We start from the raw sequence: 72,089 nt of genomic DNA on the forward strand, positions 1-72,089 counted from the left end.
CTGCATGTAAGTGGCCATCTGATAGGAATCTTTTTTTCGGTATGGGGATGAGAAATATAATTTCCTGTCAGCATAAAGCTGTAGATTGTACATCCGAGACACTTATGGCATCCCGGCTTACGGCTAAGGAAGTTTGTGGCGGTTGGTATGCTTTTAAAACCTGTGACGTCACTTTTAACCAACAGATCCTTTAAATTTGCACTACCGGTATAGCAAAGCAAAAAAAAATTATGATGTAAAGCAGGTAAGCTAGGGTCTGATACAACCATCGGCCACATCTGTTTCATCTGTTTACAAGTTCTTTTACTGGCTGTGTTATTCATTCATTGACCCATGGTACCCTATTGTCAGAATGTTTAACTGTTTGACTTTGAAGTAATTCCAGCCTGCTTTTGGACAACGCCTTCTTCCTGGCTGTTTGCAAAAGCTGGAAAGGATAACTCCTTTGTAAGAATTTATCAGTCATGTGATTTAGTTGTAACTCCAACTCCTCGGGTTCACTGGTAATCCTGCGAACCCTGAGGAATTGGGAAAACGGTAATCCCCTAACCGTCGCTGGGGGATGAAAGCTATCAAACCGCAACAAAGTGTTGCGGTCTGTGGGCTTTGTGTAGATAGATGTCTGTATATTACCTTCCTTAATCATGATTTTAATATCCAAGAAACAAATTTCTCGTGTGCTGGTAACCAAAGTTAATTTAATCGGGCTATCTGAAAGATTATTTCTATCAATCAGGGATGTCAAGGCCTCAGGTTCCCCATCCCAAAATAACAAAAGGTCGTCTATGTACCTGTAATATAATTTAACAAGTGTGGAGATGGTTGTATTTGTAAAGAACAACTGTCTCTCAATCTCCAACATGTAAGGGTTTGCTAGGGACGGAGCCACTGCTGACCCCATAGCACACCCGGATATCTGTTTGAAAAACTGCCCATTAAACAGAAAATAATTCCACGTTAATGTAAATTCTAATAATTGCAGAAACAGGTCAACATCTGGTCCCTCATAGGCCATGTTATGCAGGATTAAATGTTTTACAGCCGCGATACCCACCTGATGGGGAATGCATGTGTACAGACTTGTTACATCAAGAGTCGCCATAGTCATACCTGTGGGCACTTCATCAATAGACAACACTTTATTCAAAAGCATATTGGAATCTTTGAGGTGTGTAAATGTGGCCTGCACACATGGCTGCAAGAATGTGTCCAAAAAGATCGATATCGGCTCGCAAAGAGAGCCCCTGGCCGAAATAATCGGGCGACCATGGGGATTCCTTGTGTCCTTATGGACTTTTGGAATTGTATATAAAACTGGAACAACCGGATGTGGTCAGGTCAATTTACTGTAAACTCCAGCTGAGATGAGCCCCATAGTCTTGGCCTCCATTAAAATGGAGTCAAGTTCGTCCATAAATGCTACGGTGGGGTCACCATCTAGTACACTGTAAGTGTCACTATCAGAAAGTATCCGGTCACATTTTGTGATATAATCTGTGGTGTTCATCACCACTATGGCACCTCCTTTGTCCGCTCCCCTAATGATGATATCCTGCCTGTCCTGTAGGGACTTTAATGCAAGATTTTCCTCTTTGGTAAGATTTTTAAACATCATTGGGGGTGACTTATCCTGTAAAGAATCCATCATGTGAGCAAAAGTTCTAATTGAGGAGTGATAAGACACCGGATCGAATTGAGAAGATTGTCCCAGTTTCCTAATCTGAGGCTTCAAGCCACTGTCTGCTGGCTTCTCCAAGACTTTACCAAAATGTTCTTTTAGTTTCAGTGTCCTGTGGAATTTATACATCTCGACATTCCAACCAAATTTACTGGGCGAGTTAGTAGGTATATATGAAAGGCCCTTACACAGCACCGATGTTTCTGCTGGAGATAATGGCGTGGCTGATAAATTAAAGATTAAGTCCGTGTCGACCAAGGGGGCCTTCCTCCTCATCTGCCTCCTCGACTGGCCGCCCCGTCTTGTGGGTTTTTTCTCTTTCCCGAGGCGACTGCCCGGGTGGTCACCCCTAAAGGGGTCCCTTTAGCGTTGAAGGCCATTTCAGATGAGGCTGTATCGTCGGTTTCACTGGTGGACGTACTGTGTGGTTGTCTTAAGGGTCTACGCCTGCATCCCTTTTTGGGGCGTGTGCCTCCTTGGTTACTAGAGTTGCTAGCTAACCATGTATACACACAGTGCTGTTCATAGTCAGCCTGCACCTTGCATAATTTTTCTTTTTTATATTTGGTCAGCTCAATTCTGTAAGCATCTACTTGAGACTTCAATTTGTCCAGCCAGTTAGTCGATTTATCATCCTACAATGTACGTAGATGTTGTTCCTCAAATTTCTGTAACTTCTCCTTGGTGAGGTTAACCTCACAGGTGGACTCCTCGATGACGAGCAGCACCAGGTCCATCGCACATTTGTTGAGGACCAAAATCCAACATTTTCAGAATAAGGCATTGTACCGCACAATCGTGGGGGTGTTCTGCATGCGGAAACCCTGTGGAATCTGCTTGTTTCTGAAATAATCAGACAGGGTCCTCCCATGGTACATAAAATCAATCTCTCACTTTTGCAGCTTAAAGAGCTCACGAAACAGCTCTTCATTAAATGACTCCATGTCCTCTTCAAACATAGGTTCTTTGGTGTTTCCTGAAGACAGGGGCACGACCCCTGAAACGTTGAATAAATACACAGGTAATTTCTTCACCCATTTATTGAGTCTCTGAGTACCGCCTCCTTTCTGTGGCTATAGAAGGATTCATACTCCTTGAGGAAGGCACCCGAGCAAGTACCCAGGTGGAATGAGAGTGCCGGACAGCTGCGAGGAGTGTATATATATATATATAGGCATAACTTTCAAGAAAATTAACTTTAACAATTTTTTGACATGAAGAAGGCAACCATTTCTACAGTAGGTCCAGGGAATGTGATCCCTTTCCAAAAGAAATACACCTTTTTTCCTTCACACATGATAGACAGCTTTAAGAAAGCTGTAGTAGAAGATTTTAATAAATGAGAGCAAATAAAAAGTCATCAAATAGTACCAAAGAAAGAGGAGCGATTAAAGTATTGAAAAATGACTAGTATGTAGACATTAAACCCTGTGATAAAGATGGTGGCATTGATATTTAGGATAGGATAGACTACATAAATTAAATTTACTCGCAATTGAATAGAGGTGGAACCTGTCAAAAACTAAAAATAGATCCCATTAGCAAAATTAAAAATAATTTTAGAAATTCTTTAGTAAACATCTAGAAACTGGAATGATTACTAAAAAAAAAAATGATTTCCCCAATATTCAGAACCCCAAAACTCCAGCTCCAAAAGTAAATAAAAACCCTACTGCTCCAACAGTATGTAATAAAAAAGAAGGGATGGATGCTGTAAGTTGGCATAAAATTAATTTTATTACGGAGGGAATCCGCTAAATTTTCATATAATAATGATTTCTTTTTTGAGGGAGGTTATTACATACATAAAATAGGAACTGTAACGGGCAAGCTTTCTGGTTAATAGCAATGAAAAGTCTCTCTGCACAAATAACTTTTTTCCCTATTCCAGTATCCAGCTGTGATGGTTAACTCAATTTTTTCCAAGTCTCACTGTTGAGACACAGTATTATGTGCACTTTCACACAAATAAATCGGTTATATGCAGCTTCAATGGATTGAATAACCTGCTGCTAAAAATCCAACATATGTGGGGAGGGGACCTTTGTTCCAATATTGTAGTAAGCGGGTGCTAGTTGTCAATAGCTTACCCGGTTCTTATTAGGAAGCCACCAGAGGTCCTGCTGTTGATCCGAAGTCTCGATGCTGGACACCGGCTTGAGTGTATGCACTGTCTCTAGTCCAGAGCAGAAACTGGGAGCAGGAACTTAGTGTGGTGTCTGGATCACTGCTGCTTCTTACTGTAAAGCCATCAGAAGTCCCGTTAATACCCAGAGTCTTGGCCACTGATGCCGAGTGGGATTATATGCGGTGTCACAAATACCATAAGCGGGAGCTGGAGGTCAGTTGCCTGATGTGTGGTCAGTTAGCTAACAGTAATGTCAACCTGTTCATGTACCATTGTGAACAAGAGTCAGTGTGGGGAAATTCAATTGTTATCACACTCCGATCTGCTGTCTAAAGTGATAGGAGATCATAGGGGCAATATTTAATTGATGATGATATTGAAATGTCAGCACCAATTGAATAGCTCCATTTGGTGCCACCTGCTGGCTGCCAGATCAAATTATATTTGAATTCCCCTCAGTGTGTGGGATCGGGTTGGTGGGTGCAAACTTGGTATCATGTCATAGTTTCATAGATGATATAGTGTTCATCTGATAAGTGTGAACTTTTTGGAACTTGTGCTATATATTATAGACAACATGATCCACATGAATGGGTATACCAAACCTACAGACTCAAATAGTTAAATCTTATTTGACAGACTTCCGGTGGGTGGCGCATCTAAGAGGGCCACGTTTTAATTGAGCTCCGCTCAACTAGGCTCCATCCACGGCCATCCACCTGTTTTTGAGTATTGCTGGCAAATGAAACCTGCAGAATTTACCTCCTAATATTGGAAGGATAATATTGATATCAATTTCGACTAGTGATGAGCGGGTTCGGTTCCTCGGAAACCGAACACCCCGAATTTCACCCATTTTACACGAGTCCGAGGCATACTCGGATTCTCCCGTATGGCTCGGTTAATCCGAGCGCGCCCGAACGTCATCATCCCGCTGTCGGATTCTCGCGAGATTCGGATTCTATACAAGCAGCTGCGCGTCGCCGCCATTTTCACTTGTGCATTGGAAATGTTAGGGAGAGGACGTGGCTGGCATCCTCTCCGTTTATTAATAATATTTGTGCTACTGCTTATTGCTTAATTGTGGGGACTGGGGAGCAGCTGTATTATATAGGAGGAGTACAGTGCAGAGTTTTGCTGACCAGTGACCACCAGTATACGTTGTCTGCCTGAAAAACACTCCATATCTGTGCTCAGTGGTCTGGCTCATGATCGGGCCGCCACGTGGAAGTTTGCCTACTCAGCATATGGCTGCTTCACCTCAACCCCCGCTGGCTGCGTTGTCTATCTGGCCCCTAACTTTAGTGATCTCCGAGCTGCCATGTAGAGAATTGCCCGGTCGGAGTGACCCGCCTGAAATTGTTGCCTATCTGGTGCAGTGCCTTCCCCTGCGGACCTGGCTGATGCCGCTGCTGCTCTTCTCCACTCCAAATATATGGGGATGGAGATATTAGAGTGATGCTGGTCAGTGGGAGTGGCGGTGGCTGGCACTCTTAACCTCCTCAGATACCAGGACAGCAGACTGGGGATCGCTGTAAGGGAAACGCTTCCTGTGGATAGGGCTGATCCCACTGCGGCTCCCCTCTATTCCAGGTGAGCGGGGATGGAGATATATGAGTGACACTGCTCAGTGGAAGCAGTGGTGGCTGGCCCTCTTACTCTCCTCAATTACCACAACGGGCAGACTGGAGATTGCTGCCTGAGGAGAGACGCTCCACTTCTGCCCCTGCTTGTTTGGGGATGCTGGACTGAGATCCTGTGCCTCCTGCAGATCATCAGCAGTGACCACCATTCAGTGGATCTCTGGAGACTCCTGCTTTTTCTGCTCTGCACAGTGGCAAGCGTCGATGCTCTGTTTGGTGCCTAGTCTCTTGCCAACAGTCCGGATACACAGCCCATCTATTTACCCTGAGGATCGTCCGGGTGAAAATACCTAATTATAGCCACAAGTGTTTTGCTTGCATCCTGGCTCCTGGTCGAGGTTCTCTCCAAAAGGTGGTTGAGGCAGATCTTGGTGGCTGCGAGTGGCTGGGCAGACCATTGATCCTCTTCGGTACTAATTTTGTTTGTTCCTTTCACCCTAATCTTTCCTTACTCATACAATCTCACTTGTCCCTAACTTGATCCCACCCCTCCTATTGTGTGTTTCATCTTCTCTAACCCTCAGTCTTAATCACTTTTTGTCCCCTTCATGGTCCATCTCCCCTCCTCCCCCATCTTTTCTTTACTGGCTCTTTCCCCTTAACTTCAGTAATCTGATCTGGGACTAGGACTGAAGCTCCATACACATAGGGGATCACCTCCCTTATATCTAGATGTCCCCAAACTGGCTACCCAGGTTATGCTGCAAGAACTTCTGTACTTATTCTCCTGGCTAATACTCACTGATACATTATAAAAGACTATGGATTTGTTTTGCATACATAAACCGGTTTGAAGACCCTCATTCCACATTGAAACTAGCTTCTCCCTATTGTTATTGATTACCGTACCATGGTAAAGCTGTTTTAGATCATGTCTGCCCTTTAGCTTGGGACCAGGGTGGAAAATCTATATACTATAGGGTTGTCATCCCCTCATTTACACTACCCCAGACTTGCTGGATATCTTATGCTGTGGGAACTTCTGCATTCACTGGCCTGGCTAGTACACATAGTCCCATCATAATAAACTCTGGCTTTGTGGTGCCTGTGGGGATGGGTTTGAGGATTCTTTTCCCTCATTAATGTCAACCTTCTGTTAGTAATAAACATGCTAGGGTAGAGTTATTTTAGAAGCTCTAACATTTGCTGTATCCAAATGTGATTTAACATTGCCATCTAGTGGTGGTGTTATTCAAGCCTACAATGTAATATGTATATTTTTTGTTTTTTGTTTTGATTTTTTTCCCTTCCTCAATTGTTTGTTTTTAAAACTTATGGCATAGCATCATTTTTACTTCTGAAAACCGGATTGCATTTTCAGAGTGGCTCTAATATACTTTTACTCATCACCTACCTTAGCTTCTTTATATTTAACTGTATATTGTATGCAAACTTACACCAGTTTATCACACATTCAGATACATTATATATTTGCAGTCTGTTTAATTTTAATGCCCTTTTTGAATGTGAATATTTACTGAACTTATATGTTGTGATATAGCCATAACTCTGTTCTCTAAAAATATATTGTGTTTGATATATGTTGCTGCGGCAAACTCAACCGATTAGAGATGTAAATATCGGAACACATGTCTCCCCCCTCATTCACTGTATGTGATGGTGTGTCACTCACGGAGTAAGCTGTTACACCCCACACTCAATTTTTGTTTTGTATCTGTTTTATTTTTTGAGACCATGTCATATTTATACTCATATCTAAGAACAGATGGGAACTTTTTTGCAAATGTGACTTACATTTTCTTAGGTTCGCTGGTGAAACTTTCTCGCCCCTTACCAGGCTAGATAACTTATAGTGGTTGTCCAATTCTTCTGCAAGTCTTTTTTTTTTCTACTCATTTTCTTTACCACAATACCGGTAGATGGACAAGTTTCTAACCCCATCTACAAATACTCACCCTTCTACGCAAACCACTATTGATAAAATGGTACAAAACAAACATAATAAAAAGGGGAATGTTTCTCCTCCAGTGACTCAGACGACTATGGGCAACACTGTTGAACCACAAACAATAAATCAAGATGATTCCTCAATACACTTGTCCCAAATGGCAACAAAAGAGAATTTGTCAGTCTTGATGCTGCATATAGACAAAAAATTAGATTTCAGGCCTCAATTCAACCTACAATTAGGGATGTGGCCTCTAATACCTCTAGAATTGCTGATCCAGAACAGAGAGTGAGTGACGTTGAAGACCCTGTCCATACCATCCAGTCTTCAGGGCTGTTTCTAGCCAATTTGGCTCCCAGTGCGAGATTTAAAAATGCGCCCCCCCATGACATAAAAAAATGTGCCCCCCCCCACACACACCTAGATAAAAAAAAACAACTTGCGCGCGCACCCGGCAAGGGGGCATGGCCTCATCTAAATGGTGTGGCCTCATTTAAATGGGCATGGCCTCGTCTGAAAAGACTACCTCACAATCCAGTTTTTGACCCTGCTCCAACAGATCACGACCACCACAGGAAAAAAAAATTCTACCATATTAAGCCCCACACAGTAATGCCCACTGCACCATATTATGCCACACACCGCAATGCCCTTGATACATTAAATCCCCACATTACGGCAGGCAAGAGTCCCCATTTCACACATTACAGCAGGTGTCCCCATTTTACACATTGAGAGAGAGAGAATACTTACAGAGGCGATTACCGCTCTTCGGCCCGCCTCACCAGTCGCTGCTCGCGCCGGCCTTTCCCTCTTCCTAACTTGGATCCCCCTCTGTACTCCGCTCGGGGGGGGGGGGGGGAGTTTCGCGGAGTGACGGGGTTGCTGTGTGACGTAACGACTAACGACACAACCACATCATTCCGTGAAACTCCGCCCCCCGAGCGGGTTACTCGGGGAGAAATAGGAGGGGGAAGCAGGGAGCCACAGTTAGTGCCGCGGCGGGCGCCCAGTGCGGTTGCACTGCTCGCCTGCCCCAAGAAACGGCCCTGCCAGTCTTCTTCGGATTCCTCACTAGTTACGATCCGGGAACTCCAAGATAAACTTGATGAGTTGGAAAACTGGAATTGTAGAAATTCTTTACGTTTTATCGGAATACCAGAGCAAATTAAACCAGCCGCTCTGAGTGATTACCTTACATCTAAACTAATGCTAGCCTTGAACATCTGTGGAAATGTGAGTTCCCTCAAATTGAGAGGGCCCACAGAGTAGGGGCAGAAAGGGAGGAAATAAACTCACGTCCTAGAATGGTAATTGCACGATATTTTGATTTTAGAACCAAATAATTGATTCTCAGAGCATACAAAAACTGGATTAACTGCCTATTGATGGTACAAGAATTCAAATCTTTCAGGACTTTGCGGTGGTGATAACACAGAAGCGCAGATCTTTTTCTACAGTCTGCAAATTCCTTGTTGACTCTCATAAGAGATTTGTGCTCCTGTACTCTGCCAAATTAAGAGTTACTGATAATGGTCGAACACTCATTTTTGATGATCCTGTGGCAGCGCAGAAACACTTTATGTCTCCCATATCACCAGGGACACCAACAATTCCTACACCTCGTTCCTCTAATCGTTGAGGGTTTTTAGTAATTTTACTTTTTATTTTTTATCTTTTTCTTTGGACACTAGATTGTCCACCCCTTCTATGAAAGTAACTATTTTGTGGTGAATAATGAGAGGGGAGAGACTTGTCCAGAAATAAGAAAAGCTTTTACTTATAACTTTAGTGATACTTTGACATTTGTAACATGTTTAAGAAGTGCCTAGCTGATCCTGATCTCCCAATCAGAATCAGCAATGATTATTTCATTGGAAAAGTTTTGAAAAATAAATTGAAGCTTTATTGCATTTTTTCTATTAATGTCTTTTACCTATTGTCACGATCCGGGTTGCAGGACACCAATATTTACCTTTCAGGTGTCTCCTGAGGCTGGCTCAGCGTTCCAGGGCCAGGTCTCAGTCATGCTGCTGATATCCTCACTTAAAGTCTCCTCCCTGCCAGTCTGCAGATGCTGTCATGGGGAACTCTTGTTGTCGGGATGGTGTTTCTGGCCGCCACGGCCTCCGCCGTCATTGCTGCGCTTCTAGTGCTCAGATGGCTCTGCATGGCGTCTACTGTTAGTTGCGGCCTCTGCCACCATCATTATAATTCAAGTGCACAGACGGGTTTGCGTGACGCTTCTCACCCGCTGTGGTCTCTGCCGCCGGTCCCGTGTGTCTGATGCGCGGGTTGGCGTCCATTGGTTTCTCTGGCCGCTGCCGCCATTACTGCAAACTCCATATGGTACTACAAACCAGATTTCCCTCCAAGTGCCAGTATGGGTGCAGCCATGTTGGTTCTAATTATATGACGCTATTTCCACCAATCCACTGCATTGCTGAACACTGCCTGATTGCTCATCCAATCCTTGCACTGCTGACGGTATAAAGGGACTGATCCTGAACCAGGAAGTTATCAGTGCTTTGGTTGTCATTACCAGTGTAATCTGTCTCAGCTCCTGTGGTTGATTATCAAGTTCCAGGTATTCCAGCTCCTGTGTCTTCATTCCATCTGAGACCTGCACCAATCCCCACCTTGCGGTGCAGCCTGACTTCACAGTGTCCTCAGTGCTCTCTGCTATTGGCAGTGCTCTAAAACACCGGCTTCCAGCGCCTGGCTCCCAGCGGTGTTCAGCTTCACAGTACTATTGATGTTCCGCAATCGATTTCCTTGATACCATCGATGTTCAGTCATCTATTCTTCAATATCACCGATCCCTAGTGTCACCAGTGTCATTCAACTCTCCTCCTGTTAACACTGGTTCATCTGCACTTCTTCAACAGTTCTCCATCACCGGTTCCAACCGGCAAACCCGGCAGTCTAGGTGTACAATCTACTCTACAGTACATTCAGCCTTTGTACAACATCTGCTGACCAGTTCATATCTCCATTTTATTATTTCAGCATATAGGTGTGGTGAAAGGACTTTCCATCTCCTAATCTCCTAACCCCTCAAGATAGTCTGCTGTGGATACCACACCTAAGGACATCTCCTTTATTGCTGCATCCAGTGGAACTGTGTACTGCTTTTAATCTATATTCTACTACTGCTACTGCCTTGTACCATCTGAACTGTGCTGAATAAATATACATTAATTTTATCTTTGTTGTCGTGGTCACACCTTCTGGCATTGGTGGAACAAATATATCTGCATGTCTAGAAGTCCTATACTGCCGCCCAGGTCTACATACACACCAGCCCTTACAACTGAGGCCACTCCTGGTCAACACCAGCCCTCAGTTGTGACACCTACAGTATATTGCCTGTTACATTTAATTTCATGGCAATAGCTGTAATTTCATCACATGGTTGCATTGTTTGCATTTACAATTGGAGATGGTGTTCTGTTCAGGGGCAGTTCCTCACTCGCTGGGATGGGTAATGCTTCCGCTCATCTAGGTATAAACTTCTTCAAATTTCTGATCTCAGTACTGGTATAGGTTAATGGTGAGCCATCATGTCAATTTACGTTTCTTTTCACATGCAGAATCTATTAAGTTCGTGTCATGGAATACAGGAAGTCTTAACTCGCCTATAAAACATCGGAAAGTTTGTATTCATTTAAAATGATTGAACTCTGACATTATGTTTCTACAAGAGACACATTTGAAAAATGGAGATGGCTCAACCTTTATGGCATCCTGGCTTGGAGACTGCATCTCAGCTCTAAATATAACTAAGTCCAGAGGAGTAGCGATTCTTTTCATGAAATTAATCTCTTACACTATTCTCAATACTGTCACAGACCCTGAAGGAAGATACAGTATATCTTGCTAGATATTAAAATTAGAGATAGACCATAAACCATCCGTAATATTTATGCCCCCAATACTGACTTGTCTGTATTTTTCAGAGGTTTGACCCAACTATTGGCCTAACGTGACACTTACCCCCTCATCATAGGGGGAGATTTTAACACTGTTAAAGACCCTGTCTTAGACAAATCCCCTACCCCCACAACTTTGTCTTCTCAACCATGGTCCAACTTAAATAATTTTATGGTGCACAACCAGCTGACAGATGTATGGAGATTATTTCACCTCTCTGACAAGTCATTCACTTTTCATTCCGGGGTCCACTGGTCATTTTCTCGGATAGACTACTTTTTGGTAGCAGATAGTTTGGTTCAGGTACTGTCTTCAGCCAATATAGGAGACATTGTGATCTCAGATCACTCACCTATCGAAATCTCTTTCAGACTATCATTTGCGGGGCCCTTACATCGCACCTGGAAGTTCCCATTTTATTTGTTTCAATCTGATGACTTCAAGCAATACCTTAAAAGGAATTGGCTTGATTATGTTGATAACAATATTGAACATTGGGATGACCCAATACTATTCTGGGAAGTCTCAAAGACCGTGATGCATGGTCATATTAGCTCTTATGTGGCTAAATGCAATAAATTAAAAAAAGACCAATATAACTCCCTTCACAATGATGCAAAGCATTGTTTCTCAGAATATGTGACCAACTCCTCTCTGAAAATTTCATGAATTACACTAGAGCCAAACAATTGTTAGAAGACTTCCTCCTGTCCCAGGCCCAGCTACGACTTAACTACACCAAAAAATCGTTACTATAGGTGGGGCAGTAGGACGGGCCGAATACTAGCAAATATGACAAAGACATATCATCGCAGACATATAGTGTCAGTGAAGTGTGATGTCAGTATAGTGTCAGTATAGTGTGATGTCATATCATCACAATATAGTGTCAGTGAAGAAGAGTGAGGGACGTTCTCCCCTTAGAAAAGCTGATGACATAGCCAAAGCCTTTCATAAATATTATTCTGATTTATATTTATCCCCTCATTTAGACATGGGTTTGATGGATACTTTACTCAATGATGTGAATTTGCCTTGTTTATCTCGAGAACAGAGTGAATTCTTGTATTCTGATATAACAAAACAAGAAATTAATGTAGCCATCTCATCTTTACACACTTGTAAATCTCTGGGCCCGGATGGGTTTGCAGGTGAATATTTTAAGATCTTACAAATAGATATTAATCCTATGTTCGTGGAATTATATCGCACTATACATAAAAAATGCCCATTATACGTTTAACTCTGCCTTTACTACACTGATCCCTAAACCAGGGCATGACCTTACTAGTTTAGACTCTTATCGACCTGTTACCCTTCTGAATGTAGACTTAAAAATTTTTGTCTAAAATTATGGCTACCAGATTGCAGACTTTTTTTCCCTCTCTTGTATCGGAGCATCAATTTTGCTTTGTTAGTGGGCGCCACTCTGTTAAGGGTATTTGCACAGCAATTGCATCTGTGGTTGCTGCTAACCAAAAGCTGACATCCTCTTATATGCTTTTGAGCTTAGCTACTCATAAAGCTTTTGACACAGTTTCCTGGTCATTTTTGTTTCAAACTTTATCCTCCCGCGCATTTGGGCCAGATTTTATTGAATTAATACAATATTTTTATACCTCCCCGACTACTTCTCGCTTAATAAATAGTACTAGGAGTGACCCTATACTAATCTCCCAAGGAACTCGTCAGGAGTGTTCCCTTTTACCCTTATTATTCAATCTTTCTCTTGATCCCGTACTTCGTGCCATAGACCTATGGCCTATCTTGCAGGGAATCAAAATTGTCAACCTTTAAATAAAGATTACAGCTTTTACGGACGACATTCTCATATATTTATCCAACCCCAAGATATCTCTGGAACCCCTTTTGACCTTGTTGAACTCCTAAGGATCAGTTTCTGGTTTTCTCATAAACCCCAATAAATCTCAAGCTTTTTATCTGAAACAAGGTTTATTAGACCGAAATGAGCATCTCATTTACCCCTTAGTTGGGCAAGAGGACACATTACATATTTGGGAATTACTCTCCCCAAAAAGATTGATAATTTATATAAGTATAATATCACCCATATTGTGACAAAATTAAAGACTGATCAAGGGATCTTGAGTCATCTCCAGCTTTCTTACCTGGGTAGGGCAAACTTGTTGCATATGGTATATTATCCTAAAATTCTATACCCACTCCAGGTTCTCCCGACACTTCTATCTCAACGCGATGTGTCTTTAATAACTAGTTTATTCAGAAATTTCATTTGGAACAACAAGCGGGCAAGAATTAGCATGCTTAAATTAAGCCAACCCAAATGGAATGGGGGAATTAATTTCCCAGCTATACTGATGTATAATTATGCTGCGGTATTATGATACTTGAAAAATTGGCTGATGGCTCACCATACCTATGCTAACACCCCATTAGAACAGAACTTTTTACCTGAGATCTCTTTGGTGTCCTTTCTATACTTGTCGGACACTGAGGTTCCTCAGGATGTCTGGCATAATCCCCTTATCATGACTACCAGAAAACTGTGGCTGCTTTTGAGGCATAAACAGAAACAAAACCTGTACCATACTATACACTTACCCTTTGTACGGAATCCTGGTTTTTAGAATGGGGATGCCTCAGGTATATTCTCGGTTTTGAAGAAGGAGGGACTACGAGCGATAGGACAATTAATTAATGCAAACACGCACAGACCTTTCTCATACTCCGAGGCACTCGAAAAGTTTCGAGTGATTGGTCCCTCTAAATTTTTCTTCCTCCAGGCCCAATACTATGTAAGTAGAGTCTCTAGCCTCATCCCGGCGGGTGACTGGGATACCCCCTTGGTGAGTTCACTACTAGTTCCACCCCCAACCCGGAGGGCAATATCCATATATTATAGATTCCTTCAAATTCCTCTGGTACACTCTTCTCTAAAAACTGGACTTGCACAGTGGTTAACCCATTTCCACTCCCTGACTACTGAAAATCTATTGAAAGCACTAAATTATTCGACTTCTACATTTCAAATGGCTAATTTCACTAAAATGTATCTCAATATTTTCCATAGCTCCTACATTTCTCCCTCTAGGGGGCATAATATGGGGATTATGAAAAATCATACCTGTTTTAAATGTAATCAGATTAAGGCTGATTTGTTTCATTTCCTGTGGGCTTGCCCTTTCATTAAAAAATTCTGGCAATTGGTTTGGCGTTACACAATAGATAACTTGATCAATTATGCACCTTTTATACCAGAATGGGCATTATTTGGCATATCACCTACTGAATCTAGAGTTTCCAGAGGGGTCAGGAAATTGATTCTAGCAGTGTCTTCAGCAGCCCGCAAGGTGATTCTATAATTATGGACCCAAAACAAAGCACCTAAGCTTCTAATTTTTCAGGATAAACTGTTCTTTATTTTCCATATGGACTGGTTGGAAACCTCTCTACAGAAAGAGGCTTTGACGGAAAAGTTTCTTTCAACCTGGGAGAGTTATATTGCAACATTGCCTACTCCCACTATGGACTCAATAGGTAAATGTTTTGATAAAACATTGTGGTACGAAACCCATATTCTCTTGCAAGATCCTCCGATATCCTATTGAATGATATATTGCTCATTGTAATATAAAGATTATTGTTAGTGATCAACGTAAACCACTATGTGATGAAAATTGTGTTGTTGTACAATACACAAAGCTTCAATAAAGGAAAGTTTGAAAAATAAAATCTTATTTGACAGTCAATACCATCCTAATTGGCTGAAGGGAATTCCAAAGTGGTAATTCCTAAAATTAAAATGAAATGTTAGTAGGGTTGTTTATTGTATGGCACATATTAAAGAGATGAGTAAATGATTTAACGATAAATGCTATGAACATGCAACAATAGAGAATGTAGTGATAGAAGTTATTGATATCGATAGACAAAATATTCTGAAAGGAAACGGTAGAAGAGGTGAAGCCAGAAATATGGAGTGGACCGTTACTTATGGGGTTTTTTAACTATCTATCGAGAATTGGAAAAGATTAATAAGAACCATTGGCACCTTCTCTCAAGAGACTTGATTCTAAAGGAAACTATTCCAAAGGAACCGTCATTTATATTCCAGAAAGCACAGAGTTTGAAGAATAGTTTATTTCATAGTGCATTGAATTATGAAGCCCCCAATCCTCTGAGAACAAATTGATTCCACGTATGTGGAGTGTGTATTGCTTCCAAAACCATATCCTTGATTGATTCTAAATACACTAATTTTAATGTGAAGGGCTTGGATCATGACATTAATGGTTTTATCAACTGCCACACTACAATTTACAGTATTTTTTATTTATATTGACTGCACTAGTAGGGCACCTAAACATGCATTGTGGAACAAATACAACATTTTAAGAGAGGCTTGACCATGCATACCCTGTCTAATCATTTTAGAAATGTGCATAAATGTTCCCCAAGTAGCATATTAAGATTCATTGAGATCCAACATGTTAAACCATGTTGGAGAGACAGGTATGTTAAAGGTAACATTGCAAGAACCAATATGCAGTTGATTTTGAAATTGAAAACTCTGGTATCAGAGGGTTTGAATAGATTTTGAGTTAAAGTGGTTCAGGGAACACTCCAGTGGACCACCGGGGGATGCTGTTTTATAAAGATGATGTGTTTATTTAGATTTGTTTGCTCCTTTTACAATGTACAGTAACTTGAGATTTTTTGTTGTTGCTGATAACCTCACTTCTATTTACAGAAGAATAAAAGATCCATAGAGATTGATACGCATGTGCTGAAGAGTGGGGGTCGCAGTGGGCTGATTTCTTCAGGTTCATATCCAGATCTTGAAGGTACGTTTACTCTACTGTCCAAGTTTAAGTCTGGACCCTATTACCTGTACAAATGATGCTTGTGTTTTCACCTTACCTCTATTTGTAAGGTCTTGGTTTATACTGTCCCTTATGATCTCACAAGGACAAGTTGTTTTAATTATTAAAGTCTTAATAAATTGTTAAACTGTATATTTGTGTACCCCTTTCCGTGAATATAAGACGTATGGTTACAGGATAGCACTTATGAGATAAGAGATTTTGAGGATTATTTATACCATCCACCATATGAAGCAAGGATATATCATAGATTTACTAAGGCTTCTGGTATTATTTTTTTTTAATTTGTAGAACATCATCAGTGTTTTTACATTTTTTATAAAATAGTGAATTTCATCAAACGATCATTGTCAGGAAATGGTATCTAGCACAGAGGTTCTTGCCAGCACAATGGTGTGCTAATCTGCAGAGGTCGGGTGTTCAAGCTTGTTGCCAGTCTTCCATGTTCTGCTGCTGTCCTCAGTGTCTCCAAGTATGTCCTAATGTTAACCCCTCTGTACTCCCACCATCTCCATGCACTGGGTGCCGCCATGCCACTTGATCAACTGACCTCTGGTTCTCCAACCACAGCATCTGCAGTGGACAGCTGACTAGCCCCCAAATTACCACTGACCAGGGGGGATAAAAGGGAAACTCAAGCAAGATGCAGGTATCTTGAAAAATGTTGCTTCAAAGAGATACATCCCTGGGCTCTAGACTTCGGGTTTCTGTGGCTTATAGTAGTATTGTCTACATATTGCTGATTTTAGTTCAGACAGAAAGCATTTGCCAGTTGATGTCTGACTCCTGATTACACCTGCTGATTTCAGTTCAGCCAGAAAGCATTTTTCAGTTCCAGTATGATCTCTGATTGCATCTGCTGATTCCAGTTCAGCCAGAAAGCATGTACCAGTTCCAGTGTAACTTCTGAGTTCATCCAGCCTTATATCTACATTAAGTGTTCCAGCCCGATATCTGCACCATCGGTTCCAGCCTGATATCTGCATCATTGGTTCCAGCATGATATCTACATCATTGGTTCCAGCCAGATAACTGCATCATTGGTTCGAGTCTGATATCTACTGTAAATCATCAGTTCAAGTCTGATATCCTGTACCATCAGTTTCATTCCAATATCATGCACCTCCCTGATTCCTGTTAATTCATTAATTCTGGGTATTCTGGCACTAGTACTGGGAGACCCAGTCAAAGGGTCACGTCCTGCACATTGCATGCAGCTAAGCCCTTGCGGGAGTCCCTGATGAAAACCACTGGTGTGTTAGACACCATGCCTCTGTCCTGGGTTTTCACCAGCTCCCCTGTACTAGCAAATTTCCTAATTCCTGCTCATGCAAAAGAACTATATAAAGCCACCCAGATTTCTACATTAAGCTTATACCACTGGCCCACTAGAGTCAAAGCCGGTACCACAAAGTACCCCAGATCTGACAATCATCACCCACCAACATCCAATATAAGTGCAATATTGATGATGGTCTTTGCATCTATACTGCCTGGGGAGTATACATATTTCCTACTGTTTATGCCATTGTTCTGTCTCTTCGTTTAGCCAGTCAGCCTATGGCCAGTAGTGATGAAAACTGAGCTGTGAGGTGGTCAAAACTGACTGGAAATGACCGGAAATTAATGTCATTAGGTTAAATAGTGTAGGAACAAAACAAAGGCCCAAATTCTATGATTTTACCTTTTTTTCATCAATTTTTGAAAAAGAAAACAAATACAGATACAAAACCAAAACAGGGAGGTGGCTTTTCAAAACTAAAACCAAAACCCAATGATGAATTAAAACCAAAGCCAAAACCAGCAAAAATGGTCCGGCGCATAGTTTAGTGTGCATCTAATATACTGCTTTGGTAAGAGACAATAGGGTTGGAGAGCCTTTTCTAAGTGGGGTTGTCACAATCTGATTAGAGTGGCACTGGCTAGTGCATCAACACTGTTTCTGCCGACTTTGTATTAAAAGATCTTTGATAATGTTTTCACTCTTCCAAGTCTAACAACATAACACACTCTCTGTATAAGAGTTGGCAACGTTTTATTAGTCTACCTATGTAGTTTAAAATATATACAGTATCATATTTTCACTACTAAAGTACACAAATCTGCATCACACATTTAGTCTTAAATTTTGAACAAGTAATAGTTAAGCTTACTGTACTTTAAAAAAAAATCCATAGGATATCAGGAAGATCTTAGTCTTAAGTATGTAACAATCGTAGCACAGCCTTTGGCAGTAGTTTCAGTGTCAGATGAGTTTCTAGCAAAAAGTTGGTTTTCAAAGGACATTTGATGCTATGAAGAGCAACTTGAAGTGGGTGAAGCAGGGAATTTAATATATGTGAATTGCAAGCAATATCTCGCTACCAAGTGACAGCTGAGGTTAGAATAAAAAGAAGGGTTTAAAATCAAAGCATGTTGTTGAAGTTGTGGACTGGGATATCTGTCTGATCTACATTGTCTGGGAGTATTGATGACTAAATAAAGTTTTACTGTAATGAAAAATAGAAACAACTTGATTTGCATAAAAGAGTAGCAAGGAAGAGTATCTGGTCAGTAAGTCATACAGAAAAAGAAGAAAAAGGTTGGAGGAAAAAAGGAAGGAAAATTGCTGACAAGGAATAAAAGAAATGTAATTTAAATGTGCCTTTACTCCTTAGTAAAAAATTTAAAAATTCTGCTAAAATTACACAAGAAGGTTTGGTGCCAAGTGAAGCAATGACAATCTATCATCCTGTTAATCTCCACTGACCAATATCCAGTTCTGAGGAGGCCATGGTTAGTTAAGTCCAACATGTCCCCACTTAACTGCCATGGTCAGGTCAGGAGACCGATGCCGGAATCCCGACAGTCGAAATCTCGCAGCATGTCCCCTCGCTTGCTCTCTGCAATCGCTTCACTCACTATGCTTTGGGCTCGGTTGTGAGCTTTATGCACCACACTATTGTATTCCTCCTCGGGTGGTGGCATGGACCACCACCCTAGAGGGAATACTGGGAATCTGTCAGAATTTTGACCACCTGCATTGTTTCTGCTTTCGGGATTCCGGCAGTTGGGAAATTACCTGCATAACAAGCAAAGCATAGTGGCATTGGAACTGAGCATGCAACAAAACTGGCTAACAGGAAATGATCAGAAATGGATAGAAATTTATGAAAAACAGAAAAGTTACTCTTGTACAATGTCCTAAAAGCAATTGCTTGGCACAGAAACCGCCTTATTATTTGTAGCAATTCTCATGTGTGTAAATATTTGCACATACAAGTAGCACATGTGGGACTGTTAGTAAAAGTCTGTCACTCAGCATTACATATACTCGTGATATGAAAAGCATAAAATGATGGGGCTATTTTATAGAGATGAGCGGGTTCGGTTCCCTGAGAACCAAACCCCCCAAACTTAATGCTCCGAGCCCGGATCCGAGACTGACTCGGGACTTCCGGCCAGACTCATAAACCAGAATGAGGCAAAATGTGTTCATCCCGCTGTTGGAAGCTCGCTGGTTTTGGATTCCATATAAACAGCCGCATGTCGCTGCCATTTTCACTCCGGACTTTGAGAGTGAGGGAGACATACCTCTCTCTCCCTCTGTGGGTGGTGGTGTCGGGTGGGGTTAGTGTGTGCTCTGTAGGGGTGCTGCTGTAGTCACTGTGGTGTACCTGTGCTGTTTTAGGGGTGCTGTCCTGACTGTCACTGGTGTTTCATGTGCTGCAGCTGTACATGGGTTTTGCTGTCCTAGCTGTCTCTGTGTTGTACATGGTGCAAGGACACTGTCCTCCTGTATGCTGTAAAATATAGGGGTGCTGCTGGCCCTGTATGTTGTAAAAATTCAGGGGTGCAGTTAACAATTAAAAGCACACTGCTATATGCTGTAAAATATAGGGGTGTTGCTGTTCAAATAATATTGCACTGGCCCTGTATGCTATAAAAATTCAGGGGTGCAGCTGTTAAAAATTATTTATTATTATTACCAGTTATTTATATAGCGCATGCATATTCCCCAGTGCTTTACAGAGACTATTTGGCCATTCACATCAGTCCCTGCCCCAGGGGAGCTTACATTTTATATTCCCTACCACATGTACATGCACACACATTCATGCTAGGGTTAATTTTGTTGGGAGCCAATAAACCTACCTGAATATTTTTGGATTGTGGGAGGAAACCGGAGTACCCGGAGGAAACCCACGCAAGCACGGGGAGAATATACACACTCCACACAGTTAGGGCCATGGTGGGAATCGAACCCATGACCTCAGTGCTTTGAGGCAGTAATGCTAACCATTACACCATCCGTGCTGCCCTAAAAAATTAAAAGCACACTGCTCCTGTATGCTGTAAAATATTGGGGTGCTGCTGGCCCTGTATGTTGTAAAAATTCATGGGTGCAGTTAAAAATTAAAAGCACACTGCTGTATGCTGTAAAATACAGGGGTGCTGCTGGCCCTGCATGTTGTAAAAATTCAGGGGTGCAGTTGTTAAAAATTAAAGCACACTACTCCTGTATCATTAATAATATAGCAGTGTTGCTGTTCAAATAACATTACACTGGCCCTGTATGTTGTAAAAATTCAGGGGTGCAGTGAAAATCAATGTACACTGGCCCTGTCTTGTATGCTGTACTAATTCTAGGGTGCAGTGAAAATCAATGTACACTGGCCCTGTCTTGTATGCTGTAATTATTCTAGGGTGCAGTGAAAATCAATGTACACTGGCCCTGTCTTGTATGCTGTAAAGTTACAGGGATGTTGTGAAAATACAGGGGTGCTGGCACTGTCTGTGGTTGCGATGTCTAGGCCTGACCTTCACAACACTGTATGGGAAGAGGAGGCTCCTACCACCATTTGCACCTTCCCCTGCAAGTGCTGGTAGAAGCACCACCAGTCCAGTTGCTGATATTCAAATTGAAGATGTCACTGTTGAAGTACATCAGGTTGAGGATATGGGTGTTGCTGGCGCTTAGGAGGAAGTTGAAGAGGAGGATTCTGATGGTGATGTGGTTTGTTTGCATAAGGCACAAGTGGAGACAGTTGTTGGCCATGGGATGAAAAGTAGTGATGAGCGAGGTTCGGTTTTACTCGGTTTTACTCGGTTTTACTCGGTTTTACTCGGTTCTCAAAACGGCATCTTATTGGCTATCCAAAACACGTGACATCCGTGAGCCAATAAGATGCCGTTTTGAGAACCGAGTAAAACCGAGTAAAACCGAATCCGCTCATCACTAATGAAAAGGCCCGGGCAAAATACCAAAAAAGCCACCTCTTCAGTGTGAAATTATTTCTCCACAAATCAGGACAACAGGTGTCAAGCCATCTGTTGCCTTTCTCAATCCATAATAAGTAGGGGTAAGGACATTAACCACCTAGGAACATCCTCCCTTATACGTCACCTGCAGCGCATTCATCATAAGTCATTGTCAAGTTCAGAAACTTTGGGTAATAGCATAAGTAGTGCATTTACAACTAAAGGATATGGTTTTGTTTGAATATTATTTCTCTGTGAAGATGAGGATGTAATCACTGAAGGGGGGGGGGGATCTGAGGATGAGGACGACATCTTGCCACTGTAGAGCCAGTTTGTGCAAGGAGACATTAATTTCTTCTTTTTTGGTGGGGGCCCAAACAAACCAATCATTTCAGCCACAGTCGTGTGGCAGACCCTATCACTGAAATAATTGGTTTGTTAAAGTGTGCATGTCCTGTTTATGCAACATAAGGGTGGGTGGGAGGGCCCAAGGACAATTCCATTTTGCCCCTCTTTTTTTCCTTTGCATTATGTGCTCTTTGGGGCCTAGTTTTTAAAACTGCCATCCTGTCTGCCACTGCAGTGCCACTCCTAGATGCGCCAGGTGTTTGTACTGCACACTTGTGTCGCTTAGCTTAGTCATCCAGCTACCTCTGTGCAACCTTTTGGCCTAAAAATAATATTGTGAGGGGTTCAGAATAGACTGGAAATGAGTGGAAATGAATGTTATTGAGGTTAATTATACCGTAGGATCAAAATTACTCCCAAATGCTGTGATTTTAGCTGTTTGTATGTTTTTAAAAATAAAATCATCCAGATCAAAACACAAAACCAAAACCCAAAAGGGTGGTTTTGGCAAAACCAATCCAGATCTAAAACACGAGCGGGGATCCAGATCCAAAACAAAAAAACAAAACCCGAAAAGTGTCCGCCGCACATCTCTACTATTTTAGGACTGTTAAGTAATTTCTAATGACTGGTATCTTTTTTAACATACATTTGCTTATTTTTATTGTTCAGGCTATTGACTTGGTTTTCTATGCTCAGCTCCAGCCATCTATCAAAATAGTACACTGCAGCTATTATAATATATATTTCACTCAGACATTGGGATAGACACTGTGTTCCAGAATCATCTGGGGAAGACGTACAGGAGCTAAAGAAAAAAAGAAGGAAATATGACAGCCTTCACACTGAATAGAGAACCAAGGCAGCTGTTGGCATTTTTGAGTAATTACATCAATTAATAAAATATTGGATGACAATTTTGTGTCTCATGCAGCTGAAAATGTCTGGTATGCTTACGAATATTGAATCAAATAAAAGGGATTGAGCTTGGAAAGTACTGTGCGGATATTATTGACAGCTCTATATGACTAATGAGTTTATGGTGGAAGAAAGTCATTTAATGGTTTGTGCCAATAATCCACAAATAAATAACTAGATGGCTCAGATGGTGAGATGATATCTGGATATATTAAAGTAAAAGGAATTATTTTTAACAATCGAAAAGTGGCTCGTATATTTGTTTTAATTGCACACACACACACACACACACACACACACACACACACACATATGTATATACTAAGTATATATATATGTATATATATATATATATGTGTGTACAGTATGAGACAGCACTTATAGATTTGTAAAGCTCAGTGTCTTATAAATATAAAGAATTACCTATCAGCCAGAATCGTTCCGGTGTGGGTGGACACCATCCTCAGTATAAACAAAAAAGAATGGACAACGGCCTACAATGTTTACTCTTTTTTTGTTTATCCTGAACCATCACTCACCATAGTAAGCTCACTCACCTTAATACTAGTGATGTGCACCGAAATTTTTTCGGTTTTGTGTTTTGGTTTTGGATTCGGTTCCAAGGCCGTGTTTTGGATTCTGACGCATTTTGGCAAAACCTCCCTGAAATTTTATTGTCGGATTCGGGTGTGTTTTGGATTCGGGTGGTTTTTTTTACAAAATACCCTCAAAAACAGCTTAAATCATAGAATTTGGGGGTCATTTTGATCCCATAGTATTATTAACCTCAATAACCATAATTTCCACTCATTTTCAGTCTATTCTGAACACCTCACACCACACAATATTATTTTTAGTCCTAAAATTTGCACCAAGGTCGCTGGATGACTAAGCTAAGCGACCCAAGTGGCCGACACAAACACCTGGCCCATCTAGGAGTGGCACTGCAGTGTCAGACAGGATGGCACTTGAAAAAAATAGTCCCCAAACAGCACATAATGCAAAGAAAAATAGAAGGCGCAATGAGGTAGCTGTGTGACTAAGCTAAGCGACCCAAGTGGCCGACACAAACACCTGGCCCATCTAGGAGTGGCACTGCAGTGTCAGACAGGATGGCAGAGTTAAAAAATAGTCCCCAAACAGCACATGATGCAAATAAAAAAAGAGGTGCACCAAGGTCGCTGGATGGCTAAGCTAAGCGACATAAGTGGCCGACACAAATACCTGGCCCTTCTAGGAGTGGCACTGCAGTGTCAGGCAGGATGGCACTTCAAAAAAATAGTCCCCAAACAGCACATGATGCAAAGAAAAATTAAAGAAAAAAGAGGTGCAAGATGGAATTGTCCTTGGGCCCTCCCACCCACCCTTATGTTGTATAAACAGGACATGCACACTTTAATGAACCCATCATTTCAGTGACAGGGTCTGCCACACGACTGTGACTGAAATGACTGGTTGGTTTGGGCCCCCACCAAAAAAGAAGCAATCAATCTCTCCTTGCACAAACTGGCTCTACAGAGGCAAGATGTCCACCTCCTCTTCATCGTCCGATTCCTCACCCCTTTCACTGTGTACATCCCCCTCCTCACAGATTATTAATTCGTCCCCACTGGAATCCACCATCTCAGGTCCCTGTGTACTTTCTGGAGGCAATCGCTGGTGAATGTCTCCACGGAGAAATTGATTATAATTAATTTTGATGAACATCATCTTCTTCACATTTTCTGGAAGTAACCTTGTACGCCAATTGCTGACAAGGTGAGCGGCTGCACTAAACACTCTTTCGGAGTACACACTGGAGGGGGGGCAACTTAGGTAAAATAAAGCCAGTTTGTGCAAGGGCCTCCAAATTGCCTCTTTTTCCTGCCAGTATACGTACGGACTGTCTGACGTGCCTACTTGGATGCGGTCACTCATATAAGCCTCCACCATTCTTTCAATGGTGACAGAATCATATGCAGTGACAGTAGACGACATGTCAGTAATCGTTGGCAGGTCCTTCAGTCCGGACCAGATGTCAGCACTCGCTCCAGACTGCCCTGCATCACCGCCAGCGGGTGGGCTTGGAATTCTTAGCCTTTTCCTCGCAGCCCCAGTTGCGGGAGAATGTGAAGGAGCTGTAGACGGGTCTCGTTCCGCTTGACTTGACAATTTTCTCACCAGCAGGTCTTTGAACCTCTGCAGACTTGTGTCTGCCGGAAAGAGAGATACAACATAGGTTTTAAATCTAGGATCGAGCACGGTGGCCAAAATGTAGAGCTCTGATTTCAACAGATTGACCACCCGTGAATCCTGGTTAAGCGAATTAAGGGCTCCATCCACAAGTCTCACATGCCTAGCGGAATTGCTCTGTTTTAGCTCCTCCTTCAATGCCTCCAGCTTCTTCTGCAAAAGCCTGATGAGGGGAATGACCTGACTCAGGCTGGCAGTGTCTGAACTGACTTCATGTGTGGCAAGTTCAAAGGGTTGCAGAACCTTGCACAATGTTGAAAGCATTCTCCACTGCGCTTGAGTTAGGTGCATTCCCCCTCCTTTGCCTATATCGTAGGCAGATGTATAGGCTTGAATGGCCTTTTGCTGCTCCTCCATCCTCTGAAGCATATAGAGGGTTGAATTCCACCTCGTTACCACCTCTTTCTTCAGATGATAGCATGGCAGGTTCAGGACTGTTTGCTGGTGCTCCAGTCTTCGGCACGCGGTGGCTGAATGCCGAAAGTGGCCCGCAATTCTTCGGGCCACCGACAGCATCTCTTGCATGCCCCTGTCGTTTTTTTAATAATTCTGCACCACCAAAATCAATGTATGTGCAAAACATGGGACTTGCTGGAATTTGCCCAGATGTAATGCACGCACAATATTGGTGGCGTTGTCCGATGTCACAAATCCCCAGGAGAGTCCAATTGGGGTAAGCCATTCTGCGATGATGTACCTCAGTTTCCGTAAGAGTTTGTCAGCTGTGTGCCTCTTATGGAAATTGGTGATACAAAGCGTAGCCTGCCTAGGAACGAGTTGGCGTTTGCGAGATGCTGCTACTGGTGCCGCCATTGCTGTTCTTGCTGTGGGAGGCAATACATCTACCCAGTGGGCTGTCACAGTCATATAGTCCTGAGTCTGCCCTGCTCCACTTGTCCACATGTCCGTGGTTAAGTGGACATTGGGTACAACTGCATTTTTTAAGGACACTGGTGACTCTTTTTCTGACATCTGTGTACATTCTCGGTATCGCCTGCCTAGAGAAATGGAACCTAGATGGTATTTGGTACCGGGGACACAGTACCTCAAGCAATTCTCTAGTTTCCTGGGAATTAACGGTGGATACCGGAAACACGTTGAACACCGCCCAGGCTGCCAAGGCCTGAGTTATCCGCTTTGCAGCAGGATGACTGCTGTGATATTTCATCTTCATCGCAAAGGACTGTTGGACAGTCAATTGCTTACTGGAAGTAGTACAAGTGGTCTTCCGACTTCCCCTCTGGGATGACGATCGACTCCCAGCAGCAACAACAGCAGCGCCAGCAGCAGTAGGCGTTACACTCAAGGATGCTTCGGAGGAATCCCAGGCAGGAGAGGACTCATTAGACTTGACAGTGACATGGCCTGCAGGACTATTGGCTTTCCTGTCTAAGGAGTAAATTGACACTGAGGGAGTTGGTGGTGTGGTTTGCAGGAGCTTGGTTACAAGAGGAAGGGATTTAGTGGTCAGTGGACTGCTTCCGCTGTCCTCCAAAGTTTTTGAACTTGTCACTGACTTCTGATTAATGCGGTCCAGGTGACGTATAAGGGAGGATGTTCCTAGGTGGTTAACGTCCTTACCCCTACTTATTACAGCTTGAAAAAGGCAACACACGGCTTGACACCAGTTGTCCGCATTTCTGTTGAAATAATTCCACACCGAAGAGGTGATTTTATTTGTATTTTGACCAGGCATGTCAATGGCCATATTCGTCCCACGCAGAACAGGTGTCTCCCCGGGTGCCTGACTTAAACAAACCACCTCACCATCAGAATTCTCCTTGTCAATTTCCTCCCAAGCGCCAGCAACACCCATATCCTCATCCTGGTGTACTTCAACAGTGACATCTTCAATTTGACTTTCAGGAACTGGACTGCGGGTACTCCTTCCAGCACTTGCAGGGGGCGTGCAAATGGTGAAAGGCGCAACCTCTTCCCGTCCAGTGTTGGGAAGGTCAGGCATCGCAACCGACACAATTGGACTCTCCTTGGGAATTTGTGATTTAGAAGAACGCACAGTTCTTTGCTGTGCTTTTGCCATCTTAACTCTTTTAAGTTTTCTAGCAGGAGGATGAGTGCTTCCATCCTCAGGTGAAGCTGAACCACTAGCCTTGAACATAAGCCAGGGCCTCAGCCGTTCCTTGCCACTCCGTGTCGTAAATGGCACATTGGCAAGTTTACGCTTCTCCTCAGACGATTTTGATTTAGATTTTTGGGTCATTTTACTGAGCTTTATTTTTTTGGATTTTACATGCTCTCTACTATGACATTGGGCATCGGCCTTGGCAGACGACGTTGATGGCATTTCATCATCTCGGCCATGACTAGTGGCAGCAGCTTCAGCACGAGGTGGAAGTGGATCTTGATCTTTCCCTATTTTACCCTCCACATTTTTGTTCTCCATTTTTTAATGTGTGGAATTATATGCCAGTAATATATCAATAGCAATGGCCTACTACTATATATACTGCGCACAACTGAAATGCACCACAGGTATGGATGGATAGTATACTTGACGACACAGAGGTAGGTAGAGCAGTGGCCTACTGTACTGTACTGCTATATAGTATATACTGGTGGTCAGCAAACTGTGCAAAACTGAAATGCACCACAGGTATAAATGGACAGTGTACTTGACGACACAGAGGTATTTTGAGCAGTGGCCTACTGTACCGTACTGCTATATATTATATACTGGTGGACAGCAAACTGTGCAAAACTGAAATGCACCACAGGTATGGATGGATAGTATACTTGACGACACAGAGGTAGGTAGAGCAGTGGCCTACTGTACCGTACTGCTATATAGTATATACTGGTGGACAGCAAACTGTGCAAAACTGAAATGCACCACAGGTATGGATGGATAGTATACTTGACGACACAGAGGTAGGTAGAGCAGTGGCCTACTGTACCGTACTGCTATATATTATATACTGGTGGACAGCAAACTGTGCAAAACTGAAATGCACCACAGGTATGGATGGATAGTATACTTGATGACACAGAGGTAGGTAGAGCAGTGGCCTACTGTACCATACTGCTATATAGTATATACTGGTGGTCAGCAAACTGTGCAAAACTGAAATGCACCACAGGTATGGATGGATAGTATACTTGACGACACAGAGGTAGGTAGAGTAGTGGCCTACTGTACCGTACTGCTTTATATTATATACTGGTGGACAGCAAACTGTGCAAAACTGAAATGCACCACAGGTATGGATGGATAGTATACTTGACGACACAGAGGTAGGTAGAGCAGTGGCCTTCTGTACCGTACTGCTATATAGTATATACTGGTGGTCAGCAAACTGTGCAAAACTGAAATGCACCACAGGTATGGATGGATAGTATACTTGACGACACAGAGGTAGGTAGAGCAGTGGCCTACTGTACCGTACTGCTATATATTATATACTGGTGGACAGCAAACTGTGCAAAACTGAAATGCACCACAGGTATGGATGGATAGTATACTTTATGACACAGAGGTAGGTAGAGCAGTGGCCTACTGTACCGTACTGCTATATAGTATATACTGGTGGTCAGCAAACTGTGCAAAACTGAAATGCAGTACAGGTATGGATGGATAGTATACTTGACTACACAGAGGTAGGTACAGCAGTGGCCTTCTGTACCGTACTGCTATATAGTATATACTGGTGGTCAGCAAACTGTGTAAAACTGAAATGCACCACAGGTATGGATGGATAGTATACTTGACGACACAGAGGTAGGTAGAGCAGTGGCCTTCTGTACCATACTGCTTTATAGTATATATTGGTGGTCAGCAAACTGTGCAAAACTGAAATGCACCACAGGTATGGATGGATAGTATACTTGACGACACAGAGGTAGGTAGAGCAGTGGACTACTGTACCGCACTGCTATATATATATAGTTATACTGGTGGTCAGCAAAATTCTGCACTGTCCTCCTACTATATACTACAATGAAGCACAGATATGGAGCGTCTTTCAAGCAGAGAACGTATAATACTGGTGGTCACTGGTCACTGGTCAGCAAAACTCTGCACTGTCCTCCTACTATATAATACTGCTGGTCCCCAGTCCCCACAATAAAGCAATAAGCACACTGAGCACAGATATTTGCAGCACACTGAGCACAGTCAGATATAGAGCGTTTTTCAGGCAGAGAACGTAGATATTTGCACTTGCAGCACACTGAGCACAGATATTTGCAGCACACTGAGCACAGATATTTGCAGCACAATTTGCAGCCCACTGAACATAGAAACTCAGAGGACGCCAGCCACGTCCTCTCACGATCATCTCCAATGTACGAGTGAAAAATGGTGGCGACGCGCGGCTCCTTATATAGAATACGAATCTCGCGAGAATCCGACCACGGGATGATGACATTCGGGCGCGCTCAGGTTAACCGAGCAAGGCGGAGGATCCGAGTTGCTCGGACCCGTGAAAAAAAAGGTGAAGTTCGGGCGGGTTCGGATCCCGAGGATCCGAACCCGCTCATCACTACTTAATACATAAATAAATAAACATATAAATAAAAAAATACATAATGGAGTTATGGTTCATGAATTCATCAGTGCATTTAAGCTTGCAGCCCAACATCAAGGACTCCATTTCACTGCAAGTCCTACTCTGTCATACAAAGTTTTGAGAACCTGGCAACTGCTATCACATCAAAGTCATTGTGCAGATGAGCACCCCATTCCTGGGAGTGGTGAGTGCGGTGGATTTCTGTATGTATATATTTGGGTTAATTTTAATTAACCTCTATGTGTGATCACTGCTTTCTCTTGCACCCCTTTCTAAACTCGTTTACTTTAAATCTGTGTCAGCTGCTTCCTTAGTAGTAATTCAGGAGTTGTGTTGGTGACTGTCTCACCTTTAAAAGCCATGAGCTAGTTGGCAGGTGAGCTTTAAATCAGATAGCACATTTTCAGTTTGACTTTGATGTGATAGCAGTTGCCATATTCTCAGAAATCTGGATGACAGAGGAGGACTTGCAGTGAGATGAAGTCCCTTGATGTTGGGCTGCAAGGTTAAAACGCCATTATTTTTTTATTTGTTTATTTATGTATTAAGGTGAGTGTGCTACTATGGGGGTAATTCTGAGTTGATCGCAGCAGCAAATTTGTTAGCAGTTGGGCAAAACCATGTGCACTGCAGGTGGGGCAGATGTAACATGTGCAGAGAGAGTTAGATTTGGGTGGGTTATTTTGTTTCTGTGCAGGGTAAATACTGCGGCTTTATTTTTACACTGCAATTTAGATTTCAGTTTGAACACACCCCACCCAAATCTAACTCTCTCTGCACATGTTATATCTGCCTCCCCTGCAGTGCACATGGTTTTGCCCAACTGCTAACAAATTTGCTGCTGCGATCAACTCAGAATTACCCCCTATGTTGATTGCTTCAATAAATCTAAACTAAAGAACCCAGCAATGTGATCACAGGCCACTGCCCCCCAACCTGGGAATGGTGTGTACAGGAGTGCACCTCATTTCTGGGAGTGGCGAGTGCTGTGGATTTCAATATACATAGCAAAAAAAAAATTACATATATATATATATATATATATATATATATATATATATATATATATATATTTATTCATACATACAGTTTTCCAAGGTCTTGCACTCCCAGTGACTTTGATGATAACTGTATAGCAGGTTCAATCTTCTTTTAAAACCCATTGTATGATGTTGGAGCTAAAATTTTCACAGCAGTTTAATTACTATAACATCCATTATAGGAACACATATATAATAATAATAATAATAATAATAATAATATATATATATTAACCGAATAAAGTAAGGCAATGGGTAGTCAAGACAGCTATAAAAGTCCAGGTTATATTTGTAGGACACCTATTAGAGAAGATATATGCTGATATCCCATTAAACCTACAACAACTCTTGCTAGATCACCACCGCCTGCAGAAATCAAGCACAAGAGAAAAGCATAACTAAAATAGCATGTTCCATCCTGACATGAATAACTACTACATGAACATTTCCAGGAATCAGTATCATAAACTGCTGTTTTCCAACCAAAAATCATAGATTTTTTCTACAAAATATAATTAGGGCAAAATATAGACTATAGGATGAGACCACATTTCAAACACCTCAAAGTGGTGGTAAAGTTTTTTGCAGGGATAAAAAATGCTGTGCATGGAGAGGACTAGCTCTAAATGTACATTATCCATTTATTTAGTTTACAGTATTTATTATCTCCGAAACCGGGGGTATTCTATAGGGGGCCTGATGCAGATGTTTATGCAAATGCTGTCTCAGCTAAGATCTGGTATGCGGGGGTTGTGCAAAACTATGCAAATGAAACAACAACTGAGATTTGTATAGAGACACCTACTGGCAGCATCTCAGATCCGCTGCTTGTGCAGGAAGACACAACCATTGGATGCACATAGATCGCTCATCGATCATATGAGCAACCTTATGGTTGTACAGACTAGCTGACGGAACTGAGATGCTGGAACAATTTTGACTTTGTACAGTTTTGCGGTGGCAGGCAATGATACACACCACAACTGTCGTGAAATGCATGCGATTTAGTAGCCACCCCTCTATTATCACCCACAAATGATCCCTGGCAATCACTTAGCTACAGGTATGTTCGCGTCTCAGTCTTGGACTCCCAAATGTACATACAGTAGCTCTACTTCTAGCTATTGTAGTTCTATGATAGGTGGAGTCTATCTCATTGCAAGACTGTACCTGACTGAGCGATAAGAGCTATGGCTTTAAACTGGACAGATCCTGATACCTGTGCAATTGGGCTAACTGGGCCTCTTTATTCAATAATAGAACTTCATATAGGGTTAACAACCATCAATACATTTACTAATGAATAAAAAGGAGCAGCTGTTCTGCCCATCAGTAGGAAAAGTAAGAATGGGCACCGACATGGCAGTTAGGAAACATACACTCTATGATGATGAGTCTTGGTAGGACTGTAAACACCTTACAGCACAAACCCTTGATTGCGCTTCTGTTGTAGAATCTACTGTATTTCTGCTTTTGTTCTTAGACATAGGGGGTAATTCTGAGCAGGAACTTTATTAGCAGTTGGGCAAAACCATGTGCACTGCAGGGGAGGCAGATATAACATGTGCAGAGAGAGTTAAAGGCCCTACACACTTAAAGATTATCTGTCCAATCTGTCTGATTGCAAAGAATATCTGGCGATGTCTGGGTGCAAATGACAATCAACCATTTGCTCCCAAAATCCAGAAAATGGACAGAAATGGCTTGTTTGTTTAATTGTTTTAACAAAACAAACGTAACCAATTTGTTTGAAAGTCCATTTTTGTCTGCTGTCCAGTGTTTGAGAGCAAATGGTCAATTGTCATTTGCTCCCATACATTACCAGATTTTTGTTCCAACCAGAAAGATTGGACAGATAATCTTTAAGTGTGTAGGGCACTTTAGATTTGGGTGTGGTGAGTTCAATCTGCAATCTAAATTGCAGTGTAAAAATAAAGCAGCCAGTATTTACCCTGCACAGAAACAAAATAACCCACCCAAATCTAACTCTCTCTGCACATGTTATATCTGCCTCCCCTGCAGTGCACATGGTTTTGCACAACTGCTAAAAAATGTCCTGCTGCGATCAACTTGGAATTACCCCCATAGTTCCATACAGATTGATGTTAGTAAAAATTGTAGTTGTCAGGAAGATTTATAAAAATAGTCAATAAGAAATATATTGAAGTGTTGGTAACCCTGGGGACCTTCAATACTACCCTAAATGTTGGAGGTGTTAATGAGAATAAAACCAAAAATAAAAACAGAATTTGTTCCTTTACCTGAAACATTTCCACATAAAATGGCTGTCATGCGAACTTACCAACTATATACCAAAATTATATCTCAGGAACTTTGTCCTGTATTTGTGATTGTACAAACATATAAACCTGCTTATGTCATAGTCAATTTGAGAGAGATAGAATGAAAGAATCTGCACATGAAATGCTCAGGTGTGAAGATTGGCCTAGCCTGTCTCACATTACCTTAAAAAATGTAGATTTGAAAAACTGGCATATGAGAAGCAATTTGTCATCTGTGATATGAAATTGTGTTTTTGATGAAAGTGGTGAGGTGTTGACAACATAAAAACACTATATTACTCTGTCATTTTTTTTTCTTAACAAGAGAATTTATTTTTTATTAACAGTTTAGCTGCACATGAGTTTGTTAACTCTTATTGCTGGTTTATTCTTAGCTCATCATATAATATTTACATTTGCATTACATCACAGGCAGACATATTGGAGGCATAAGCAGGCTTCTGGGGGTTTATTTATGAAGCACCTGGTTGTAAAACCCGGTGCTTCTGACTTTGTTTATGCCCGATATTTAAAAAGGCGATACTTTTACTAGCCATGTGTAAAACTAGTAAAAGCAATGCCCTTTTACATATCGGGCAAAAACAGGAATATAAGTGCAGAGTTTTAAAACTGCATAAATCACTTGGGACCTCTTTTTACAAACAGGAACTTAATAGCACAACCAGACGTTATCAAGTCTTTACTCCATTGGAATAAACCAATACGTTGCCGTTGAATATCTATATTTGAGTCCAGGGGTAAATTTACTAAGATGGGAGTTCTATTTAAGATGGGGTGTTGCCCATAGCAACCAACCAGATTCTACTTCTCATTTATCTAGCACCTTGTAGAAGATAATACCTGGAATCTGATTGGTTGCTATGGGCAACATCCCATCTTAAATAGAGCTCCCATCTTTGTAAATTTACCCCCATGTGTTCATTTTACATTAAATAAGACATTTGTGACTTATGTAATAGCATCAATAGTTTGTAATCCTGTTAGGTGGATCTTTTTATAAATGGCTCTGACTAATGACTGGTCATGCCTATCTGTGTTATTTTATCAATCTTTGCATTTAAGTTACCAGTGAAAATAAGCCTATCATGTACTGTCTACAATGGAGACCTTTTGTTCTCATCTCTAGTTCTCAAGTACCCCCAATGGGTCATGGTTTGCAGATTTCTTTAATCATGCACAGACGACAACATGACCTGTCGGGGGTACATGATGGTGTGAGTTGAGAACAACTGCTATAGACTAAGGAGTGGATTTACTAAAACGTCCAAAAGAGGAAAATTGGCCAAACCAATCAATCAGATTCTAGCTATCATTTTCCAGAATGGTCTATATAAATGGTAACTAGAACCTGACTGGCTGTAATTATACAACACCTCCGCTCTTTCTGTTTGAGTATTTTTGGTAAAACTATCCTTAAGTCTTTAGTATGGTATCAGAGTTTGCTAATAAAAAAATATCTACTTTTTCAAGCAGTTTTTTCAAGCAGCCATTTGTCAGCAGAAGGATGAGTCCGTGTACCATTCTTGAGTATCTAATCAGGCATAAAACATACCCCACCTATTAGTGGTGTCATAATACGTAAATAAAAGCTTTTTGAATTTGAATATTAGTGGAGTTCCCCAATAAACTTTTAGGAAGGTCTGCTATAAGTTTGTGAAAATTACAAGATGCTCTTTACCATTTAATCATGTTTATCCAAAGCATAAAGGCTTTTCCTTACATTTTTTTCCATACATTTATCAATGAAAAATTACAATGGCTTTAAAGGGGTTCATGAGCCTAAACTTTGTTTAAATACAATTCATGTAGGACTGTACCTATCCTTCTTGTGCTGATCATTATGCAACATTCTCTTGTGCAGTATAAGTTAGAAAGACGTGCAAGGGAGGATGTAGGCATGTATAATATATTAGACTTTGACAATGGCTGATGAATACAACTTGCCTATTGAATAGGTTAGCAAATATTTTTTTTTTAAGTCTACATTGCAAAACATACTATAAATATACAAATTATACAATGCATTTATTGGATTGGGAAAATGCTTTTACACAATTGTACCCAATTCAGTCTTTCATTGTTTAAGATTCAAACTTAATAAGTTTATTTAAATTCAAACGTAAATCATAGTACCCAATATAATAGTTTTATTATAGTATGACTATTATTTTTAAAACGTTTTATAACAGACCTCAAAACAGTGTTTAATTGTGTTTCAGCCATAACATTACTGCAAACTGCAGTCATTGACCTTGGAGTCCTGAATTGTCATTATGTCAATTCTCTAACAGATTCTTTTAGAGCTTTGCACAATGGAGTGTGGGTGGGTAGCAGAGGCACCAAGATGCTTGTAGCACAATGTACCATTTATTTCTTTAGTTTGCTTGATGTAAAGTTCTACTTTAAAACTTTTGTTGAGAACTATAATGTGCATGACTCCATGAAATAAGGATTATCGTTCCAAGGTTTAGTTGTCAGGCAAGTGAATTAATTTAAGAGTTATGTTATTTTCAAAAGAGCCGCTGTTTAATTGATCCACACAACACCCAGCTGGACCGGGAAATGATTTGAGAAAATTATGCTGTATATAAGATATCAATTTTCCCATTATTTGTTGGAACAAATTGTGTTTTCAGCTGATTTATTGCTAATATCTGTCTGAAAATAAATAGATGTGGCTTCAGCCTTGGGGATTGAGATAAAGAAAATGGCTGAGGAATGAGCAACATAAATTAATGTTAAATAAAATGTTATTAGAATACAGTGTTACATTCAGAGTAGAATATGGATTCCCTAAAATGCTCACATTCAGAGCACTTGTCTTGGCTGAGTAATAAAACTGTAATTGCTAAACTATGTAGTCCCTAAAGCAAAACAATGTACCTACTGTACCAAGAAATAAAGTGTTGGGCTACATGGTGTCTTTGAGAATCTAATCAGTATTTTCAAGGGTAGCCCAACATTAGTTGTACCCTTAACACAAAAAAATATATCTGAATGGATTTTATTCAGAGCCACTGAGAGCCCCAAGTTGGTTGTTCGTATTATTTAGTATAATTTAATATAGTATTATAGTAGTGCTTACTATTATTTTGAAAAGGAGCTGTACTAGTGCTGTGGAGCATAAAGAGTTGTGAAGTAGCCCTTTTATAATATTGCCAATGTGCCAGAACATTCTAGTTATGTTACTGGTGTTGTCTATGTGTTTAGTTAAGTGTAACTGCAGCACTTTAGGTGTCACAAATGACCATTACATGATGCAATCAGAGTCAATAGACAGTAACAGCTCTCAGAAACACATTTCTCCAATTGTGTCACTTGATACACTAAAACCACAAATGAATCCTATGTGTTTAGATCATGGGTGACACATTTGTTATGTGATACAGCAGTCCCTCCCAATCACACAGCTTAATGATACTCAAGAGGTGGGATGTGTAGAATTAACTGCAGTCAAACAGTACATTGTATATAGCAGATTATTATTATTATTATTATTATTATCCTTTATTTATATGGCGCCACAAGAGATCTGCAGTGCCCAATTACAGAGTACATAAACAAATAAGCAAAAACAAGAAAACAGTAACTTACAATTCAGTACAATATAGGACAAGTACAGGATATATAAACATGGTTGCGTCAGCAGACATCACTGAACTAAGTATCAGGGTGGCAGAAAAGCGAGGGTTTTGGTGCCATCAGAGGGAGTATTGAAAAGAATATAGGTTAAGTAAGTGACATAAAAGCACATGAGGGAAGAGGGCCCTGCTCGTGAAAGCTTACACTCTAAAGGGGAGGGACACCCAGACAGGGGTGACACAGATAGGGTAGAAAGTGAGCGTGGGTCACAGAGGGCTTAGGATGAGAGATGACTGGGTTTGGTGAAGAAGTGTGTCTTTGATGATGTATTGCAAGATAAAATGATGCACAGAAACATATTGGTCCAGCCCATCTGTTGTTGTAGACCCATCATCCGCAGTGAGTATATATGTAGTTATCATTAACATCATACACAATGTGTCAGGCTGCCATAACTGTAAGATGTGGAAAAACATAGGGGGCAACTCAATTAAGTGCCAGTTGCCTTGCGCACATCTGGATGTGCAATTAAAAATCAGCAGTCTGGCAGCCTCCAAGGAACAGTCTGGTTTCAACGGATGACTGAGCAGGCAGTGTCCGGCATGTTGGAATTCCAAATCGTAGTCAAGATTCTCAAAGATAAAAAAGTGGAAGCGCTCATACAATGCTGCTTGTTTGAATGCAGCAAAACATTTATTTAACAATCTATCTTCAAAAACACATAACATACAGTATGAACAAAAGCAATGGATATGCAGGTGGACAATATACACAATAACAACGGATGTGTGCAATAAGCACACATCCGGCTATACTTTAAATCGATAACTGCAGACTTGCTGTTCTGTAGGTTATGAGTGCAATAGATGTATAGTATAGCAGCAGGGTAATCAATCATTAATCCCTTTACAGCTTTGCTGTCCTTGGTTAAAAATATGACTGGGAGATATTGTTCCATAGGCAGATGTATAATACTGCTCCAAGGCAGTCAAATAATGATCATAGATAGTGTAATGTGATTGTAAGTCACTGTCTCTCCCCTGCATAGGAGAGGATATTGGATGGCTCTTACCAAACAGCTGGGAGGTTTTACTGGTACTGTACACTGGCGCCACTGTGTAAATACTACCCACACCCAGGTGCTTCTTGTGCTGTCCCAAGGCAGAGAGACCTTTACTCCCAATATGTGCTACCCACAGATGCTCGTGCTGCCTTAGTAAGCCAGGAAATGCTGCCAAACATGCATTTCTCCACCTCTAAGAATGGTGGTTGCATCAGAACTTGGTTGACATGCTGTTAGAAGCTCCTTATATCCCTCCGGTGGGGGTGCAATATATGGAGGATTGTAGGGGAACACAAACCTATACTGCACACTAATTACTAGTTGCAAAAAGATAAAACATATGGTAGCGAAAAGAGGTTTAAAATTAAGTGTTAACCTATGTGACTTACTTATTTTATTTAATTATTTGAGTTATAGAGTCTACCAACATATGCAATATGACACTGGGAGCATACTGGAAATGACATTCAAATTAATGAAAACTATAATGTTTGTGATTTGTGACATCTTGTTGACGGACTTATACCTCACTCATACAATACTTTATATGTATTGTATGCTGTACATATTGTGTGTATATATAAAGAACATAATTGAAATTAATTTTGTAGCAATATAAATGATACTGTTTTATGGCTAACTTAATATTATAATGATAATAGGTAGGCAGTTGAAACTTTGAAAATAGCTGCTAGCTGTCTTAATCAGTAAGTTAGTGGCTCTGAAACCCCCCTTAGCATTTGCAAAACCCTTGTCTTTGTAATCATACATTTTATTGAATAAAATTTAAGTTGGCAACAAATATGGTTTTTGAAAAAAAAAAAAGTCAAAATAAAAACAATCCAAATCTGCTTCTTTGACGGAGTTACAAAGAACAATATTTTTTTTAATGTAAAGGTATAGCAGGAAAGAGAATGTATATGAAAGATACGTACAAAAGACATTCTACATTAGAAGGCAGTGGGATTTCCAGAGGGTCAGCCAGTGGTACCCTAGAAAAAACTATGGAGAACTACAAACATTATCAGGAAGGAGTGTGTGTGAGAACACGATGTACTGTAGATTTGAAAAGAGGAATCAATACTGAGGGGTAGAAGAACATCAGAAGAGTATGGGGGAGCCAGAAGGCAAGGAAGAGGTAGAGTGAGTAAGGGATGGAGTGAGACAGAAAAATTAGTCAATTAAGTCCTGGAAGAGCTGCGCTGTACTTTGCATACCAGGAAATCCAAGTGCTATAAAACTTGTCCACTGTGTGTCACTAGAGAAGACAGAGATTCCATCTATGCCACAAACCAGATGCGGTTCCCAAGTTCAGAGCTGATAGGAGGGTGTATTTGTTTACACGATTTAGCAATTTGAAATTTAGCTGCACAGGCTATATGTAAAATCATCTTGTTATCAGATTTAGATAACTGGCAAACAGGAACACACAGAAGAAGCATAGCTGGGGTGAGAAATGGGCTATCAGATACAACTGAGTGTATGACAGTTTGAACCAGGGACTAAAAGGGGACAATCTTAGGACAGCTCCACCAAATATGAAAAAAATTAGCCTATTTGGCTGCACTGGCACCAACAAAGTTTCTAATTGGTTGGGTAAATTTGATGTAATTGTTCCAGAACTAGATACCAGCGTGTGTAGACTTTATAGGAATTTTCCTTGACGGAGATGCTGATTAAGCATTTGGATATATTTGAGCGAATAGTGTCCCAAGTCTCTTAATCCAGAGAGATCCATAGATCCTCCACCCAGGAAATTTTGTGTGTTGTTCGGGAAGGAGAGTCTGGTGATAAGATGGAATGATACAGTAGGGAGATGATGCCTCTGTCCATAGAACGGTAAATTTAAAGATGTTCAATAGCTGATGGTATACGTGAAGGACCAAGCGTTCTGGTAGAGGTCAAAACGAAATTTATAATTTGAAGATATTGGTAGAAAGAAGACGTTGGAAGAGAATATTTCTCTTGAAGTTCCTCAAAAGAGTAAAAGATGTTATTATGAATTATATAATGAAAACAAGTGATGCCCACTGCTGACCATGTATCATCCATAAAATGAGATCGGCCTTGGGGAAAGGAAGGGTGGTTCCATAAGGGTATTAATGGAGAGGGGTAGGTGTAGAGAGAAAGTTTAGAATTTACTGAATCCCATACTGAAAGTGTACGGGAGACTGTTGGGAAAGAAGAATGGTTTTTGGTCTGTGGAGTGGGAAAGCCACGGAAGGTGGGGGATCAAATTCACGTGCACCAGATCGCTCTCCAGGATGACCCATCTCCTCATGTTCCTTGGGGAGTGCCAAGTTACCAATTGGCTAAGCTTGGAGGCATAATAATATCTTGATATTGACAGTAGACCCAAGCCACTGCTAATGGAATTCATCTGAAGGATGTCCGTGCGTAGGCGAGGCTTTTTATCGTTTAAGATAAATTTACTGTATTGTGCATGAAGAGATGTGAGGACCCAGATAGGAACTGGCACAGACAACATCTGAAATAGATATAACAGTTTGAGTGAGATATTCATCTTAATGGCGTTGATTCAGCCAATCCAGAACATTAATATTTTTTTCCAACACTGCAAATGTTGTGAGATTTCTCTTAATGGGGGAGGGGGGGATTAGCTTCATAAAGGGAGTGGTAAGATTTAGTAATATGGACACCTAAGTATTTAATAGATGTGTGCCGCCAAGTAAAAGAAAAATTATATCTAAGAAGGTCCAATGTGTTTGTCTGAATGTGTAAACGGAGGGCTTCTGACTTATCATAATTGATTTTATAGCCGGAGAGGTCTCCGTGGAGAGTCAATTATTTGAAAAGATTGGGCAGGGAGTCAAGCTGGTTGATGAGAGTGAGGAGAACGTCATCTGCGAAAAGGGAGAGTATGTATTGTGAACCCTTAACAGTAAAGCACGTAATGTCCAAATTAAGTAGAATATGGCACGCAGGAGGATCAATTATTAAGGCAAAGATAAGTGGCAACAGGGGGCATCCCTGTAGTGTTGCACTGGACACAGCAAATGGGTCAAACAGAATTCATCCTGCCAGGGATGACGTTGAGGGATTATGATAGAGTGCTTGTATAGCTTGGTGAAATTTGCCTTGAAAGTCATAGCTGCTGAGGGTTTGGTTAACATGAAATATAACTAAAGAAAGAAAAGATATTCCGTACTAGGGCACACTCAGAAGCGAATACACTAATATTTCCTAAAAGTCAACGCCCCACAGGGGAGAAGACCAATATTAGATTAAAATATAACTTTTATTGATATACGTTAAAGCTTACGAAATATGTGCAAGTGAAAAAATAATATTAATAATGAAAAAATAATAATAAAAAATATGAAGGTGTACTAAATAAATGTGATATTAAAAAGCTAAACCACTGTATGAGTGTGTGTAGTATTTATTCTTCCAATGAAAAGTGTGTATCACTTATTTCTGTGGTTTCATCAGATGCTTCTACAATAATTACAATACTGTAGTGACAAAGAGAGAGTGTGTTTGTATCAATTTTCTGTAACAACCTCATTCTTTTATGCCTGATTCTCCTCACACAATAACATGGAGTATATATGGCATCTAAATATCATTGAGGTATAGCACACATCCGTCTTCTAACATAGTATTGTATACCACAATTGTGTATTAAATTTATTTAATGAATATTCAAAGATACACACATGGAAAATGATAAATAAATAAATGAGCTGCTGAATTGAATCAATTTATGATGAATAGTGAGACTCCACTTATTATACACAATAGTCCTTTGTATATATAATATTAAAAGTCCCCATCAGTGTCAATAATTGGATACCGACCAGTATATTATATAGGGGTGTATAGGAGAATAACCCTATGTTTTCACTATCTTATGGGCTAAACTGTCAAGTGCACGTATAGAGGGCAGCAATAATCTCACTGGGCATAGTGGATATTTACCCTGCACCCACGTTTTTAGGAATAATCTGAATTAATGTGCCCTGACATGATGGTCTAATAATAGAGCGGCATAAATCAGCATCCACTGTCTCAAATATAAGGTATACCCTGATGCCGGGTATTTTACTAATAACAGCCGGTGTCTCCAAGCACTGACAGTTTAAATGTATCAAAAAAGCCCTAACACCTTGATCTTATAAATTGCAGTCAGCATCTCCCAGCTGCAACTGTGAGAAATATATGTAGGGGTAACAGTGGGTTATATATTAAATAATAATCTGACTGACCGCGGCCGGCGTCTCTCGGTTCACGCGGTCAGAGCAGATATTGCCGGACTATGATGTGTTCACTAGGCGCAACACACAACTTAACGGATCCTGTTCCCAGGTATCAATCAGCGGTGTATAAGCACCTAAAGTGCAGCCATTCATAGTGCAGCCATGCTGCTAGCAAGCACGTCCCACACACGACAGCTGACACTAAAAGTATCACTATTATAGATAGAACAGCAATTTAACATGTATCATACACACACAGACATTTAACAATATTAAGGGTTTAAATACCCATAAAAACAGTGGTTAGGCTAACAGAAAGATGGACACATTTAAAACGTGACCCGTCCTGCCTAACGATCGTTTCGCATTACAGCTTAATCATAGGGAACCTGAGCTACGGGCGGAATAGAGTTAAATAGCCTGCCTTCAATCCTCATTGGTTGTGTACCTTGATTGATATATCATTGGACCAATCACAACTTAAGTAAATGATTTTGCTATTAAAAGTTCTTAAATGATGTTTAGACACACATAAGTAACTGTATCCATGTAATATCAGTAATACATAGTTCCTGAACAAAGGAGCTAACATAAATCCATATTTTTCAACCATATTGGTTGTGCTAAGTGTATTGAAATTCATAAGCACATAAGCATATAGCCCTTAAGATACTCAAATATGGTATAGAGAGAAGAGTAGGTATATTCATCCCGTTTATTAAGAAAACCTTAGGAATTTCCCTATTACCATTACACATGAAAATAAGTCCATATTAGGAAATATAATACTAGAACCATACGTACTAAGATATAATCTCCCAATTATTTCCTCTAAATGTGTATTAATTATTTAAAACCCCTATGTCTTTACCCCGCATTCACAAAAAATAGAGTGTTATTCTTAACCGTGACTAAATTGATATACCATCCCTCAATTATTAGTGGTATATAGTTATTAATCCAATGTGTATTTGTTTATATACACATATACATGTGTAAGTGATCTGTGTGATTCAAAGTTAAGTGAACAAATTATTTAACAAGGTCATATTTAATAATGAAAAAAACAACAAATGTCACAATACATATGACATGCCATTCGTGATACAAAAATCAAAACAATTACTAATAGCAAGATGAGGTCCAAAGGTAAGTATACTATCCATCTACATTGTATACCTGTGGTGCATTTTAGACAGTTTTGCAGTTTGCTGACAGTGTCCACCAGTATACTATATATATAGCAGTACGGTAGGCCACTGCTGTGTACCTACCTCTGTGTCGTCACTCGTCATCCATTAAGTATACTATCCATCTACATTCTATACCTGTGGTGCATTTTAGACAGTTTTGCAGTTTGCTGACAGTGTCCACCAGTATACTATATATAGCAGTACGGTAGGCCACTGCTGTGTACCTACCTCTGTGTCGTCACTCGTCATCCATTAAGTATACTATCCATCTACATTCTATACCTGTGGTGCATTTTAGACAGTTTTGCAGTTTGCTGACAGTGTCCACCAGTATACTATATATAGCAGTACGGTAGGCCACTGCTGTGTACCTACCTCTGTGTCATCACTCGTCATCCATTAAGTATACTATCCATCTACATTCTATACCTGTGGTGCATTTTAGAGACTTTTGCAGTTTGCTGACAGTGTCCACCAGTATACTATATATAGCAGTACGGTAGGCCACTGCTGTGTACCTACCTCTGTGTCGTCACTCGTCATCCATTAAGTATACTATCCATCTACATTCTTTACCTGTGGTGCATTTTAGACAGTTTTGCAGTTTGCTGACAGTGTCCACCAGTATACTATATATAGCAGTACGGTAGGCCACTGCTGTGTACCTACCTCTGTGTCGTCACTCGTCATCCATTAAGTATACTATCCATCTACATTGTATACCTGTGGTGCATTTTAGACAGTTTTGCAGTTTGCCTACAGTGTCCACCAGTATACTATATATATAGCAGTACGGTAGGCCACTGCTGTGTACCTACCTCTGTGTCGTCACTCGTCATCCATTAAGTATACTATCCATCTACATTCTATACCTGTGGTGCATTTTAGACAGTTTTGCAGTTTGCTGACAGTGTCCACCAGTATACTATATATAGCAGTACGGTAGGCCACTGCTGTGTACCTACCTCTGTGTCGTCACTCGTCATCCATTAAGTATACTATCCATCTACATTCTATACCTGTGGTGCATTTTAGTTTTGCGCAGTAAATATAGTAGTAGGCCATTGCTATTGATACTGGCATATAATTCCACACATTAAAAAATGGAGAACAAAAATGTGGAGGTTAAAGGGAAAGATCAAGATCCACTTCCACCTCGTGCTGAAGCTGCTGCCACTAGTCATGGCCGAGACGATGAAATGCCATCAACGTCGTCTGCCAAGGCCGATGCCCAATGTCATAGTAGAGAGCATGTAAAATCCAAAACACAAAAGTTCAGTAAAATGACCCAAAAATCAAAATTAAAAGCGTCTGAGGAGAAGCGTAAACTTGCCAATATGCCATTTACGACACGGAGTGGCAAGGAACGGCTGAGGCCCTGGCCTATGTTCATGGCTAGTGGTTCAGCTTCAAATGAGGATGGAAGCACTCATCCTCTCGCTAGAAAAAAGAAAAGACTTAAGCTGTCAAAAGCACAGCAAAGAACTGTGCGTTCTTCAAAATCACAAATCCTCAAGGAGAGTCCAATTGTGTCGGTTGCGATGCCTGACCTTGCCAACACTGGACGGGAAGAGCTTGCGCCTTCCACCATTTGCACGCCCCCTGCAAGTGCTGGAAGGAGCACCTGCAGTCCAGTTCCTGATAGTCAAATTGAAGATGTCACTGTTGAAGTACACCAGGATGAGGATATGGGTGTTGCTGGCGCTGGGGAGGAAATTGACAAGGAGGATTCTGATGGTGAGGTGGTTTGTTTAAGTCAGGCACCCGGGGAGAAACCTGTTGTCCGTGGGAGGAATATGGCCCTTGACATGCCTGGTCAAAATACAAAAAAAATCAGCTCTTCGGTGTGGAATTATTTCAACACAAATGCGGACAACAGGTGTCAAGCCGTGTGTGGCCTTTGTCAAGCTGTAATAAGTAGGGGTAAGGACATTAACCACCTCGGAACATCCTCCCTTATACGTCACCTGCAGCGCATTCATCATAAGTCAGTGACAAGTTCAAAAACTTTGGGTGACAGCGGAAGCAGTCCACTGACCACTAAATCCCTTCCTCTTGTAACCAAGCTCCTGCAAACCACACCACCAACTCCCTCAGTGTCAATTTCCTCCTTACCCAGGAAAGCCAATAGTCCTGCAGGCCATGTCACTGTCAAGTCTGACGAGTCCTCTACTGCCTTGGATTCCTCCGATGCATCCTTGAGTGTAACGCCTACTGCTGCTGGCGCTGCTGTTGTTGCTGCTGGGAGTCGATCGTCATCCCAGAGGGGAAGTCGGAAGACCACTTGTACTACTTCCAGTAAGCAATTGACTGTCCAACAGTCCTTTGCGAGGAAGATGAAATATCACAGCAGTCATCCTGCTGCAAAGCGGATAACTGAGGCCTTGGCAGACTGGGCGGTGAGAAACGTGGTTCCGGTATCCATCGTTAATTCAGAGCCAACTAGAGACTTGATTGAGGTACTGTGTCCCCGGTACCAAATACCATCTAGGTTCCATTTCTCAAGGCAGGCGATACCGAAAATGTACACAGACCTCAGAAAAAGACTCACCAGTGTCCTAAAAAATGCAGTTGTACCCAATGTCCACTTAACCACGGACATGTGGACAAGTGGAGCAGGGCAGACTCAGGACTATATGACTGTGACAGCCCACTGGGTAGATGTATTGCCTCCCGCAGCAAGAACAGCAGCGGCGGCACCAATAGCAGCATCTCGCAAACGCCAACTCGTTCCTAGGCAGGCTACGCTTTGTATCACCGCTTTCCAGAATAGGCACACAGCTGAAAACCTCTTACGGCAACTGAGGAAGATCATCGCAGAATGGCTTACCCCAATTGGACTCTCCTGGGGATTTGTGACATCGGACAACGCCAGCAATATTGTGCGTGCATTACATCTGGGCAAATTCCATCACGTCCCATGTTTTGCACATACCTTGAATTTGGTGGTGCAGAATTATTTAAAAAAGACAGGGGCGTGCAAGAGATGCTGTCGGTGGCCCGAAGAATTGCGGGCCACTTTCGGCATTCAGGCACCGCGTACAGAAGACTGGAGCACCACCAAACATTCCTGAACCTGCCCTGCCATCATCTGAAGCAAGAGGTGGTAACGAGGTGGAATTCAACCCTCTATATGCTTCAGAGGATGGAGGAGCAGCAAAAGGCCATTCAAGCCTATACATCTGGCCACGATATAGGCAAAGGAGGTGGAATGCACCTGACTCAAGCGCAGTGGAGAATGATTTCAACGTTGTGCAAGGTTCTGCAACCTTTTGAACTTGCCACACGTGAAGTCAGTTCAGACACTGCCAGCCTGAGTCAGGTCATTCCCCTCATCAGGCTTTTGCAGAAGAAGCTGGAGACATTGAAGGAGGAGCTAAAACAGAGCGATTCCGCTAGGCATGTGGGACTTGTGGATGGAGCCCTTAATTCGCTTAACAAGGATTCACGGGTGGTCAATCTGTTGAAATCAGAGCACTACATTTTGGCCACCGTGCTCGATCCTAGATTTAAAACCTACGTTGTATCTCTCTTTCCGGCAGACACAAGTCTGCAGAGGTTCAAAGACCTGCTGGTGAGAAAATTGTCAAGTCAAGCGGAACGTGACCCGTCACCATCTCCTCCTTCACATTCTCCCGCAACTGGGGGTGCGAGGAAAAGGCTAAGAATTCCGAGCCCACCTGCTGGCGGTGATGCAGGGCAGTCTGGAGCGAGTGCTGACATCTGGTCCGGACTGAAGGACCTGCCAACGATTACTGACATGTCGTCTACTGTCACTGCATATGATTCTCTCACCATTGAAAGAATGGTGGAGGATTATATGAGTGACCGCATCCAAGTAGGCACGTCAGACAGTCCGTACGTATACTGGCAGGAAAAAGAGGCAATTTGGAGGCCCTTGCACAAACTGGCTTTATTCTACCTAAGTTGCCCTCCCTCCAGTGTGTACTCTGAAAGAGTGTTTAGTGCAGCCGCTCACCTTGTCAGCAATCGGCATACGAGGTTATTTCCAGAAAATGTGGAGAAGATGATGTTCATTAAAATGAATTATAATCAATTCCTCCGTGGAGACATTCACCAGCAGCAATTGCCTCCAGAAAGTACACGGGAACCTGAGATGGTGGATTCCAGTGGGGACGAATTAATAATCTGTGAGGAGGGGGATGTACACAGTGAAAGGGGTGAGGAATCGGAGGATGATGATGAGGTGGACATCTTGCCTCTGTAGAGCCAGTTTGTGCAAGGAGAAATTGATTGCTTCTTTTTTTGGTGGGGGCCCAAACCAACCAGTCATTTCAGTCACAGTCGTGTGGCAGACCCTGTCACTGAAATGATGGGTTCGTTAAAGTGTGCATGTCCTGTTTATACAACATAAGGGTGGGTGGGAGGGCCCAAGGACAATTCCATCTTGCACCTCTTTTTTCTTTCATTTTTCTTTGCATCATGTGCTGTTTGGGGACAATTTTTTGGAAGGGCCATCCTGTCTTGATTGACACTGCAGTGCCACTCCTAGATGGGCCAGGTGTTTGTGTCGGCCACTTGTGTCGCTTAGCTTAGTCACACAGCCACTTTGGTGCGCCTCTTTTTTTATTTGCATCATGTGCTGTTTGGGGACAATTTTTTGGAAGGGCCATCCTGTCTTGATTGACACTGCAGTGCCACTCCTAGATGGGCCAGGTGTTTGTGTCGGCCACTTGTGTCGCTTAGCTTAGTCACACAGCGACCTTGGTGTGCCTCTTTTTTTCTTTGCATCATGTGCTGTTTGGGGACAATTTTTTGGAAGGGCCATCCTGTCTTGATTGACACTGCAGTGCCACTCCTAGATGGGCCAGGTGTTTGTGTCGGCCACTTGTGTCGCTTAGCTTAGTCACACAGCCACCTTGGTGCGCCTCTTTTTTTCTTTGCATCATGTGCTGTTTGGGGAGTCTTTTTTTGAAGGGCCATCCTGCCTGACACTGCAGTGCCACTCATAGATGGGCCAGGTGTTTGTGTCGGCCACTTGTGTCGCTTAGCTTAGTCACACAGCCACCTTGGTGTGCCTCTTTTTTTCTTTGCATCATGTGCTGTTTGGGGACTATTATTTTGAAGTACCATCCTACCTGACACTGCAGTGCCACTCCTAGATGGGCCAGGTGTTTGTGTCGGCCACTTGTGTCGCTTAGCTTAGCCATCCAGCGACCTCGGTGCAAATTTTAGGACTAAAAATAATATTGTGAGGTGTGAGGTGTTCAGAATAGACTGGAAATGAGTGGATATTATGGTTATTGAGGTTAATAATACTATGGGATCAAAATGACCCCCAAATTCTATGATTTAAGCTGTTTTTTAGGGTTTTTTGAAAAAAACACCCGAATCCAAAACACACCCGAATCCGACAAAAAATTTTCGGTGAGGTTTTGCCAAAACGCGTCCGAATCCAAAACACGGCCGCGGAACCGAACCCAAAACCAAAACACAAAACGCGAAAAATTTCCGGTGCACTTCACTAAAAAATAGGGCCCTTAAGACAATTCTGGCACCTAGTTACTTTAGACCCGTATTAACAAAAGGAAAGGGGGATGGCTCGGATTGGTTAAAAACGAAACCTGTAGGCTTCCACAGATGTGGAAAAAATAGATGCACAATGTGCCAGCACATGGAACGTAAAACCGTATGCATTTCTATTCCAGGTTCACATGACAAACATCTCCTTAAATCTTTTATGAACTGCGATTCCAAGTTCGTGATATATGTACTAACGTGTGGCTGTGGTCTGAATTACGTAGGCAGGACTACAAGAGCAATACACACACGATTTATGGAACATCGCCGAAATATAATACGGAAATTTGGGGCACATAGTGTATCACCACATTATTTGGACAAACACGGGAGTAATCCCGCCTGTCTTTCCATCAACTGCCTTGAACATATTGCACCAACAGATAGAGGGGGAGATAGGTTTAATCAGTGATGTTGTAGGGAAGTCTTCTGGATGCTCAAATTTAACTCTTTGCATCCAGATGGACTTAATGAAGCTATAGAACTAAACTCTGTTATCTAGGGGGTGGAGTGGATACCACTTATAGAATTTAATCATATTTCAATTAGTGTACCCAAATTAGGGGGGGTACACTATTCATTAGGTCCGTTAGGACACTAGGAATCGGATATCTATTGCGGGGGTTATATATACATATATACTTTTTGTTAAGTTTTGTATGTCATTTAGGGTTGCTTATAAACACTTCATGCATATTATAGGACGAAGTGAATTTTAATATATCCATCCATTGCCGTTCTGTCATATACATAGTGACATATAACATATGCAAATTATATGGAGTCTCTACAGTGTTTTTTAAATCAACTGTATATTTATATATTATTAGAAGGAACGGGAGAGATATATATATGACCAAATCCCATTATTTATTCTTCTATTTTGTGTATAGATCTTTGGATTGTGCATTTGTGCTATCAAAGCGATTAAATAACATAGTGATATATTAAGTGTGATCATTAAATACTATTACATGAACTGGATATGTGTTGGATAAATCACCCTTTGTATACGGGTTTCCAATGGAACCAAGAAACAAACTATGGCGGGGAAGGTCCGGAGTGGGATCAATATCCTTATTTGGTCATCTGTAATGTGTTCCGGTCTCTGCTGTTTGAAGAGAGACCAGTGATACACGGACGGCGTGGTCACGTGACTGACGGAGTGACGTCTTTCGTCACGTAAACACGCGTTCCGTCATGTGCTATTAGCAGACCAATAGGACGGACCCACACTCGGGGACCTACTAACAATATTGTTTTACCCCAGACGAAGGGGATATACAGAACCGGTCATGTGATTAAAATCACATGACTATAGGAATGTTACTGGACCAATGGGACTGCTAAAACAGCCGATCATGTGATGAGATACATCACATGATTGATGCTATCAGACGTTCTTTTTTAATAAACAGGGTTATAATACTCGTTTTTAGATGATATTTATTTTATGAATAGATATTATTATTAGAGATGAGCGGGTTCGGTTTCTTTGAATCCGAACCCGCACGAACTTCACTTTTTTTTTCACGGGTCCGAGCGACTCGGATCTTCCCGCCTTGCTCGGTTAACCCGAGCGCGCCCGAACGTCATCATGACGCTGTCGGATTCTCGCGAGACTCGGATTCTATATAAGGAGCCGCGCGTCGCCGCCATTTTCACACGTGCATTGAGATTGATAGGGAGAGGACGTGGCTGGCGTCCTCTCCATTAGAATAGATTAGAAGAGAGAGAGAGAGAGAGAGATTGTGCAGACAGAGTTTACCACAGTGACCAGTGCAGTTGTTGTTAAGTTAACTTTTATTTAATATATCCGTTCTCTGCTATATCCGTTCTCTGCCTGAAAAAAACGATACACAGCAGTCACACAGTGTGACTCAGTCTGTGTGCACTCAGCTCAGCCCAGTGTGCTGCACATCAATGTATAAAAGCTTATAATAATTGTGGGGGAGACTGGGGAGCACTGCAGGTTGTTATAGCAGGAGCCAGGAGTACATAATATTATATTAATTTAAAATTAAACAGTGCACACTTTTGCTGCAGGAGTGCCACTGCCAGTGTGACTAGTGGTGACCAGTGCCTGACCACCAGTATAGTAGTATATTGTTGTATACTATCTCTTTATCAACCAGTCTATATTAGCAGCAGACACAGTACAGTGCGGTAGTTCACGGCTGTGGCTACCTCTGTGTCGGCAGTCGGCACTCGGCAGGCAGTCCGTCCATCCATAATTGTATAATTATATACCACCTAACCGTGGTATTTTTTTTTCTTTCTTTATACCGTCGTCATAGTCATACTAGTTGTTACGAGTATACTACTATCTCTTTATCAACCAGTGTACAGTGCGGTAGTTCACGGCTGTGGCTACCTCTGTGTCGGCAGTCGGCAGGCAGTCCGTCCATCCATAATTGTATTATAATATATACCACCTAACCGTGGTTTTTTTTTCATTCTTTATACCGTCATAGTGTCATACTAGTTGTTACGAGTATACTACTATCTCTTTATCAACCAGTGTACAGTGCGGTAGTTCACGGCTGTGGCTACCTCTGTGTCGGCAGTCGGCAGGCAGTCCGTCCATCCATAATTGTATTATAATATATACCACCTAACCGTGGTTTTTTTTTCATTCTTTATACCGTCATAGTCAGTCATACTAGTTGTTACGAGTATACTACTATCTCTTTATCAACCAGTGTACAGTGCGGTAGTTCACGGCTGTGGCTACCTCTGTGTCGGCACTCGGCAGGCAGTCCGTCCATCCATAATTGTATTATAATATATACCACCTAACCGTGGTTTTTTTTTCATTCTTTATACCGTCATAGTGTCATACTAGTTGTTACGAGTATACTACTATCTCTTTATCAACCAGTGTACAGTGCGGTAGTTCACGGCTGTGGCTACCTCTGTGTCGGCAGTCGGCAGGCAGTCCGTCCATCCATAATTGTATTATAATATATACCACCTAACCGTGGTTTTTTTTTCATTCTTTATACCGTCATAGTGTCATACTAGTTGTTACGAGTATACTACTATCTCTTTATCAACCAGTGTACAGTGCGGTAGTTCACGGCTGTGGCTACCTCTGTGTCGGCAGTCGGCAGGCAGTCCGTCCATCCATAATTGTATTATAATATATACCACCTAACCGTGGTTTTTTTTTCATTCTTTATACCGTCATAGTCAGTCATACTAGTTGTTACGAGTATACTACTATCTCTTTATCAACCAGTGTACAGTGCGGTAGTTCACGGCTGTGGCTACCTCTGTGTCGGAACTCGGCAGGCAGTCCGTCCATCCATAATTGTATTACAATATATACCACCTAACCGTGGTTTTTTTTTCATTCTTTATACCGTCATAGTCAGTCATACTAGTTGTTACGAGTATACTACTATCTCTTTATCAACCAGTGTACAGTGCGGTAGTTCACGGCTGTGGCTACCTCTGTGTCGGAACTCGGCAGGCAGTCCGTCCATCCATAATTGTATTACAATATATACCACCTAACCGTGGTTTTTTTTTCATTCTTTATACCGTCATAGTCAGTCATACTAGTTGTTACGAGTATACTACTATCTCTTTATCAACCAGTGTACAGTGCGGTAGTTCACGGCTGTGGCTACCTCTGTGTCGGAACTCGGCAGGCAGTCCGTCCATCCATAATTGTATTATTATAATATATACCACCTAACCGTGGTTTTTTTTTCATTCTTTATACCGTCATAGTGTCATACTAGTTGTTACGAGTATACTACTATCTCTTTATCAACCAGTGTACAGTGCGGTAGTTCACGGCTGTGGCTACCTCTGTGTCGGCACTCGGCAGGCAGTCCGTCCATCCATAATTGTATTACAATATATACCACCTAACCGTGGTTTTTTTATACCACCTAACCGTGGCAGTCCGTCCATAATTGTATACTAGTATCCAATCCATCCATCTCCATTGTTTACCTGAGGTGCCTTTTAGTTCTGCCTATAAAATATGGAGAACAAAAAAGTTGAGGTTCCAAAATTAGGGAAAGATCAAGATCCACTTCCACCTCGTGCTGAAGCTGCTGCCACTAGTCATGGCCGAGACGATGAAATGCCAGCAACGTCGTCTGCCAAGGCCGATGCCCAATGTCATAGTACAGAGCATGTCAAATCCAAAACACCAAATATCAGAAAAAAAAGGACTCCAAAACCTAAAATAAAATTGTCGGAGGAGAAGCGTAAACTTGCCAATATGCCATTTACCACACGGAGTGGCAAGGAACGGCTGAGGCCCTGGCCTATGTTCATGGCTAGTGGTTCAGCTTCACATGAGGATGGAAGCACTCAGCCTCTCGCTAGAAAACTGAAAAGACTCAAGCTGGCAAAAGCACCGCAAAGAACTGTGCGTTCTTTGAAATCCCAAATCCACAAGGAGAGTCCAATTGTGTCGTTTGCGATGCCTGACCTTCCCAACACTGGACGTGAAGAGCATGCGCCTTCCACTATTTGCATGCCCCCTGCAAGTGCTGGAAGGAGCACCCGCAGTCCAGTTCCTGATAGTCAGATTGAAGATGTCAGTGTTGAAGTACACCAGGATGAGGAGGATATGGGTGTTGCTGGCGCTGGGGAGGAAATTGACCAGAAGGATTCTGATGGTGAGGTGGTTTGTTTAAGTCAGGCACCCGGGGAGACACCTGTTGTCCGTGGGAGGAATATGGCCGTTGACATGCCAGGTGAAAATACCAAAAAAATCAGCTCTTCGGTGTGGAGGTATTTCACCAGAAATGCGGACAACAGGTGTCAAGCCGTGTGTTCCCTTTGTCAAGCTGTAATAAGTAGGGGTAAGGACGTTAACCACCTCGGAACATCCTCCCTTATACGTCACCTGCAGCGCATTCATAATAAGTCAGTGACAAGTTCAAAAACTTTGGGTGACAGCGGAAGCAGTCCACTGACCAGTAAATCCCTTCCTCTTGTAACCAAGCTCACGCAAACCACCCCACCAACTCCCTCAGTGTCAATTTCCTCCTTCCCCAGGAATGCCAATAGTCCTGCAGGCCATGTCACTGGCAAGTCTGACGAGTCCTCTCCTGCCTGGGATTCCTCCGATGCATCCTTGCGTGTAACGCCTACTGCTGCTGGCGCTGCTGTTGTTGCCGCTGGGAGTCGATGGTCATCCCAGAGGGGAAGTCGTAAGCCCACTTGTACTACTTCCAGTAAGCAATTGACTGTTCAACAGTCCTTTGCGAGGAAGATGAAATATCACAGCAGTCATCCTACTGCAAAGCGGATAACTGAGTCCTTGACAACTATGTTGGTGTTAGACGTGCGTCCGGTATCCGCCGTTAGTTCACAGGGAACTAGACAATTTATTGAGGCAGTGTGCCCCCGTTACCAAATACCATCTAGGTTCCACTTCTCTAGGCAGGCGATACCGAGAATGTACACGGACGTCAGAAAAAGACTCACCAGTGTCCTAAAAAATGCAGTTGTACCCAATGTCCACTTAACCACGGACATGTGGACAAGTGGAGCAGGGCAGGGTCAGGACTATATGACTGTGACAGCCCACTGGGTAGATGTATGGACTCCCGCCGCAAGAACAGCAGCGGCGGCACCAGTAGCAGCATCTCGCAAACGCCAACTCTTTCCTAGGCAGGCTACGCTTTGTATCACCGCTTTCCAGAATACGCACACAGCTGAAAACCTCTTACGGCAACTGAGGAAGATCATCGCGGAATGGCTTACCCCAATTGGACTCTCCTGTGGATTTGTGGCATCGGACAACGCCAGCAATATTGTGTGTGCATTAAATATGGGCAAATTCCAGCACGTCCCATGTTTTGCACATACCTTGAATTTGGTGGTGCAGAATTTTTTAAAAAACGACAGGGGTGTGCAAGAGATGCTGTCGGTGGCCAGAAGAATTGCGGGACACTTTCGGCGTACAGGCACCACGTACAGAAGACTGGAGCACCACCAAAAACTACTGAACCTGCCCTGCCATCATCTGAAGCAAGAAGTGGTAACGAGGTGGAATTCAACCCTCTATATGCTTCAGAGGTTGGAGGAGCAGCAAAAGGCCATTCAAGCCTATACAATTGAGCACGATATAGGAGATGGAATGCACCTGTCTCAAGTGCAGTGGAGAATGATTTCAACGTTGTGCAAGGTTCTGATGCCCTTTGAACTTGCCACACGTGAAGTCAGTTCAGACACTGCCAGCCTGAGTCAGGTCATTCCCCTCATCAGGCTTTTGCAGAAGAAGCTGGAGGCATTGAAGAAGGAGCTAACACGGAGCGATTCCGCTAGGCATGTGGGACTTGTGGATGCAGCCCTTAATTCGCTTAACAAGGATTCACGGGTGGTCAATCTGTTGAAATCAGAGCACTACATTTTGGCCACCATGCTCGATCCTAGATTTAAAGCCTACCTTGGATCTCTCTTTCCGGCAGACACAGGTCTGCTGGGGTTGAAAGACCTGCTGGTGACAAAATTGTCAAGTCAAGCGGAACGCGACCTGTCAACATCTCCTCCTTCACATTCTCCCGCAACTGGGGGTGCGAGGAAAAGGCTCAGAATTCCGAGCCCACCCGCTGGCGGTGATGCAGGGCAGTCTGGAGCGACTGCTGATGCTGACATCTGGTCCGGACTGAAGGACCTGACAACGATTACGGACATGTCGTCTACTGTCACTGCATATGATTCTCTCAACATTGATAGAATGGTGGAGGATTATATGAGTGACCGCATCCAAGTAGGCACGTCACACAGTCCGTACTTATACTGGCAGGAAAAAGAGGCAATTTGGAGGCCCTTGCACAAACTGGCTTTATTCTACCTAAGTTGCCCTCCCACAAGTGTGTACTCCGAAAGAGTGTTTAGTGCCGCCGCTCACCTTGTCAGCAATCGGCGTACGAGGTTACATCCAGAAAATGTGGAGAAGATGATGTTCATTAAAATGAATTATAATCAATTCCTCCGCGGAGACATTGACCAGCAGCAATTGCCTCCACAAAGTACACAGGGAGCTGAGATGGTGGATTCCAGTGGGGACGAATTGATAATCTGTGAGGAGGGGGATGTACACGGTGATATATCGGAGGGTGAAGATGAGGTGGACATCTTGCCTCTGTAGAGCCAGTTTGTGCAAGGAGAGATTAATTGCTTCTTTTTTGGGGGGGGTCCAAACCAACCCGTCATATCAGTCACAGTCGTGTGGCAGACCCTGTCACTGAAATGATGGGTTGGTTAAAGTGTGCATGTCCTGTTTTGTTTATACAACATAAGGGTGGGTGGGAGGGCCCAAGGATAATTCCATCTTGCACCTCTTTTTTCTTTTCTTTTTCTTTGCATCATGTGCTGATTGGGGAGGGTTTTTTGGAAGGGACATCCTGCGTGACACTGCAGTGCCACTCCTAGATGGGCCCGGTGTTTGTGTCGGCCACTAGGGTCGCTAATCTTACTCACACAGCTACCTCATTGCGCCTCTTTTTTTCTTTGCGTCATGTGCTGTTTGGGGAGGGTTTTTTGGAAGGGACATCCTGCGTGACACTGCAGTGCCACTCCTAGATGTGCCCGGTGTTTGTGTCGGCCACTAGGGTCGCTAATCTTACTCACACAGTCAGCTACCTCATTGCGCCTCTTTTTTTCTTTGCGTCATGTGCTGTTTGGGGAGGGTTTTTTGGAAGGGCCATCCTGCGTGACACTGCAGTGCCACTCCTAGATGGGCCCGGTGTTTGTGTCGGCCACTAGGGTCGCTAATCTTACTCACACAGCTACCTCATTGCGCCTCTTTTTTTCTTTGCGTCATGTGCTGTTTGGGGAGGGTTTTTTGGAAGGGACATCCTGCGTGACACTGCAGTGCCACTCCTAGATGGGCCCGGTGTTTGTGTCGGCCACTAGGGTCGCTTATCTTACTCACACAGCGACCTCGGTGCAAATTTTAGGACTAAAAATAATATTGTGAGGTGTGAGGTATTCAGAATAGACTGAAAATGAGTGTAAATTATGGTTTTTGAGGTTAATAATACTTTGGGATCAAAATGACCCCCAAATTCTATGATTTAAGCTGTTTTTTAGTGTTTTTGGAAAAAAACACCCGAATCCAAAACACACCCGAATCCGACAAAAATAATTTGGTGAGGTTTTGCCAAAACGCGTTCGAACCCAAAACACGGCCGCGGAACCGAACCCAAAGCCAAAACACAAAACCCGAAAAATTTCAGGCGCTCATCTCTAATTATTATTATGATCTTGATTGTGAGGTTTTTATGCTATTTTTTGGATGGTTTGCTTCTATGTATTCTAGTGATCAAACAGGTGGTGCTTATTGAATCATTAAGAAGGGTATAAATAGAGCACCCAATGCTTATGGGATTTATGCTCCTGAGGAAGCTGGATTACACTTATACCAGTGAAACGCATTGAGCTTATTCCATATTTATCTGGACTCCACTCTCTGAACTAACCCACGAGATTTCTGTCGTCCTCCGGCAACAATTGGACTCTTCTCCCATCACTGGACAATTTGCACCTAACTGGTTTGATCCACATTTGCAGCTTTAAATGGACTTGTCCTAATGCTGATGCACATCGTTTTGTGGATCCAGTAACTATCTACCTAATACAGTGAATGCATCTTGGGAGACTGTCCTAGCCCTAAGGAATTGACATGGGTAATATATGAGAGTGAAAAATCATTTAATCAGTTGATCCAGATAAGACGATCTTAATCTATACTGCCACCTAGTGGTTATAGGAATGCCTTTTTTTATTGTTTTACATAAAATATGTCAATAAATTGTTTTTGATTTTATACATAAAGCAAGCCATATTTGTATTAATTTGTTCAGCCAGCGCTGGTATATATTTCTTTTTACGGTATAGTTTTTATTTGAGGATTTGAGCTTCCTCATACCTGCTGCTGTTGGCTGCCCACTTGCGTATTTTTTATCCTGTATCAAAACAGTATAAAAAGTAAACACATAAAAGGACAAAAACAATATAGTTATATTGTAGAACAAATGAATTTTAATCCAAATTGAGTTGAAGGTTAATGATTAAGGTGTTAGAGCAGATGGAAGGATAATAACTCTGGTACAACTGTCTAGAGAAAGAGCACCTGACACAAAAGGGAAAATGGAAAAAGACATAAATGCTCCAATAACACAGCTACAAAAGAGTTATTTCACAGTCCTTTTCTGTTAAAGAGAGAAAAAAAGCACAGGTGCATCTAAAGCAATATGGTCGATAGACACTGAGTATCCATTTCAAAAGGCATTCCAATACTCAAACCGAACGGAGTGAGTGGAGGATCCAGCCACAATTGGATTAAAAATTGTCAAGCCCTCTGAGTCTTGAAAGTATAAGCATAAAAGGTGAACCATCATTTCCATTATAAGAAATAGACAAGCATCACCATTATTCCTTCCAGTATCTGTAAGGTTAGCAAAATGAACTACAGTAAGTCAAGGTATCAGGGAGGACTGGGAGAAAATATGGACAAAATGAATATAACAAACATGAAAAATTAGCAAAAGTCACGTCAACCCGTTAAACTAGATATAGGCTTGTCATAGGCGCGATCAGTCTTGTAAGATGTCCAGGGGGGGCATAGTATATGGGATAACGGGGGGGTAATGTAGTGAATGAGGTCAAGCTAAGAACTCTTCTTCACCAAGGTTTAAGTATGAATGAAATGCTTACAGTTTATGGCCCAGTGTAGAAGCATGAAAAGACAAATGTGTGCCATAACATTACCCATTCAGAAGCTAGTGAAAAGTTCAGAGGGAAAGGGCTCCAGTGGATAATATCCCAGTATGAAAACAGTTGTTAAGCCTTGTGGTCATCTTCAGTGGGGGGATCAAGATTCTTCTATATGCTAGAGTAAATCTTTGCTCCCACGGGGAGCTCTGATAATGATAGTTTTACCATAGTGGTTAACAGCCTTTCTTTATCTTTGAAGCTAAGAAAATGAAGGACCACATCACAAGGAGGTTCCCTGTCTCTAGGCTTAGGGTGGAGGGTGTAATGGGCCCTTTCTATCGGCAGTGGTCTGTCCCCCAGGTCCGGTAACTGGAAAGAAAACAGTGTATAGAGGTAGGGTTCCAAATTGTCCCCACTGACGGATTCAGGAATGTTGCGGATGCGCAGATTGTTTCTGCATTCGTGATTTTCGAGATCTTTGTTTTCAGTGCGAAGATCAGATAATTCTGACCCGTTTCATTTAAGGTTTTTTGAATATTATCCTGATGGGTTTCCATCTTGGTGGCCCTTGAAGCAAGATAGGAGATGTCTGATTTGATCAATGCCACTGCATTATCTAATTTCATGTGGTCAAAAAAGGAAACAAATGGGATGGGCACTAGAAATGAGTACACACAATTTAGCAGCACTGGACAATATAAAAAATTATATGTATGGATAGATTGCTTTAGCTGTAAAAATAGGTTTTATTAATACACCATGAATATAAGAGTATAAAAATGAATAAAAGTTTAAACACATAAAAAAATTCATGTATTATGCACCTCTTCTTCTAGGATTAAATGTAAAAGTCTGGTCCTTTAAGGGCTTTGCACTTAAATTGAAGCTCTATTCTCCTCAGGCAGGCTGTTGTAAAATGAGCAATGATATTTACCAGTCCACCATTAGCATAGGTGTCCACTTGTATATTAACGTGGTGATGAATGTGAATCTGCTGGAAATTGCTTCACAAGCCTCCATCCATTTGTGAAAACAGTAGAGCTATTTGGAATAAAGTGCAGTGCTGGTTTGGACGATTCTTGTAAAAATCCTCGGAGTCTTTTTAAGGTGCTTTTTTGGTGGGGTCTTCCTTACATGTTTCACTGCTTTTCCCCAAATTGCAGCTTTGTCAAAGGTGATTCTGGTGTTAGCACATGTTGCTATGCAATCAATTCAATTAACATTAATTGCTTAAAAAATACTTCGTAAAAATGAAGGAGGCAGACCTATTAATGTACTATGCAACTACTCACTGTTTTATTCAAAAATTCCAAATATATACAAAGGATTATTACCACATTTCTTCCCTTTTTTTTAGATTAATGGATCAGTTTGTTTAAGGCAGTTGCTTAGTAACTGCTGATCCACACATCTCATTGGTTCACTCAATGATATTTTTAGTCCGGTCATGTGTTTAGTCACATGATACAGCACTAGCACCCAAGTGGCCTTAGTAATCTCCACTCTATGTGGCATCATTGGCGCTGTGGCCCGCGTCATCCCCCATGCGTCGGCACCGACAGCGCGGAACCGCCGTATCCACTGCCAGCCACATGGGAACCACCCGGGACACTGCAGTCACCAATCACCCACATACAGTGCATGCGCGAGACTTCCGGAGACTACGTTCCCGACGTCACCACATTGTGATGACGCCGGTCATGTGTCCACGGCTCCTGCACATGTGCCGTATTAACCAGTGATGTAAACGCATCTCCTCTATCAGGACATATATGTGCATGTGCGCTAGCGCACCTAAGCAAATAGCGTTGATATATCAATCACTGGGCTTTCTTTTAAATATTACAATAGCTGGTAAAATATCATTTAAGCAAATCTTATACAATATACAACATTTCTTTTAAACCCGTTTATATGAGGATAAATCTCTAATATAAAACACATTTCCATATCAATCCAGTTGTTATAGGCAACCAATCCGATAACCAAAACAATTTTCTAATAATTCAATTCACAATAGCTGAAATATACTGGAACCTACATTTAATACATTTTACATACATATAAAGGTTGGCCCAGATGTTTCTCTATTATTATTTACCATTAACCCATTTGGCTAATTCAAAAATCTCGGATTTTGGTCTTTTTCCATTCTCAGCATAACTGTAATATGAACCAATTTCTCTATGTAGGGCAATACAGCATATATAAACACCTAAATCTCACATACTGTATAAAGGAATGAGGGAGCAGTATATAATGATGCTGGGAGAGGGGGGGATAATAGATGGGGATGTCAGATAACAGAATTTAATTCCACAGCTTTATTGAGACCCGTGCGGTATATAGACCCCACCTTATACATCCAGTACACCTCCTGTTGGCACAGTTTTTTAAACCTATCCCCTCCTCTTTTCGTTGTTTGTATAGTTTTTACCCCAACAATTCTAAGACCTGTGGGGTCACTTCTGTGATGTTCGGAAAAGTCTCTGGACACACTGTATGTCATTACACAATTCTGAACATTTCTGCGATGTTCCAAAAACCTAGTTCTTAATTTTCTAGTTGTTCTCCCCACATACATGAGGTTGCAGGTGCAACTGAGAATATATTTAACATATGTGGTGTTACAGTTTATAAAAAAATGTATTTCATATTTTTTATTCTCCCTAGTTTCCATCTGTGTTTTAAGATCTACTATGTGTTTACATGTAATACAATTATGTCCCCCACACCTAAAAAAAACATTTGGTTTTGGGTGGAGCCAATTTAAACATGTATCAACCTCTTTCAATTTAGGTTCTACCTTCAAAAGACTGGGTGCCAAAATATTTTTGAGTGAGGTGTTCTTTTTAAAAATAAAATTAGGTTTAAGGGGTATATGATCTATCAAAAGAGGATCTTGTCTCAGAATATTGTAATTTTTCTTAATAATGCGTATTATAGCAGGACAATAATTAGTATAGGTGGAGATAAAAGCTATGGGTTTTTCTAATTTTTCTACAGGTAAGTTCCTCTGTGAAAGGAGAAGTTCCCTTCTATCTAACTGTGGAGTTTCTGAAAAGGCTTTCTCCAATAGGTGTGCAGGGTATCCCCTTTGCCTAAAGGAGTTCAGCATATTACTTGCTTGCTCCTCAAATTTTTCTTGATTGGAACAATTACATCTTAAACAAGTTAATTGCCCCTTCGGAATATTTGCTTTCCAAGGTGGATAATGTTGGCTTTGATAATGTAGGTAGGCATTTGTTCCTACTTCTTTCACATAATTGTTTCAATCACATTGTTTATCACCTCTAGGATCAGGTCCAGGAAGTGCACCTTAAAAAGACTCCAAGGATTTTTACAAGAATCGTCCAAACCATCACTGCACTTTATTCCAAATAGCTCTACTGTTTTCACAAATGGATGGAGGCTTGTGAAGCAATTTCCAGCAGATTCACATTCATCACCACGTTAATATACAAGTGGACACCTATGCTAATGGTGGACTGGTAAATATCATTGCTCATTTTACAACAGCCTGCCTGAGGAGAATAGAGCTTAAATTTAAGTGCAAAGCCCTTATAGGACCAGACTTTTACATTTAATCCTAGAAGAAGAGGTGCATAATACATGAATTTTTTATGTGTTTCAATTTTGATTCATTTTTATACTCATATTCATGGTGTATTAATAAAACCTATTTTTACAGCTAAAGCAATCTATCCACATATATTTTTTTATATTGTCCAGCGCTGCTAAATTGTGTTTATAATTATCTAATTTCGACTACAGAGAATCTTTAAACTCTGTGATCAGAGATCGGAGGACCAAGATGTCATCTTTAGTAGAAAATGCAGAGTGTGACCTGGCAGAGGTATCCATAGATTCGTGAGGGGGGGGAGGTCTGACCCCCTATGCTGGGTGTTTTTATTACCACTAGTGAAGTGTTGAGAAATATCAGCACCCCATTGTTTTAGAGTCTTGGTTGAAGATTTCTGCATTTGGACCAGACCAACGTGGGGTCAACAACTATGTGGCAGCCAGGGAGTGTAACAGACCCAGAGCAATGGAAGACAGGTAGGGTGAAATGGGGAATACATCCAGGGGATGCCACTGATAACTTTCAAGTGGACATATAATTGTGAGGAACCGGTTATTAATGAATAGAGAGACACCAATTCAAGAAGTCCCATTATGGAGGGGACAAGAGGTCCCCCTGACATCCTGGCAACCCATAAATGACAAAAAATATATGACCCAAGACTGATGTTGAGGCAGAGGCACTGGGTACGGTACTATGGAGCAGTGTATCAGTGAGGAGATTAAGAGAGGTCTCTGCAAGTCAGGCAATGCAGCACTGTAAGGCAATTACAGGTGGTACCATGGCCATCCAGGGTTATTGGGAAGCACTGGGAAAAAGCAAGAAAGGTCGGGAAGGCTGGAGCGTAGGGGTACAGCTAAAACTTCCCCCGTGGGTAGCACTCAGGGGAGTAGACTCACCTGTACACTCTCCAGAAGCCGCCATCAGGGTCAGTCACTGTCCTGGGGATATGCACAGGTTGCTGCAGCAATGGGAGGCATGTGGCGTGGTCCCAAATCTCCCAGGTCTGTATGGTTGAGCCAGGGAAGAGGGTGCTCCCATTCTTCCTCCAGAGGATGCTCCGAATCTGAGACTCTGTGGCAGCAAGGGACCTCTTTGCGCACTTCCACGCCAGATGATCACCTGTGGCAGGTGTGCTGGCACACTCCAGCCCGCAAGAGAAGGCCGCAACCTACAGAGGCCAGCAATGTGACCTCCTGGCTCCGCAACCTCCACTCCGGGTGTCTAGGTGCAGCAGGAACTTATGGTGGGTTAGGTAAGATGTGGGAAAGCTGCTGTAAATGCTTTTATAGTAGCTTAGGGAGCAGGAGCACTGTCACCACACATCCTGCTGCTTCCCTAACTAAGCTACACCCCCTCTCCTCTCTGCAAAACCTTTTTTAATACATGTTATTTTTATTGCTCTATAAAATAGCTATAAAGAATGGAGTTGATAGAATTATGTGGAATCTGCTGTTTGAGCAGCACCTGTAGGTTAGTGCCTCTATAATGAACAAGTATCTTATTCAAATGCAGTATATGCCAGTGGTTCTCAAATATTTATGTTTAATGATATCATGATTGGAAGCCACAAGCTCTGGTTTGCCTGTCATATTGCATATAATTTTAATTGGACCTGGATCACCAACCCAGCAACCAGTTTGGGAACCACTGGTATATGCATCAAACAAAAATCAGTAAATGGTCCACAATAAGCAGGTTTCAGGTTGAAAAATATTTAATAATAATGCTGAAAAATATGACTGTCTGACATTTGGGAGGAAATCAGAAGGAACAATGAGCCACAGCCATGGGTATTTCAGCATCTCATTGATCTGCCTTCCAACACTTCACTTTGACAGCCATTTTGATGGGATGTTGTATTCCTTACGGATAGCACAATTATACATCTGTAATCTAAGAACACTGGATTTTTGTCCACATTCAAATAAATGTGGCCAGTCAGCATCCGGTTACTGTAGGGATGTATATAAAAGATTGATCTATCAGATAGAGTGATCTTCATGTCTGATACATAGCAATTCCTTGATTGATCATAAAGGCAATGATTGGACATCCCTAGTCTTCTCCATGCTTTTCTACCTTGTGTTAGTGTTTAAGCTAATTAGTTAATATTATACTGTGTGTATATTAGTTAATATTACTACTATGCTATAGTGGAGTTGGAATGAGATTGGCCCTTATTCGATTATCATCATTATAGATTTTCAGTAAGGAAGCACAAAATATTTCATTATAGTGGGGTCTCTTGAATGTGTAAGTTGCAACTAAATGGATCTGCTTATTACCCATTACATTAAAAGGCACTATATACTGTTGCAACTTGCACTTGATGGTCTGCCACATCACATTGCTGTATAATGCAGGTAAATAGTTTGACACTAATCGTGCTGTATCACTGTTTTGAAAGCTTGTAACTATTTTGCAGCATAGAATATTAGTTAAATTATCAAGTAGTATAGCTAGTTATTGTATATATTCCCAATTCAAAGTTCATCGAGTTATTGCTGTTATATGAAATACAACTAATACTTGAAAACCATGAAACTCATAGATAAGTTTTCATGCTGATTGGTCTACTGTTTTCCTGCTACTCCCCCTATCCCTATTTCTATACCTAATTACCGTATAGTTGTATTTTAATGTTTTCTTTAAACTGTTATATGTGTGCACTGCTGGAATTATTCAACCAATATAAGATATTCCCTCTGTATTTACAGTTAACCATTTATACACTTCCTTTCCACATATATACAATATATTATTGAGCAACATATAAGTCCTTGATACATGCATTAGATCAGTGCATATAACATCTACAAATGTTTCATACTCATTCTTTAAAACTTCATCCGGTAATTTGTTCTACAATATTTTGGTGCATCCATTCCTAATGACACCTTTCTCCATTAGCATGAATCTTTAACTGTGGAATGTTGTGCTTTTATTTGTTATTTACATTCTCATTGTCAGCATCAAGTCTATTAGGTATATAAAAATATGTGACTGCTCATGCATGCCATTTCTATTACTAATTACCTGTATAAAATGTATGCATATTTTTTTTATTAAGATATATGGAAACAATTTAAAAAGGTGTAAATGTATTTCATTAAATTCACCGGAGGTTGTAAGCCCTCTGACAGATCTAATTCTGTAATACTTAGCTGTACAAGTATCAATCCTACATTTTTGTGTCCATGTGGTGAATGTGAGCATATCTAACAATTTGTCTGATTGTCTGCCTGTCCAATAATACTATGATATAAATCTATTGGATGCAGATTAAGAAAATGTTCTGGATCCTTCTTATACCAGTTTAAATATCTTTCTTTGGGGGAATGTCCACTATATCGACCAATACTCTACACATTTCAATTGGCAGTTCCTCACCACAATCTTGTATTTGTTTATCAATTACCTGCCTTCTAAATCTATAATCATATCTATTCCCATCAACTGGGAATTTCCCCTTATTTGTGAGTAAAGTGAATAATGTATGCAGCTCAGATACCTTATTAATTAATTCACTCTTCCTTCCAGTATCATTACTAGGTTTTACCATTGGAACACTATTAACAAATGTTCATAAAAGATGGTACAGGTACCCTACTCTCCTACATACGTTTTTCCTTCATGTTTCACCCTTGTGCTGATGATACTTCAAAGACAGATGCATTTTAATTAACATTTAATGGGATTGTCCCTTAATCACCCATTTTTGGACTAAGGTTATTGAGATCCCATCTAAAATTCTGGTATATCAAGTTCCACAGGGACCAGACTTCTGGATACTATCACACTCTACCATTCCTGTAGTTAGTTATAAAAAAAATCCCTTCTTAAGCACTAAACCAATGCAGCTAGAGATGTGGTTCTGGTGCATTGGCATTCAGTGGTAGCACCAACAATTTGGGAATGATGCCAGCGAATACATTTTTACATGACCATGGAAGATATTTCTTACACAACCTTGGAGAAACATGCAGATTATGTAGCGACTTATTTTAGCTGGATAGAGTTTAAATCCACGCCAACTTATTTTGCGCTAGTACCACCAAATCAATCACAATAACATAAGTAATTACCACTCATTTGAATAGCCTAGCATCTTATTTAAGTATACTTCCTTACTTACTTGCTACCATTCCCTTACTCCCCTTACTCTCCCCTCTTGTGTTTTCCTTAGTCCCATCTCTCATTTCATCTGATAAAAATGGATGATTATTCACTGTTGATTATGGTGCTTCCTTGTGTACATACACAGTTAGTTGCATATAAATGGGTAAATATATTTGCTGAAGCAAAAATAGAAAAAGCAAAAATAATGTTTTTTTTTTTTACTTTATTCTACTCTATTATTGATGTACTATGGAAGTGTCAATGTTTTATTATAGTTGTATATTGTGAAAAATATCACTTTCAAAATAACAAATGAATTTTAAAAAGTTCATAAAAGTTACACTGAAATGACAATGAAGGTCAAAGAAATACTTAAACCAATGATAATGACAATAAAATGGCCAATGTGTTTATTCTTTAACCCCAACTGAATCAAATTACATCCACCACACTATATAATTAGTTCCTTTTGTGAAAATCTCATATATAGGGGTATATTTACTAAGGTCCTGATTTTGACCGATTTGGTGTTTTTTCTTCAAAGTGTCATCTCGGGAATTTACTAAGCAAAAATCACGGCAGTGATGAGAGCATTCGTATTTATTTGGAAGTTCTTGTAAAAAAATACGAATGAATACACCTTCGGCCAAACGTGGCTGTTTAGGTATGAATCACGGTCATTTACTAACCATTCGTATTTGTAATGTGTACTGTGAAAATGCATTTGCGGTCGTGAAAAAATACAAATCGTAAAAAAGTCCTAAAAAAAAAGTAGACCTGCTTTTGATAAGTGTGTTTACATGTGTATTCAATTATCCATTCGTCACACCTGAATGTTTGGCCCTATAAAAGAGTCCCAGGCACATTTTGAATAACTCTCACTCTGAAATGGCTGCTGCTGTGTGTGCTACTGATTTTCTGGTTGCTGGGGGATACCTGAGACTGCTCCATGAGTCTTCAAGAAATCAGGGCCAGGTAAGTGTACATGGTCAGCAGGTTGTACAGGTGCCGCGGAGGCTGCGCCGGCTTCATTTTTTTAGGGGGCGTTTAAACTTAAACGCATTGTCTGATGATAGGGTCATACAGATGTTTTGGCTAAATAGAAACAACATTTTCCGTCTGTATGACCTTGTCAAACTGCACCTAGACCCTGAGACAGCACGCTCTCGCTCTGTCTCAGGCCTGCACAAACTCCTGGCTGTGTTGCACTTTATGGCTACTGGGAGCTTCCAGGCTGTGACAGGCGACGTCATTGGTATCTCCGAGCCCACCTTTTCCAAATATTTGAATCAGGTGAGTTGAAATATACATACACGTCTATGTCTAAGTTTTGCTTCTGTTATGTCTTAGAACACAGTATTGTATTGATTACAGATCATGACACTCACCTTATATTTATTAATGTCCACTCAGGTTTTGGATGTCTTGGAACCCCATATAGATGCCTCTATCTGCTTCCCTACCCAGGAGTCGCAGTGGCATGCAGTCAGGGTAACTTTCTATGAGCTTGCTGGCATGCCCAATGTGCTGGGTGCCATAGATTGCACACACGTTGAGCTGAGACCACCTAGGGGCAGGCAATATGTCTTTACCAATCGACATTCTAGACAATTAACTAATGTCCAGGTGGTTTGTGATGCAAATCTAAAAATTATGAGTGTGGTTGCAGGTTACCCTGGCGGCTGCCATGACTCCTTCATCCTCAGTCAGTCATCCCTCTTTGATAAATTTGAGGACGGACAAATGCCTTATGGCTGGCTGCTGGGTATGTTCCAAGTGTATTGTGTGTATGTGTGGTAACTTAAAACTCCTGTTTTTTTTTAGGTGTTTTTTCATAATACACATGTACTAATGTTGGCTATATCTGTATTTCAGGTGATGGTGGTTATGGCTGCTACTCTTGGCTACTTACTCCATTGTCCCAACCTGATTCTCCTGCTGAACACAATTACAATCATGCACATAAGTCTACGCGGAATGTGATAGAAAGATGTTTTGGGGTGCTGAAATCTAGGTTTCGGTGTCTGGATAAATCTGCTGGGCTTTTGTTGTATAGTCCCTCAAAGGTGACTAGGATTGTGTTCTGCTGCTGTTTTCTTCATAATCTGTGTTTGACCCAACATCTGTCACATGTTGATGAAGAAAACAGTCAGCAAGCAGAGGAGTTAGAAACATCAGGTGACAGTGTGAGTACAGATGTAGGGAGGCAGGTAAGGCAAGAAGTTATTCTGCGTTATTTTACCGGTAAGTATTGTTTAGTTTCAAATAACCTTGACTAACCACTTTTATTAAATGTATTGTAGGTGTGAATGTTTTTTTTTGTTGCGTTAGTTTTTTATTTTAATACTGGTCTGTACATTTATACTGTAATTTGACTAACTTACAGTGTCACTCATTACCCCATTAAACCATACACATTGCGTCTTTTAAAATGATTTGCACGGACACAGGCATTTTTGGGTAAACAATACCAAAAAAATTATTTTGTTACAAACATTTGATGCATCCTTCCTTATTTTTTTTTTTGTGTGCTGGGTGCAGAGGATTTACCAGGTTCGGTGGCCCGTGTTCTGCTGGAGCGTCTAACAGGGGAGGTAACTGGGGTCTGGCTTGGTGTAGTAGTTCCGTGGCTTGAGCTGACTTGTTGGGATGCCAACACATTAATGCTTTGGCTGAGGTTGTGTATGCTTGCATTCAGTTGGTTATTTGTGGCAGTGTTGCTGGCAATAATTCTTGATAAATTTTCGTGGACCACTTGGTTGTGTTGTATTATTTGGATTAGGGCTTGTTGCTGCCGCTGTTGTTCATCGATGATTCTTGTTAAATTGGCAAGCATTTGACTGTTGTCTGCCCTCATTTGTTCCATTGAATTTGCTATTCTGCCAACCTGAACTATCAGTCTGCCTGAGTTCCGACTGATGCGAGGAAGATGATGGGGCAGACTGGCAAGGTGTTGGGTGTGGGTGTTCAGGCAGGCATAGTTTTGTGCCTGTTGTGTGGCCCAACTGTTCCAAAAGTCAGGGGACATTTGTTGCTGGGGTGTTGTTGGCATCAATTGGGGGCTAACGGATGTTTGTGGTGTTTGTGTTATGTCCTGCTGCGGGGTTGGCTGGGTAAGATCGATGGGCTGCAGGTGTAGTGTGTAGGTAGGCAGCTGGTCACTTTCCTGCTGTGCGTCCTCGACCATGATGGGTGGTTCTGTATGGGGTTGATAACAGCCACTATTTAGCATAAATAATATTTCTTTGCTTGACCAAAACATGGCTTACTTAATAATACTCATGTTGAAAATGTTTCAGAGTTTGTGTACTCAAATTACCTAGGAAGCTTACCTTTTGAAACACATATGTGCCTTCTAATTTTCAAAACTCAATTGTAAAAATAATTTGTTAGTTCTCGGACTCTAAGCCATAATTAATTTGCAAACACTAAGAACTTTCGCCATTTTACATTAATGCATTTCAAGATTGTGTATGCCCCTTCCTTTTGTGAAACACACACAATGTGGTTTGTTACACACTCATAAATTGATAAAGCCAGTCAGTGTTGTGTGTGTGTGTAACTTTTTTTAAACTAACAAAAAACACTTTTTTAAACCAAAAAAACCATGTAAATGTCTTAAGGTGGCCTATGTTTCGAAATGGAGATGTTGGCCATGACAAACATTTGGATTAAAGATTGCATTTATGTTTAAAAAAAAAGGAAAAAAAATGGTTGCTATGGCCAACATCACATCTGAAAATGTAAACAAAAAAATGTCAAAAATACCATGTGCTTGTTGTTTGTGATTATTGGCTGGAAAAAGAAATTAAACAAATATAATCATTTTGACACTACACAAACAGTGGTGCAGATGCATTAACATGGAGAAGACCTAAGGATTTGAAAAGCCAATGATATGTGCAAGGTGATAAAGGCACAAGCCAAACAGGGACGAACAGAATTTTAAATGTTTTATTTTACACTTTTTCAGCATAGAACACCTTGCACATATCAGTGGTTTTTAAATTCATTATGCCTTATCCAGGTTCATTCATAGACCACACTGTTTTACATTTTTGTGACAATTATCTTTTATGTTTACTCACCAGACAGCTGAGGTGATTGTGGCTCCTCACTTTGTGGACTTGCCAAAATTGCCTGTGGTCGCAGGGGCAACACTGCGGAGATGCGCCGCCGGGGTGGTGATGATGGAGCAGCAGACTCAGCCTCAAGACGACGTCTCTTGGTTGGCCTCCTAGGCACACTCACCGAGCCCTGTGATGGTCGCCTTAGTGGAGGGCGGTTTGCAGAAGAAGAACCTATGTGATAAGAGAAACATTAATATTTTGATCTTCAATGTGTTTGCAGAATATGTGATTACAGTGAATTCTTACCTGCATTCCCGCCATCTGCATCACTTGGCAGTGTTGGCTGTGGCCTGGCTGTGGTGCTTCTCTGGCGTACTGTTGAAAAATGTGAAAAAACCTTATGAACATACTTTGAATACTCATTGTTATCTGAATTTCCTTCTTGTGATGTAAACATCTGGAACCTAATGATAAGTAAACAATTTTATGTTTCATTTTTTATGGATGACTTCATTGGGTGTGTTTCCCTTAAATAAGAATCAATTACACTAATTAATCCATACACAAAGCCAAATAATGCACAATATTATAATGGTTTAAAAAAAAAAAACATAGCTGGACTCAACAACAATATTGCACGCTAAGCTTACAAATTTTTAACAACAAATACAACACTAGCCTCAAATATCTGCATAAAAATGTATTTGTCAAAAAAATATGCCTATAAAAAAAAAGGACAACACACAACAACACACAATAAACAGAAATGCAAAGAGAGCATTTATTTTGTGTAAAAAAAAAAACAGTTATGGACAAGCTGGGCCTCTGAATATGTAGTAAAACTACACATACCAGCATGCACTGCAACAGATGTAGCATTCACTATTAACAAAAATGAGGCAATGCATGATGGGACTTGTAGTTTGCCAACACCTGTAGAGCCACAGGTTGCCCAGGCCTGCACGACATCACCAACACAATGTAACAATTAACAAAGTGACAATCATAATTAGCAGGATTAAATTACAAACAACAAATGACAACACACAGATGTTAACACTTTTAAAATTTTTACAAATACTCACCATCCTGCCTTGGCCGGTCAGAATCCCGGACATGAAGCACACCAACAACTTCGGGTGGAATAAGGGAACGCACAGGCTCCTCCCAATCCCGATAAGAAGCACGGAAGGGGTGTCCACCCCCGGTTTGGCGGGCTGATTTGGCCTCTTGGCCATCTTTGCCTTGACACAGCGCTTTATATCATAAAAGCGCTTGCGACACGTGTCCTCAGTCCGCCTCACCACACCCTCACTATTCACTGCCGCAATGACTTTCCCCCACAGTACAGACTTCCTACGTGTGGACACCTTGGCAGCATCATGGCCAATCAACTGCCGATGATGCCTCATCAGCTCCCGCACCAAAGCCATGTTTTCTGCATAGCTGAATTTCACATTGCGCCCAGTCTTTGTAGTGGTGCGTGGCTGCGGAGCCACAACACCATCACTGTCACTGGAGAACACAGCAACAGGGACCCCCTCCTCCTCACTAACCTCCTCCCTCTCACTAACCTCCTCCACCTCACTCACCTCCTCCCTCTCACTAACCTCCTCCACCTCACTGACCTCCTCCCTCTCACTAACCTCCTCCACCTCACTCACATCCTCCCTCTCACTCACCTCCTCCAACACACTGACCTCTGACTGGGACATAATCCCGACAAACTACAAATAACACAGAGAAAAAAAACCCAGAAAACACACTCCTCCACTACCACTACACACCACACACCCAACACACACACACACACACACACACACACACTCACTCACAAACAATTACAATAGACTTGAAAAAAAAAAAAGGACAAAAAAGTAGACAAACTTTGAAAAAACTACACAACAAGTATGACAAGACTACTTACACACACAGTACAGCACTCAACAATCGCAAAAATCCACAACAAATCCACCAAAAACTCCACAAAACTCACCAACTCCTAACACACCTTCCTCTCTCCTCTTCACTAGCTAAAGCCACGAGGTGCGGACGGTTTGGGGCGTTTTTATAGTAATGTGCACAGACACTCCTCCATCACGAATCAAACCAATCACGGACGAGAGTGACAAAAACGAAACTTAAGAAAAAAAAGCGTCCGTGAACGGACAAACACTGCCGTGACTAAAATGTGAAGCAGCCGTAAAAAAAAACATAACACGGCCGCAAAACCACTAAATCGGCCGCATTCTACC

Source organism: Pseudophryne corroboree, chromosome 3, assembly GCF_028390025.1.
Source record: "Pseudophryne corroboree isolate aPseCor3 chromosome 3, aPseCor3.hap2, whole genome shotgun sequence".
Classification (NCBI taxonomy): domain Eukaryota; kingdom Metazoa; phylum Chordata; class Amphibia; order Anura; family Myobatrachidae; genus Pseudophryne; species Pseudophryne corroboree.